The following is a 63,683-nucleotide window of genomic DNA, read 5'->3' on the forward strand; positions in this document are numbered from 1 at the left end:
CTTAGAGTGTCCCCAATTGGGTGATCCTATGTATTGGGCTTAGTAATCAAAAGCAAGGATTTAAAGAGAAGAGAGAGAGAGAGAAAAAAAAAGAGCCAGAGTAAGTGTGTGAACTTCGGCGCTGCGCGCAAGTTTGTGCAGTCTTTTTTTCCCCTTGGGTCTAATCAGCTGCCACACTTTTAAAATTTTTTGGCTGTCCTTTTGCACCCAGTTCAGCTATGGGTTGCTTTTTAGAGTTCCCTTCTGTTAGCATCTCTGTGGACCCCCTTCCACATTCGTGGATCACGCCAGCCCCAAGAGCCATGGATTTTTCTGGGTCCAGAATTCCCCAGGTCCTCCAGCTCTCTCCATGCACATTTCTGTCTCCTGCCCAGACCACAGACCTCACCTTATCCCAGGCGAAATCTGACCTTTCCGTGAGGGCGTGCACAGCTTCTCTGAATCTGCATGCTTGCGCCACTTGGGGACTGGTGTTCTCGGGTTCACAACTATTCACTGGGTGCCATAGTTGTAGATTCCCGGGATTTTCAGGCTTCTCATAACATCCACTTTCCCCTTGAAGATGGCATGGTCTCCAATTCAGAGCCGGTCGCTCTGGGAGGGAACCCAGCAGCAGTGGGGGCTGCCTGGTCAGGGGAACCCCGTCTGGCAGTTCCCCACAGTCTCCTGGAGTATAGCTGTCCCTCAACTCACCAACAAACACTCGCCGTGTGACCACACACTCTCCCTTTGTTCTCTCAGTCACACACTATCTTGCAGTCTGCCTTCCCGTCGGCAGCCATCTTCCCTTTTCTCGCAGTATAACATTTTAATCCCCATTAAAAAGACTGACTTCATAGACCCTAAAGCCTGGACTTTCTCCTTCAAATGATGTATGAAATTAAAAATTATAGTAATTTTAATTAAAATTATTTAAAGTTTTACATTTTATTTCATTAGCAACATTTATCAACAACTTTGTTATGTAGGATTGTTCTTCATTGGAAGTAATTGTCAGGAAAATTAAGTGTCTTACCCTTAATTTTACATGTAAATTGGAGCTAGTATAATACCAATGATATAGTCACAGATGTTAATCTCACAATGTATTCAACCTATTGACTTCTATCTACAATCCTGTTAAATTAATACTAAAAAAATGTAAGAAAAACACACACTGCATAGAAACAGGATGAACTAACTAACCACTGATAATGCATGGATACATTTGTTTAGAAATTGATATTTTGAGCTAGTGGAGATTTTAGGCTCATTGTATACCAAGTTGTTAATATTAATCAGAATATCCATTGTTTAGTTTTAGGGATATATATGTATTATACATGGTAAGTTTAGGAGTAAATATAGAATGTTAACTGAATTCTGAGAGGTATTGAGTGCCATAAAGAATATTTCAAGAGGGACTTACTTTGCAAAGTGTTTACTCTTCTTGTAACCACAAAGCTGAGTTATATTGTCATGGATCAGAGCAGTGACCTAATTGTCAACTAGAGCACCTTATCCTAATGTTAGGAATAATAAAATGAGAAAAGTGCACTGTGCATTTGGGGTTGAAGTAAGCTTAATTAGGAGAGGAACTGCTCATAATTAACTTCATTTTGGGATAAGGTCAGGGTAGAGTTTTGAAAGGACTTTTGTTATTATAAAAAGATGAAATGATGAGATGATGAAGAGATGTGCTTGAATTATAAATAAAACACCAGTATCAAGTTTTTAATGTCATGGATACTACATGCAATATGGCTGTAGACAATGCAAATAAAGAGAGTGTCTGTGAATTCATGTTTTCTCATATCTTTCACCTGGTATTTTCACGGCTTAGAGAAAAGTTCAGGAGCCTCAAGATGTAAAGTGCATTCCTATAGTGGCTCTTACAGATGATTGCTTCGGCTTACAATTAACAATTCCTTGCTGCCTTAATTATTTTCTAGCTCCTTCCTGTAGCAAAGAGGAGCACTTTTACCCAAAGAGGCAATGTGATGAGCATACAGAAATTTAACAAGATATATGTAGATTTTAAAAAATATTTTTGACATTTTTTAATGTTCTGCTATCATTTTTCTTCTACTGAAGAAAAAAAGGAAAATAGAAACAGTGGAAATGCCCCTAAGCTTCTTGCAATGATAGGAGGAAACAAGGAATTGAGGAAATTCCTCCTAAGACAAACTTATTTCTTCTTGAAATAGGAGGCAAAAAGTCATTTTCTCAAAGGTATGGGGAGTTGGGACAATCTATAAAGAATGTAAGAGAGAATATTTTGTTTGCACTTTTATAACTTTGTCTGTCTAATTATTTTTCAATAATAAAACATCATAATATGCCAGGGCACATGTCATTGAGTGTGATTCATTCATGTCCTTCAAGAGGTGGGAAGATCTGAAATAACTCTTATGGGAAGAGAGGAAGGAGAGTAAGAGAGAAAGAAAATAAAAAAAGCCGAAACCGGTTTGGCTCAATGGATAGAGCGTCAGCCTGCGGACTGAAGGGTCCCAGGTTTGATTCCAGTCAAGGGCATGTACCTTGGTTGCGGGCACATCCCCAGTGGGGAGTGTGCGGGAGGCAGCTGATCAATGTTTCTCTCTCATCGATGTTTCTAACTCTCTATCCCTCTCCCTTCCTCTCTGTAAAAAATCAATAAAATATATTTTAAAAAAAAAAGAAAATAAAAAAAGTAATAATAACCAGAGGGAAAGATAAAAGAGAATGTAAGGGAGAGAGGGATGTAGGGAAACATCTGATTAGAAACAATCAGAAATATACTCAGGCAATGTTGTTCAGTTCAGCCGGAGCCACAGATTTGAAGGGCTAGCCTATGTCATGGTCAGGTTTTCATTGTTCTTGTGAATTCCGTTGCAAGTGTCATGAAATTTATTTTACATCTTTAGAGCATATCTCTCTGGCTCTGTTTCCTAAGACTTTTATCCAAGGAATTTATAAATTTAAAACTAGAAACATGATTTGAAATAAAGATAGGATGGATTTCACACATCTTTCATAGAGGATCATTTTCTAAGAATATAAACTTAGAGAGAGCTTTGTACTGCTCTGAAGCATAAGCAGGGAGCCCAGAAAATATAAATAAATATAAACATCTAGCTGATCTTTTTGTTTAAAATATATTGTTCAAATTTAGTTACACATACAGTGGCACTCTATTCTTGAGGTCCAAATCTTTTCTAAACATATCAAATAAAGATGAAGATAAATGAAGGCAATATAGGGCATATTTTTATTTATTTTTTCTTAAGGAAATGGACAATTTATACTACTAGAGAAAAGACAATGTAGTGTGTTTGTAGAAAATAGGCTTATGTCAGAGTACATAAAGATAACTCAGTTGTAGGGAAGATATTGATAAATTCTTACAATAGAAAAGAATAGTAGAACATGCAGTATAAGCACATTTTTCCCTCTCTGAACTGTTATGTTGCTTTCCAGGTACCAGTAACTCAGGTAGAATGTTATTCAGCATTTTATACATTACACTCTGATTACAGTTATAGTATTTTGTTAGAGGACATGCTTGGATTGCTAATAGACAGGTGTACTGTTGCAGTCTTTTCAAAGCTAAGATTCAGGAGTCTGGAGAAGGGCTGTGCATAAATGGATAGAGACTAGACAAGAAATATAAATTTGGAAGGCATTTTGGAGGAGCCAGATTGAAACTTAGCTCTGGTGACTAAGCTTTCTGAATCTCTGGACCTATGGCTTTTTATTAACACATTTTGCCCTTTAGCAAAGCAGATATACATATCAAAGATAAGGTTTGGTAAACAATAAAGGATTATCAGGTTAGGGGAATTGCCCTCAGCTGTTTGGCAGCAGGTAATAATATCCAGATCTTCAGCCCTGCTGAAGTTGTCCATCAGCCTTCTGACGAATTTCTCACATTTATTATGCTAACTACTGTCCTTAGCCTCCAACAGTGTACCATTCTCTCCTAGATTTTAAAATAATTTTAGACTTGAGAAGTTGTAGGTAAAGACTCATACTTCCTCAGTATTATATAAATGAAAATGATATAAGTGAAAAAGTATATATTTTTCCCTAAAAACTTATCAAACAGAATAAATATTTTTTGAAGTATGAAGGTAAGCAGAAACCTTGAATTAACTTTTTTTTTTGTTTGTATTATTTTTTATTTTTATTTTTGCTTAATTTGCCCTCACTAACTTCAGTCACCCATTCATTTTAGAGTGATTTTTCCAAAATTATGGTCATCAAAACTAGCCACAGGATATTCCTGTGTCATGAATGTGGTAAGTAGATTTCTAAAATGGCTCTAATGATTCTCACATGCTGACATTCATGGCCTTGAGTATGGCTCTATGTTAACAAACAGGGAGAATAGGATGAATGTGCAGATGCTGGTAGTTGGGCAGATGGGAATGGGGGTCTGTAGGAATCTTCTTTGATTGCTTTAATGTTCATAGTGAAGTAGAAAGTACTGCAATTGGCTGAGAGTGAAGATATATTGGAAGATTAAAAAGAGAGAAGTTGTGAAATGGTCATTTATGAGTGGGAGACTACATAGACCAGACAGAAATAGTATGATTGAATGGAAGCATTGAGAGTCCATAGATGTGGGAATTAGATATCTGAGTCTGGGAACTGGAAGAGAAGTCTGAGCTGTATATATAAATTTAGGAATTAAGAACACATTTGATGAGGAGTGAAATCAGGGAAAATAATGAAGTGAATGCCAGGAATCTGTCTCTCCACCTAGAAAACAGTTGTATGGGCAGAAAGGAAAACTCCTGTTTTGGAACCCTGGAATCTGTTTGAACACTGCAGCACCAGGGGAAAGCTTGGCTGGTGAATTGATGTTAATATAGTCCATTTCATCCTTCAGTGTGGTAGTGACTACCCCCCACCCACCCCATCCCATGGCAGGCAGCTGTGGAAATGGCAACCCATGATTCTTTCTTGGGTTGCTGGAACTGGGTGGGCAACAGGACCATGTTTTTCAAATACTGGGGCTGTGTGTTATGATTGCATGTTGTTGTTTCTGATAATTTGGTTCACAAAGAAAGGCAAGTCACTATTGTTTTGATCCCCACTGACTAAAGCAGCTTCTAGGAAATGTGTAAGAACAGCATCTGGTTATTTATTTTTATTTTTTTGACATTCAAAAACAGCCACACATAGAGGGCATTTAGAAGGCCACTTGGCTTGCCCAGGGAAAGATTCAGGCTCAGAAATGACCAGAGGAGGCATTAAGCTTTCTCCTGTGTTCAGGAACAAAAAGGCTTAACAATATCTCTCAAAGTTATCTACAGACTCAATGTAATCTGTATCAAAATTCTAAAGCCTTTATCACAGAATTGCAAAAGCCAATACTCAGATTCATAAGGAATTGCAAGAGATCCAGACTAGCCAAAAGAACCTTGAAGAAGAATAATAAAGTTCGAGGACTCACACTTCTTGACTTTCAAACTTATAACAAAGCTACAGTAATTAAAATAGTATGTTACTGGCAATGGAGAGACTTTTAGTTCAGTGAAATAGGGATTTCAGAATGAAACCCTCACATATACAATCACCACTGTGTCAAGACCATTCAATAGGTAAAAGATAGTCTTTTCCAACAAATAGTGCTGGGAAAACTAGATATCCACATGAAAAATAATGAAGTTAGACCTTTACCTTGCAATGTAGGCAAAAATTCATTCACAGTAGGTTAAAGAAGAGCAAAATCTAGGCCTATCTGGTTTGTCTCAGTGGATAGAGCATCAGCTTGCAGACTGAAGGGTCCCAGATTCGATTCCAGCCAAGGGCACATGCCTGGGTTAGAGGCTTGATCCCCAGTAGGGGATGTGCAGGAGGCAGCCAATCAATAATTCTCTCCCACCATTGATGTTTCTATCTCTTTCCCTCTCCCTTCCTATCTGAAATCAATAAAGATAATAATTAAAAAAAGAAAGAAAATGACTTTTTTTTAACAAAGAGCTAAATCTATAAATCTCTTACAAGAAAATATTGAGGAAAATCTTCAAGGTATTAGATTTGGTAATTTCATTGCTATAAATAAAAAACATAGGTAACAAAAGAAAAGAACAGATAAATGGACTTCATTAAATTTGAAAAATTTGTAAATCTCTTATGAGATAGTATATAATTTGCAAATATTTTTTAATTTGTGTTTTTTATGCTTTCTTTTGTTGTTGTTACCATTTTTTAAAGAATATTTTTATTGTTGCTAACAGGTATCTGCCATTTTCCCCCACTTTGTCCCCTCCTCCCAGCTCCTACCCCCCACCCCCAGGTCTTTACCATCCTATTGCCCATTTCCATGGGCTATGCATGTAAGTATATGCCGCAAACTTTTACAGCTAGGGTTTAGGAACTGAAGAAGGGGCTACGCACAAATGAAAACACTAGACAAGAAATATGAATTTAGAATGCATGGGTGGCCAGGTGGAAATCTGTCTAGTGGAGAAGCTCACTGAAACTGGGTCCTATCTACTTTTATTCACTTGAATACATATTTGCCCTTTAGGAATGCATACAGACATATCAAAGGTAAAGTTTGGTAAACAGTAAAAGGATTATCAGGTTAGGGAATTGCCTTTAGTCTTTGAGCCCACAGCAGGGCAATATTATGCTAATTTTTAGCCCTGCTGAATATCAAAGTCATTGGCCTTCCAATGGGCCTTTTTGCATTAATGCTAACTACCGTTGGTTTTAGCCTCCGGCAGTATATAAGTTCTTTGGTTTACCTCTTCTTGTCCCGCTAACCCTACATCGAGGTATATTCATCTGTTCCATGCCTCTGTGTTTCAGGTCTTATTTTGTTGGTCAATTCATTTTGTTCATTAAATTCTACAAATAAGTGAGATCATGTGGTATTTGTTTTTCTCAGATTGGCTTATTTCAGTTAGCATAATATTTTCCAGGTCCATCCATGCTGTCCCAAAGTGTAAGAGATCCATCTTTTTTATAGCTGCATAGTACTCTATAGTGTAAATGTCCCATAGCTTTTTTATCCATTCATCTACTAATGGGCACTTGGGCTGTTTCCAAATTTTAGCTATTATAAACAATGCTTCTATGAACATAGGGGTGCATATGTTCTTTCTGATTGGTGTTTTGGGTTTTTTAGGATATATTCCAAGAAGAGGAATCACTGGGTTAAATGGAAGTGCCATTTTTAATTTTTTGAGGAAACTCCATACTGTTTTCCCTGGTGGCTGCACCAATGTGCATTCCCACCAGCAGTGAACTAATGTTCCCTTTTCTCCACATCCTCACCAGCACTTGTTGTTTGTTGATTTTTTTTGATTGCCATTCTGACAGATGTGAGGTGATTTCTCATTGTGGTTTTAATTTGAATTTCTCTGATGATTAGTGACTTTGAGCATTTTTTTTATGATAGTATTCTTTGATGGAAAAATTTTTATTTTAATGAATTCCATTTATCTATTTTATCTCTTAAAAATTAAAAAAAACAAAAACAAAAACAAATTTTTTAAAAATGGGCAAAGTTCTTAAATAGAAATTTCTTCTGGGTAGAACTACAGGTGGCCAATAAGCACATGAAAAGATGTTCAACATCATCAGTCATCAGGGGAATGAAAATAAAAAACAATGAAATACCTTTTCATACCTACTAAAATGGCTATCATTAAAAAAAAAGTGTTGGTAAGGTTGGGAGAAACTGGATCCTTGTGTTTTGATGGTGGGAATATAAAATTTTATTGGTTAATAATAATAATTCCCCCATGGACCATTTCCCCAGTCCCTGATATTCTCCATTCTAATTTCTGACTATGAATTTGCCCATTCTAGGTACCTTCCATAAGCGGAATTATACAATATTTGTCCTCTGTTTCTGGCTTTTTTCACACATACACAAAAATATGCTATTTCGAAGGTCCATTCATATTGTAACATATATCAAAATTGCATTCCCTTTTATGGCTGAGTAATAACCCATTCAATGTATATAACACATTTTGTTTACTACTCATCTGTTGGTAGACACGTGGGTTGTCACCACCTTTTTGGCCATGAACATTGGTATGCACATATCTGTTTGAGTCTCTGCATCCAATTCCTTTGGATATATACCTAAAAGGGAAATTGCTGGGTCATGTTAGTTCTATGTTTAACCATCTAAGAAACCGCAAAACTGTTTTCCACGGCAGCTGCACCATTTTATATTCCCACCATCAAAACACAAGGATCCAGTTTCTCCCAACCTTACAAACACTTTTTTTTAATGGTGCAGCTGCTGTGTAAAACAGTTTTGCTATGATATTTTATAATTATAGCTTAGTTGAACAGAATTTTGAAAATATGAGATGAGTTCATGAAATCAATAGAGTAAGAGGAAAAATGAAGAGAAAAAAACCCTTTAGTTCTATGAAATATCTTTTGTGTAGACATTAACATATAATTTCATAGATTGATTTTAAATGGAATAAATAAATTTGCTGTAAATCCTTTTCACAGATATGTATTTGATATATTGGACTAATTAAGGACATTTTTATTTGTACAATTGTATTTTTATTTTGTGCAGTCAGCTCTGAATACGAAGGTAAGGGTGACTTAAATTGGACTGAAAGCAGTTCTGGTTTAGGCCCTATTTTTGAAGAGTCAATACAAGTTCATAAATTATATCTTGAGCATTTTCTGAAATCTCTTCTTAAAACATTGGTAGCTTGTTTTTAGATGGAGTGAATAGGCAGTTTTATAAAGGAGGATTTCTGGAAATATCAACTCAGCATAACTAAGACTAAAAATCTCATTGCCACATTTAAATGCACTGAATTTCTCTTTCATGTGAGGAACAGATGGCAAAGAAGAAGGAATTCACTGTAGTCTTCCATTTGAACCTATAATTAGTTTTAGCATGAATGCACTAATAATCTGCTCAAACAACCAAAACTATTAAATTATTAAAATAAAAATGAACTATTCTATAAGTTTTTAATAAAATCAAAACAATATTTGTGGACATTTAATATACATGAATAAAAGGATACTATCATTTTTCTTCTTTAATCTATCCCCCAACAATTAAAGAACCATTTCCTTTCAAGATAAAACCACATAATAATTACCTATGGACTTATCTTTGTTACAGCTTATCCTACACTCCTAAGAGTAGTACATATTACATAGTCTGAGTATATAGATAAATTGTCAGGTTTACAGGAAATAATGTTACATAAAAATTTAAAGAATACCATCATCATAGAAGCCATTTTTTTTTTTTTTTTTTTTTTGGTGAACAGTTAGCTCTAATTATAGTCTAGAAACTCACCTTGATCTTTAGTGAGTATGAATTATTAACATTAATTATGAATGGCAACAAACAAACACTGTGAACCAGAAGAATTTTCCAAATAAAAGAAAATGTAGGTAATCCCAAATGACCAAGGTGGAGACGTAGAGGTGAGGTAGCTGAGGTCTGGCAGTTGCCATCACATTATATCAATCCTAAAAGATCTCCAAGGCCCATTATAGGATGAGCACAAAGCCACAAACACACCAGCTGGCCTCTCCCAGCTCACCCTACCTGACTCATTGGGCGGTACTGCCAGCAGTGTCTGCTTATAGGGGACAGTGCTGGGATTCCACCAGCTCGGAACCCCATGGCCCACCACAGAGGTCGTGCCCTGAGATGAAGGTGACCTGGTCACTGATGGGACTCCCACATTCTCAGGAATACAGGGCATTTTCAAAAGTGTCCCACAGAGATCAGGGAAACCACAGCAGTGCAAGAGAAACGGAAAAACTTAAGGTTGAGTGCCACCTACTGAAAAACAAGAGAAGGACTTCCTATCAATTGTACTAAATAGAGAAGTACCATTCTTAAAAAGAAAAAAAAATCAGATTTTATTCCCATGCATGCATAGGCAGAGAAAGAATCCATCAAATACCATGAATGACCTATGTAGCAAGGCAGCTTAGAAAGAAAATTAAAAAAATCTCCGGAAAATAAATGTCAAGACATGTAAATATGTGATTTCTTTATTCACTTATTTACATTTATTTTTATTGTTGAGAGTATTACAGATTCCCCTCATGGCTCCCCTATACCCAGCTCCTGCCTTACCCTAGAATTCAAGATTGCAATTCTGAATAAAACTCAATGAGATACAAGAAAACACAGATAAGCAGTTTAATGAACTCCAAAATAAAATCAATGAACAAGTGGAATACTTTACCAAATAAAAAAGAAAAAAGAAATGAATAGAAATTCTGGAACTGAAGAACTCAATAAAAGAGATGAAGTATGAACTAGTGAGGTTAGGAAATAGAGCTAAGCAGATGGAAGGAAGAATTAGTGATATTGAAGATAGAAATATGGAAATGATGCAGATGGAAGAAGAGAGAAACTTGAGAGTAAAAAATAAAGAAGAACTCTATGAGAACTATTTAACTCTTTAAAAAAGAGCAAAATAAGAATAGTGAGTATACGAGAAGGAGAAAAGGAAGAGGAAGCAAGGAGGCTTCAAACAAATAGTTCATAAGAACTTCCCAAAACTGTGGAAAGAGCTGGATCCCTGAATCTAAAAAGTAGAAAACAACAACAACAACAAAACAAACAAAAAACCAATAACAACAAAAACAACAACAACAAAAAAAAACACCCACCTAATGATATCAATCCAAAAAAGGCCTTCACCAAAGCACATTATATTAAAACTGTAAACAATTAATGATAAAGAAATGTCAAGGCAGCCAGGAAAAAGAAAATGATAACATAAAAAACAAAAACCATTAGATTATCAGCGGATTTGTCAGTAGAAACCCTACAACTTATGAGGAAGTGGAATCAAATATACAAACTACTGAAAGAGAAATATTACCAGCCAAGAATAATATGTACAGTTGATGTTATTCTTTAGATATGAAGGAGAAATAAAGACTTTTTCAGACATATATATACCACCTTAAGACCTCCATTACAGGAAATACAAATACTGAAGGGACTTATTCTACATGAAACAAGAAAACAAAAGGATACAAAACTGTGAGTAAGGTGACTTACAGAGAGGAGCAGGAAATTGTAACTCTTAAAAAAAAACATGAAAGGGGAGGAATAAGGTCTGAAAATGCAAAGGGGAATGGAGATAAGATGTATTCAGAAGAAAAAGGACTAAGTGTGTACATGAATGACAAAGAACACAATATATCAAAATGACATAACACTCATCAATGTATATGCACCCAATCAGGGAGGACCAAAATATATAGAACAACTACGGTAGTAACAGAAAAAAAGGGAGAAACTCACAAAAACACAATTATAGTAGGAGACCTAAATACCCTATTGACAGCTATGGCCAGATCTTCCTAACAAAAAAATAAATTAGTAAATATTGACCTTTAATGACACATTAGACTAAATGGACATAATTGACATTTATAGAACCTTTCATCCCAAAACATCAGATTATATTTTCTTCTCTAATGCACATGGAATATTTTAAAGGATAGACCATATGTTGGGACACAAAACTAGCCTCAACAAATTTAAGAAGATTGAAATTATACCAAGGATAATGCATTGAAATTGGAAATCAACTGCAAAAAGAAAATAGGGAAAACCAAAAATATGTGGAGATAAAATAACATACTACTAAGGAACAACTGGCTCAAAGAAGAAATAAAATGAGGGATCAAAAGATACATAAAGACTGAAGAGAATGGCAATACAACATATCAAACCTTTTGGGATGCAGCAAACACAGTAATAAGAGGAAGTTTATATCATTACAGGCCTATATCAAGAAACAAGGAAAATACCAAATAAACAACCTAACATTACATCTTAAAGAATTAGAAAAACAAGAACAAATGCAGTCATAAGTAAGTAGAAGGAAGAAAATAATAAAAATTAGAGGAGAATTAAATGAAGTAGAGAACAAAAAAGACAATACAAAAATTATGCAGCAAAGAGTTGGTTCTTTGAAAAGATTAATAACATTGATAAAACTCTGTCTAGACTCACTAAGGAAAATGGGGAAAACACTCTTATAAAAAAATCAGAAATGAAAGAGATGTTACAACAGATTCCACATATATACAAAAGATCAAACAAGAATACTGTGAAAGATTATATGCCACCAAATTCAATAACCCTGAAGAAATGGACATGTTCTTAAAATATATATATAACCTTCCTAGACTGAATCACTTAGAAATGGAAAATCTAAACAAACTGATTAGCAGTGAGACTTTGAAACAATCATCAAAACCTCCCTAAAAGTAAAAGTCTAGGACCAGATGGCTTCACTAGTGCATTCTGTCATACTAGAAGCCTGGTGCACAAAATTCATGCCCTTAGGGGATGGGGGTCCCTCAGCCTGGCCTGCACCCTCTCGCAGTCTGGGATCCCTGGGAGGGGATGTCCAACTGATGGCTTAGGCCCACTTTTTCATCATATTTTTTCTATCCCTTTACTTTCAGTCAGTGTATGTTTTTTAATCTGAAGTGAGTCTTTTGTAAACAGCATATATGTAAGAATCTTTTTTTCTTATAAATTCACTTATATGTAATTGGATAGGAGTATTTAATCCATTTAAAATTACTTTTCAGCGAGCGTTTTACCTCTAGCCTTGCGCAGAGTGTGCAGCGGTTGCCGGGTGCCAGGGCGGCTCCCGGCAGCGGGTATGCTAAAGGAATTATAGATCCTCAAAGATGATAATAGTGGAGAAGATGAAGAAACTAAGGAAATTGTGTTCTCAGAAACAGAGGAAACAAAACCACAGGTGACAAAAAGTACTTGTCCTCCACAAGGAAGATTGAATAACTGTATTACAAATGGAGTTTTACTTTTTATCCTATGGTTTGCAATCTGGTCAATCTCAAGCCCTAGCCATTACCCTGATGAAAATTTATTTGGACTATTCATTGTCTTTTTTTGTTCCCTAATCGGGGGAAACTTTTGGAAGTCATTAGAATACTTTCAGTGCCTCCACTTCCACCTCTTCTTGGGACATTATTGGCTGGTTTTACCATTAGGAATGCTCCATATACCATTGAGCGCATCCATATTAGTAATGAGTGGCCTTCAACTTTAAGAAATACTGCCCTTACCCTTATCCTAATTAAAGCTGAACTTGGACTCGATCCACAGGCTTTGAAGTGTTTGAAGAGAGTGTTTAAGATTGTCTATGGGTCCATGCCTCACGGAGGCATGTTCAACTGCTGTTATTTCCCACTTCCTTATGAATTTCCCCTGGGAATGGAGTTTTCTTTTAGGTTTTGGGGTATGTTCTGTCTCTCCTGCTGTTGTTGTCCCTTCCATGCTACATTTGCAAGAATAAGGATATGGTGTTGAGAAAGGCATTCCAACCTTACTAATAGCTGCTAGTAGTTTGGATGACATTGTGGCTATCACTGGGTTCAGTACATTCATGAGCATAGTCTTCTCCACAGGTGTCATACTTCATAATCTCCTAACTTCTTTTCAGAACATAATTATTGGTGTGCTACTAGGAACATTTTGGGGAATTTTTCTTTGATATTTTCCAAGTGAAGATCAGACAAATTTTCCAATGAAGAGACCATGCCTTATTTTGGGTTTGTGTGTTTCTGCCATCTTAGTCAGCAATAGCATCGATATACATGGAGCTGGAGGATTATGCACACTAATGTTGACTTTCATTGGAGGAATGAATTGGACCACAGATAAGATTGGAAGACAAAAATTATTACATTTTCATGGGATATTTTTCAATCCCTTCTTTTTGGTTTGTTTGGATTGGAAGTATCTATAGTAGCAGATGCTATTGGTATTTCTATTGCTAGTATGAGTTTGGCATTATTGAATTTCTTTTATATTTTTTCTTGATGTCTTTTGCTGGTTTTAATTTTAAGGAGAAAATATTTATTGCTCTCTCATGGATACCCAAAACCACAGTCCAGGTTGTGTTAGGTCCTCTGGCTCTAGAAACTCCAAGAATCAGTTCACCCCCTTGGAACCGTATTCGAAGAGTGTGATGACAATAGCATTTTTAGCCATCTTGATCACAGCTCCAAATGAAGCTCTGCTTATTAACATACTGGGACCCAGATTACTTGCACACCATGATCCAAACAAACAAACAAACAATAACAACAACAAAAAAGGAATTGTCATAAAAAATAAATAATTTTTGATAGATATGTATTTATTTCCATTTTATTCATATTTTTTACCTTCTTCTTCTTAAAGAAGACCATTTAACATTCATTGTAACACTAGTTTGGTGGTGGTGAAATCCTTTTGATTTTTCTTGTCTAGGAAGCTCTTTATGTGTCCTTTGATTCTAAATAATAGCTTGGCTGGGTAATCTTGGTTGTAGATCTCTGCTTTTCATCACTTTGAATATTTCATGCCAATCCCTTCTGCCCTGAAATGTTTCTGTTTAGAAATCAGCTGACAGTTTTATAGGAGCTCCTTTTGTAGGTAACTAACTGCTCTTCTTTTGCTGCTTTTAAGATTCTCTTTGTCTTTAACTTTTGACATTTTAATTATGATGTGTCTTGGTGTGGGCTTCCTTGGATTCATCTTCTTTGGGTTTCTCGGCACTTCCTGGATTTGTGTGTCTTTTTCCTTCTCCAGGTTAAAGAAGTTTGCAGCCATTATTTCTTCAAATAGGTTCCCAATCCCTTGTTCTCCCTTTCCTCCCTCTGGTACCTATATGGTGTGGGTGTTGGTATACTTGAAGTTGTCCCAAAGGTACCTTGCTATATCCTCACTTTTTGGGATTCTCTTTTCTTTTTGCTGTCTGATTGGGTGTTTTTTTTGCTTCCTTATATACCAAATCAATTATTTGATTCTTGGTTTCACCTACCCTACTGTTGATTCCTTGTACATTATTCTTTATTTCAGTTAATGTATCCTTTGTTTATGACTGGTTCTTTTTATGCTATTGAGGTCCTCACTAAGGTCCTTGAGCATCCTTATAACCAGTATTTCCAACTCTGTATCTACCAGATTGCTTGTCTCCATTTTATTTAGTTCTTTTTCTGGAGTTTTGTTCTGTTCTTTCATTTGGGACATGTTTCTTTGCCTCCTCATTTTGACTGCCTCTCTGCTTTTTTTGTTCCTATGTATTAGGTAGAGCTGCTACATCTCCTAGGCTTGGCAGCATGGCCTAATGTAGTAGATGTCCTATAGGGTCCAGTGGAAAAGCCTCCCTGAACACCCCCACTGGGAACTTGAGGTGTGCCCCTCATGTGGGCTGTACACCCTTCTGTTGTAATTGAGTCTTGATTGCTCTTGGCCCATCAATCTGCTCAGGCTGATCAGCTTCCAGGACTGGCTTTGATCACTGACCACCTATCTGTGACCACCTTGGAGGATCAGCTGTGCAGGGGTCCACCATACAAAGCAAGATTTACTGAAGTAGGGCTCTGGTAGCCACACCTTGAGTGTGTCACTTATGGAGGTGGTTGGATGATGGTGCTTCAACATGGTCTGAAGTTTTCCACTGGGTGCATTGGCTCTGGGGTTTCCCAGAAGGTCCAGGCCAATATTAACCACTGACTGGGGCCACCAGGCATAAGTTACAAAGTGATCTGCGGATGGCTACTTCTTGTGCTGAGCTTGGAGGTACCCTGGCAAGGCCAAGCTGTGAACCAAGGCTGGCTGCTGCTAGTGCCAGGCCTGGGACCACTTAGTGAGAGGTATGGGGCTTGCTGAGGCCAGATGCTGCTTGCCTGAGAGATTTTTGAAATATCTGAAGCTGGAGCCAGGACAGGCTATTCCTATGATAAAGCCACTGGAAATAGCTTGGGTGGACCTGAAAGTTGGGTGGGGCAGGGTCTCAAAATTACCAGGGTGGGGCAAACAGTATGCGCAATATTAATAGAGTCTCAGATATGGCACCTGTCTGCTGGCTCTGAGGGTAAAGGGCTCATAAAAGATAGCCTCTACAAGCACTCCTGTCTGGGAGAAGGCTGGCCCTCTAGCTTTCACCCTGATGCCAAATAATTCAGTTCCTCCCCATATGTCGCTCATGCCTTTCAAGCTGCTGCCTTTGAGCTGGAGCTCAGAGGGAGTGAGTCCAAATAAGTCCATATGTGGGTCCTTTAAGAGGAACTGCCTGGGACAACAGCAGTCTCAGCCTTCCTCAGCTTCAATCCATTCTGGTTTTTACAGTCACAAGTTATGGGACTTATGTTCCTGAGTTTGGGTGTGTGGGGCTTGATCCTCAGGGGGGAACTGCACAGCCAAAATATCCCTCCAGATCATTATCCACCATGCATTGGGAGTGGGATCATACCCTTCCGCATCTCTGCCCCTCTTACCAGTTTTGATGTGGCCTCTTCTTTAATTTTATAGTTGTAGGACTTCCATTCAGCTTGAATTCAGGAGGTTCTGAATAATGGTTGTTGTGTCGTGTAGCTGTAATTTTGATGTGGTTGTGGGAGGAGGTGAGCACCACTTTTACCTATGTTGGACAGGTGAATATTTTCTAATCTTGGAAGAAACAAACATTTCTTAGAGATGACACTGAAAACACTAACCAAAAACATAAAATAAATTGGATTTCAAAATTTTAAAAACTTCAGTTCATTATAATACCATTAGGAAAACACATAGACTAGCCCCAGAATGGGAGAATAAGTAAATGAAACTTTTTCATAATAATACATACAGAAAGTACAATAAAAATAATATTGCCCCTGCCAGTATTGCTCAGTGGATAGAGTGTCAGCCTGTGGACTGAAGGGTTCCATTCCAGTCAAGGGCATGTACCTAGGTTGCAGACTCCATCCCTGGTCCTGGTCAGGGCACATGTGGGAGGCAACCAATCGATTTGTCTCTGTCACATCAATATTTCTCTGTCTCTGTCTCTTCCCCTCTCTTTCACTCTCTAAAAATCAATGGGAAAATTATCCTTGGGTGAGGATTTTTAAAAATTCCATTTATGGTATAATATATAAAACACTTGAATTCCAAGCATGAACTTGTAATGATGAAATAAATGGGAAAAAAAACTGGAAATTTATACTTTATACTTCATTGTGCATAGATTATAATAAATATGACAACAATTTCTAATTTAGTAAAGATATTTTAATGAAAGACTAATGAATGTTTCTCAGGATGTTTTAAATAACATTTTAAAATGGGATTTTCAATTCAAGGAAATGTGCCTTTGTTTTTAGTTTGTTGACTTTTGTTAATAGTGCATTTTTATCAGATTGAGTTGGGGCAATTAGGAATTCTATAATTGGTCTTTGATTTGCTAGTGGATATTCAAACAAACCTTCATAAAAAGGTTAAGAATACTGGAATGAAAATTAGACCATGAGCAGCCCCAAATACCATAACAAGAAACATAATCTTAAAAAATGTCCTGAAGATGTATGCTTTCGCTGCAGATAAGACAGACACCCCTATTATTGTTGAAACTGCACTTTGTAACACAGGGTAGCCTAGCATATACAATGCCTCAATTGTTTTTTGATTTACTGAGGGCTTAGAACTGGAAACAAATGCATAGGAAATGTGTGCAGAAAAATCAAAAGAAAACCCTATACAAATGACAAGATTAATCATGGATATGGAATCAAGATTGACATGCCAGAATGCCATGAAACCCGTTACTCCTACAATAACAGAACCAATAGCAAAAGTTACCCACAAGGAACACAGTGGATGAGGAATTAACAATAAGGAAACAACAAACATAGCTGCTGATGCAACAATGACATTTCGAACAGTGTTTTCTATTATTGCAGTGTACTGATCAAAATATATGAATGCTGGGTTATACACCATTAGGGGAATTTCACAATTTTTGGCCAACTGTCGGAACTGGATTAACATCTTCTTCTTATTGGTTGAAGTAGAAATATCCATGGTCTGAATGAAGGCCCGGGAAGAAATGATTTCATGTGATGATGAAATATTAACATCATACTTAAAATGAGGAAAATCCACAAGAAAACTGGAAATACTGTTCATAAAAGTATTCTTATCATTTATATCTTGCTTTTTATCTTTCATATATTTCACATATTCTCGTAACCAAAACTCAGTAAGAGTTTTTTCTACATAGCCATTTTTTTCAAAATCTGCCAGACATTGTTCCAATTTTTGCCTAGCATCTTTATCCCAGTAGTCAAGAGGTTCAGTAACAATAACCATAACCTTGGGACCGTAATGTGGAAAATAATCTTCTTCTACATCAAAATATGGTGTAATGTAGGAATCGTCACTTGCCAAATTTCGAAGGTCTAAACCTTCCTGCACTTGGAAACATCCCCATATACTACTAATGAGGTACAACAGGTACAGAAGTACTACAAAAAACTTGGTCTTAGTGTTTGTGAGAAAAGGGCCAAAATAGTCTCTAAAGAACAAATTCATTGGATGAATATCAGCTTCCTGTTCATCTGGGAGAGAATCAAATGGGAGACAGCAGCATCTTTTTAAAGAGGAACATTTCTCGTCAGCCGCATCTGGCTTTTTTAACCAACGTAGACAGGCTACTTCTCTTTTACCATCCAGGGCCATAACTGCTCCAAAACAGGTGATGTTATACAAATAACAGAAGAACAGGGTGGTTCCTGTATAGATGCAAAAGTACTGTATAGATCTGAAAGAGGTCATAATCCCTGTATAGAAGGCCAGGATGTTAGTGACAGTGGTGATTGTAATGGACACTGCCACTTTTGAATAGGTCCTGGACATACGATGTTTTATGCTATTCATGAGTTTGGTCTTCTGCCAGCCGGAAATCATAACAAACATGTCATCGACCCCAACACCTGTTAAAAAAAAGAAACAACCTTCATAAATATAAATTTCTATTAAAAAATTAAACAGATCACCCTGGCCCATGTGGCTCAGTTGGTTGAGCGTAATCCCATGCACCTAGGGGTCACTCCTTCGATTCCCTGTCAGGGCGCATGCCTAGGTTATGGGCTGATCCCCAGTAGGAGGCATGCAGGAGGTGGTGGATCAATGTTCTAAAAACTCAAAGAGATCAATCCAAACTATTTTATTTTCCATTTCTTTAAGGTCTTATTTACCTTGCCCAATCTGTGCTTTGATGCTACTTTTCTCTCATTGCCTCTGAATCCACAACAGAAATCATCACTCCTTCTTCTGTAATAGCTCTGTGCTTTGTACATACTGCTATTCTTTGGACGTAGCACAGTATATTCTACTCCTAATCTTCATTTAAGGTGTTTCAATGATGAGTCGGGAAACCTGGTTGACTGGTTGTTAGTGGAAGCAGGGTTAGCAATGCATCTTTATTCTTGGAGATTACTTGAGAAACCATTTTCTCACCTAAGTCGTTTCATACTAATGCACAAACACAATGAGCAATCATTCTATTCCTTAAAATATAAGCTGGATTTACCTGTTCTACAGTTAGCCTCTAGTTATCAATGTGGTATGATTTGAGAGGCACCACATAGTTTATAGACACACACACACACACACACACACACAGTTTCCCTGCTATCTGTTTTTGATAGACAGAATGCTCTCATTCAGACTTCACTTGCCCAGTTCTAGGTCTTTTCTCATTAAAATGAAAGGACTCTTGATATCAGGATTATGTTCCAAAATAAATCTCAATGATCCTTTACATATTAATGCCTACTAGGTGATCAGTTCTTTTCTACATTGACATTTCATGATTGGTTTGGAATAAAGCTGACTTTGAAACTGTCATTACAGATTGGGAAAGGAGGACTACAAAGAAGAAAGGGGATTAGAAAGAACAGCATGAGCATGCTGCAGATACGTTTTACCTCCTCATGCTTTCTACTAGACTCTACACTAGAATAATGACACAATCAGTACTTGGAACTAAAATGCTGATCTTAATTTAAATTTTGGGGGATCATCACTATGGATTGCATGGATTACAATGGAGATTGCAACTTTGCCTCTAATTCAGATGTTCTATGGGTATAAACACGGTAGAAGTATCTAAATTAAAATAACCAAGAATGAACTCACTGATATTTATTAGATATCTAAAAACTGGTTTTTGCCCAGCCGCCATGGCTCAGTGGTTGAACGTCGACCTCTGAAACGAGATCACAGTTTGATCCCTGGTCAGGGCACATGTCTGGGTTGCGGGCCTTATCCACCATGGGGAGTGTGCAGGAAGCAGCCAATCAATGATTCTCATTATTGATGTTTCTATCTCACTCTCCCTTGCTTCTGAAATCAATAAAAAAATATAAAAGACAAAAACCAACAAACAAGTTTTATTATTTATTAGAGGCCCGTTGCACAATATTCGTGCAAGAATAGGCCTTCCTTCCCCTGCCGGCAAGTCCCTGCTCCTGGGCTGCCTAGAGCCAGCAAGTCCCCGCTCCCTGTTTGCCCGGGAGCCAGCAGCTCCTTGCTCCCAGGCTGCCCGGAGCCGGCAAGTCCTCGCTTCTGTCTGAAGCACCACTACAGTAGCTCTCTCCGTTGCCCCCCTTCCCCTCATAGCAGGCTTCACTCCACTCAGCTCCTGCATATACAAATTAACCTCCATCTTTGTTGGGTTAATTTGCATACTAACTCTGATTGGCTGTGGGCGTAGCAGAGTGATGGTTAATTTGCATGTTTCTCTTTTATTAGGTAAGATAGAAAACTGTTAAGAAATTATCCACATATAGTTTTTGAGTTGCTACAATCACAAACCCACTCACACACATACACTCCTATGTACACACAGACTATACAAAAAATGGTTTATATTAAGTCAGTATACACACTTTACTTATTTGTGGCTGTGGGGAAGACTGAGTGATTAAATGTGAGTGTTTAGGAAGAAGGTTTGCACTGAAGAGCTAGAATAAATAAGCTGACATCCAGTTTATAGCTAACCCACTATCTCCTCCAGGAAACCAAATATTATTTCTTTCAAGTTGTTTGTTTTCCAAAATATAAACACCTTTGTTTTCTCATGCTTACTCTAAAATAAATTCTGAAATTACAGAGAAATACAAACAAGAAATTTAAGCAACTGTAATTCTACCCTTGGGATAGTTCCTGCTAACATTTTGATGTTTATCCATTCAGAATTTGCTCTGTACAAGTATACAGATATAACTATACCACTTTATTTCAAACATTTCATTTCATAACTAGTATTTTGTCATTTACTATTTCATTAAATATAATATTTCATTTTTCATTTAATATGTCTACTTCTTTTTAAAGACTCAAAATGATTTCAAAATTTTAATATGCTATATTTGAATTGACCAATCCCATCTTGATATGGGATTAGGTTGTTTTCAATATTTTCATATTCTAAATCACACCAAAATGAACATGTTCTACCTTTCAAACAATTGTTCAATTAATAGGACAAATTCCAAGCAGTGGAATTGATAGATCAAAAGTGTTCACTTTTAAATATTTTTAAAAATACATTTTTATTGATTACAGAGAGCAAGGGAGTGGGAGAAAGAAATAGAGATATCAATGATGAGAGAGAATCATTGATTGGCTGCCTCCTACACGCCCCCTACTGGGATCTAGCCTGCAACCCATGCTTGTGCTCTGACTAGGAATCCAACCATGACCTCATGGTTCACAGGTTGATGCTCAACAACTGAGCCACACTGGCAGTGCCCCTTTTAAATTTGTAAGTATTTTATATTTGTTGCAAAGTTGTACTAAAAGAAAGTGTGTCCCAATTTAAAATTTCCCCCAGCATAATATGCGTATTCATTTGTACACATTTTTACCAAAACCTTCAATCTTGCTAATTTTTATTAATTTAATAAGAAAATGAGGTATCTCACTTTTGGTTCAATTTGAATCCCTTATTAATGGAGAAATCAAATATTTTTACTTATATTTTCAATTTTTGGTGTGTATGTGTGTGTACAGCCTGTTCATGTTCCTTGCATTTCCATTTGGGGTGCTTGCTTTTTTCAACTCTAAAAATACATAATTCAATTTGATTTTCTTGTTTCTGGCACCTCATTTTGGATCTGTAGAGCCACTTACACATAATTATTTTGCTTAATGTAAAATAAGCTCCTTTCTTAGGTATCCTACACCACCACATACTCAGTGTGTAGTCTCACATTTTATTTTACTCACCTAGAACAAGAAATGGTGCATTTTTAATTATGGTCACAAATGGCACCCCAATGTACAACATCAGGCCAAAGCCGCTCAACACTGCAAAGGCAGTTGAAATCACTCCAAAAACTGCAACACACATTTTGTTTCGTACACAGTCACACCTGTAAATTTGGAGGGAAAAATCATGAAATTTGTTGTGGTACTGAAATTCCATCAATTCATAACAGCCTTGACTTAGAAACCTCTTGGGCAATAATTCCCATACCTGTCTGCTGGAGACATTTAAGTTCCCGGCACTATGCAAGGGGGGGGGGGGGGAGGAGGAAGCAGAAAAGTTGGAAATCTGTACTTTTATCAGACTTCCCTGGGTGATTTTTGTTTATTGATTGTAACAGGAGAGAGGCAGGGAGGGAGGGAGGGAGAGAGAGAAGAAAGAGAGACGAATTTGTTATTCTACCTACTTATGCAGTCATTGGTAGATTTTATATGTGCCCTGACTGGGGATGGAACCCGCAACCCTGGCATACTGGGACAATGCTCTAACCAACTGAGTTACCTGGCCAGGGTCCCTTGGTTGTTCTTATATAGTTAGATAAGCACTCATCTAATAGCTGGCTTTTAAGAACCATAAAGTTACAGTAAAACACTGCAGGTGGTTCATTTCACTCTGTTCTTCAAAGGGATGCGAATGGAATACAATAGAAGTGGAGGGCAAGCCTCACCTGTATCCAGGTCCTAAATAGCTCCTGCATTTCAAAGCTAGGTCAATATCCACACTGAGTGGCCAGATTATTATGTCCACCTGACGTTTGTAGGCAAATTAGCCGTACACTGCATCGTATGGGCTATGGAAGCCGAAGGCCTGTTCGAACACCTTTGCTGTCTGCAGTTACCAAGATAAGACTTCTCCAATTTGCACAGGAACACAAGGATTGGACAGTTGAGCATTGGAAAAAAGTCATGCGGTCCAATGAATCATGTTTCCATTTGCATCATGCAGATGGCAGAGTGAGAATTTCGCGGAATCAGCATGCACCTCACTTGCATGACTACAACCCTTCAAGCTGGTGGGGGCAGTGTTATGGTTTGGGGCATGTTTTCCTGGCATAATTTGGGCCCTTTAAGTTGTGTGGAACAACGTCTCAATAGCACAACATACCTAAATATCATTGCTGATCAAGTTCATCCTATCATGTTGATGGCGTATCCCAATGGAGATGGCTTCTTCCAACAAGACAATGCACCATGCCACGGTGCTCGTATTGTGCAGGAATGGTTTCAAGAACATGAGGGAGACTTTACCTTGCTTAGGTGGCCCCCACAATCACCAGATCTCAAACCAATTGAGCATTTGTGGGACCAAGTTAAAAGAGCCATCAGGCAGCTGGTTCCACAACCATCAAATCTCACAGAACTGGACAGTGCTGTTTATCAGGCATGGTGTCAGATTCCTCACATAACCTTTCAACATCTCGTGGAGTCAGTGCCAAGAAGAATCACCGCAGTATTGAAGGCAAAAGGTGGCCCAACGAAGTACTGATGGGGTGGTCATAATAATCTGGCCACTCAGTGTGTATATATATATATATATATATATATATATATATATATATATATATACACATTAGAGGCCCGGTGCATGAATTCATGCATGGGTCGGGTCCAGCCAGCCTGGCCAGGGGGAGGGGACATGGGCAGTTGGCCGGCATGCCTGCTGGTAGAACTCCTGGTCGAGGGGACAATTTGCATATTAGCCTTTTATTATATAGGATATACACTGAGTGGCCAGATTATTATGCATTCAGAGATCATAATAATCTGGCCACTCAGTGTATATTGTGGTTAACAAAGAATATGCAAAGGCTCCTTCTAAAACATTTTCATGATTCTCCTCTACTGGTGAAGTGAGCTGTAGAAAAGTTGCTACTAAATGAAAAAAAATTTTTTTTTGAATCACACAACCAAGGTCTGTTTTTTTGTTGTTGGACAAACATAAATGGTTTTATATTTTACTTGGTTGTTAACTGCTTCAAAACAAATGACTGATACCTGCCTCTAGATATCTTTAATAGAAGAGAGAACCTACATTTGAAAACTAGGGAAGTTATCTATAGAAATAGAGCCACTGATTCCAAAACAGCAAGAACATGACTAAAGAACTTCTTCAGGCAACACCACATTAAAATAGCTAAAATTTCTTATATTAAAAAACATTCTACACCATGGCTGTATTTTACTTTTATTATATTTTAAATTTTTTCAATGACATTTGACATACAATATATTAGTTTTAAGTGTAGAACACAAATGATTAGATGTTTATATAACTTATGAAGTGATCACCCCATTAAATATAGAACTCATCTGACACCATACATACTTATGACAATATTATTGACTATATTCCCTATACTGTACTTAACATCCTCATGACTAGTCTGGAACTATCAATTTGTATTTCTTAATTCATTCACCTTTTTCACCCATCCCCTTAAACTCTTGCCCATCTGGCAACCATCAAAATGTTCTCTGTATCTATGAATCTGTTTCTGTTCTGCTTGTTTATTTTGTTTTTTAGATTCTACATATAAGTGAAATCATATGACATTTGTCTTTTCTTTCTCTGTATAACTTATTACACTCAGCACAATACCCTCTATGTCCATCTGTGTTGTTACAGATGTCAAGATTTCATTATTTTTTACTAGAGGCCTGGTGCATGAATTTATGCACCGGTGGGGTCCCTCAGCCTGGCCTGCAGTGATCAGGCTGTAACCAGCACTCTGACATCCCCCGAGGGGTCCCAGATTGCGAGAGGGCACAGGCCAGGATGAGGGATTCCACCAGTGCACGATCTGGCCCGGGAAGGGACTGCAGGAGAACTCCAGGGCATGTCTGGCCTGATTCACCAGTCCTGATCAGGCAGACCCAGCAGCAAGCTAACTGACCAATCAGAGTGTCTTCCTCTTGGTGGTCAGTGCATGTCATAGCGACTGGTTGAAGAGTCAAATGAATGGTCGGACACTTAGCATATTAGGCTTTTATATATATAGATGGCTGAGTTATATTCCATTGTATAGATGCACCACTTCTCCTTTATACATTCATCTATTCATAGACCCTTAAGTTGCTTTCATATTTTGGATACTGTAAATAATGCTTCAATGAACATATGGATGCATGTGTCTTTTTTATTTAGTGTTTTGAGTTTCTTCAGATAAATACCCAGAAATTGAATTGCTGAGTTCTTCTTTGTCTCTTTTTATAGTCTTTATTTTAAAGTCTATTTTGTCTGATATAAGTATTCCTACCTAAACTTTTTTGGTTTTGTTTCTATTTTCTTGAAGTATCTTTTTGCCCTGTTTTACTTTCAATCTTTGTGTGTCTTTCAATTTGAAGTGAGTCTCTGATACACAGCATATGTAAGGGTCTTGTTTTCTTATACATTTAGCCACCATATGTATTTTGATTGGAACATTTAATCCAAAGACATTACAAGAAAACTACATGGCAATATCTTTATGAATATAGCGGCAAAAGACTTCAACACAATTCTAGCAAGGCCAATTCAATAGCACATTAAAAGGGTTATACACCATGACCAAGTGGGATTCAACCCAGGAATGCAAGAGTAGTTCAACATAAGAAAATCAATGTAATACACCTCACTAATACAACAAAAAATAAAAGCCACATGATTATCTCAGTAGATGTAGAAAAGGCATTTGACAAAGTCCAACACCCAAAACCAAGGAATAGAGAGAACTTCTTGTACAACTCACATCATACTCAATGGTGAAAAACTGAATGCTTTCCCTCTAAGACCAGAAACAAGGATGCCCATTGTCACCAATGATATTCAACATTGTGGTGTTAGCCAGCAATTAGACAAAAAATAGGAATAAAAAGAACCCAAATTGAAAAAGAGGAGTAACTAAATTTTCCCCCAGATTACATGATTCTATATGTGAAAATTCCAAAGAATCCATAAGAAAAATACTAGAGTAAATAAACAAATTCAGCAAAGCTACAGGATACAAAATCAACACACAAAAATCAGTTCTGTTGTTATCCATGGTAATGAACAATGCCAAAAGCCAATTACAAAAGCAGTTCCATCTAAGTAGTGTTTAAAATAATACTTAGGGCCCTAGCTGGTTTTGCTCAGTGGGTAGAGCACTGGTCTGAGGACTGAAGGGTCCCAGGTTTGATTCCGGTTAAGGGAACATGCTTGGTTAAGGACTTGATCCCCAGTAGTGGGTATGCAGGAGGCAGCCGATTAATGACTTACTCTCATCATTAATGTTTCCATTTCTCTCTCCTTTGCCTTTCCTCTCTTAAATCAATAAAAATATATTTAAAAAAATAAAATAATGCTTAGGAATAAATTTAACCCAGGAGGTTAAAGGCTTGTACATTGAAAACTACAAAACATTGGTGAAAGAAATGAAAGATGACCCAAATCAATGAAAATATTTCCTTAGTTCATGGGGAGGTAGACTTAATATTGTTAAAATATCAATCTCATCTAAAACAATTACAGATACAACACAATCTCTATTAAAATTCCAATGGCCTTTTTTTTTATTCACTAAATGGAAAAGTCAGCCCTCAAATTTTATATGAAATTTTAAGGGGCCCTGCATATCCAAAATAATCTTGAAAAAGAAGAAGGTTGGAGGACTGAGATTTCCAGATTTAAAAACTTTTAACCAAGCTACAATAATCAAAATTGTGGTATTGGCATATGGACATACATATATATGGACCAATGCAATAAAATTAAGAGTGCAGAAATAAACCCATATATGTACAGCTAATTGATTTTTCATCATCAAATGGTTCTTCTACAACCAGATTTCCACATGCATAAGATAGGAGTTGGACCATTACTTCACATCATATACAAAAATAATTAAAAATTGATCAACAAGTTAAATATAAGAGCTAAAACCATGAACTCTTAGAAGAAAACATATGCTAAATGTGCATTACCTTGGACTTGCTAATGGATTCTTAGATATAGCACCAAAAGCACAGTAGCAAAAGAAAAAATACCTAAATTGAACTTCATCAAAATTAAAAACTTTTGGGCATTTGAGGACAGTATTAAGAAAGTGAAGAGAAGAAAAACCAAGATGGTGGAATAAGGTATACACTTGTTCGTGCTGCCTCTCACAACCACACCAAAACTATAACTAAAAGAAAAACGACTATCACCCAGAACCACAGGAAAGCTGGCAGAGTGGAAGTTCTACAACTAGAAGGAAAGAAAAAAGCACATAGAGACTGTATAGGAGGTGCAGAGCCACGGAAAAGCAGAGGTACGAGGGGCGCACGGAGAGGGCTGGCAACTGAGGATGCGGTTGTCTTTTTCAAGCGGGAGGGAGATACAAGCTCCCGACTGCTCTGAACTCCAGTTTCCAGTGACACTCTGGGGACCCAGACTCCTATGAGGAGAAACTGGACTGTCTGGCATCGGGTTGGAAAGTGAGGGTGGCTTTCTCGCAGAGGTGCGCACAGGAATCATTGTTTACTGTGCTGGGGCGCGGGATGCGGGGATGCGGAAACATGGAGACGCCGAGAAGACTGACTGGCAGCCATCGCTGGTTGCCATGCCCTAGTGATTCTCTGAGACCCCGCCCCATCCAGTTTACAAACCTGACCGAGCTGTGCGCAGTGGATTTTGCATATGAATGGCCTGCCCTTTTGCAGCTTAACCTAACAAATTGCAGCTGGGTCAGACAGCTCCAAACTTCCAAACCCCAAACAAAGAGGAGAAATCTGCAGATGTCGCTGTAGTTCCTGCTGGGTGGTCTCAGACAGTATCGGACTTGCACCTCCTTGAAGAACCAGGAGCCAGTGTACCTAGTGGTCAGTGTGAGATGACACCAGATTTCAACTCTTCACATCCATGAGCAACTCAGTGAGCACCAAAAGCCCATTGAAGCAAATCCTGCACCATAAGGGTGTCTCCAGCACAGCAGTTCTTCCATTATAGACACAGCTGATCCTCACAGCCAACTGGCCTGGAGGTCAATTCTTCCCAGGGTACCAATAGCAGTCAAGGCTTAACTACAATAAGAATGTGCACCCATCCCACAAAGCGGTGCACCAAGAGTGTCCACCTCAGGTGATTGAGGAGGCTGAGCCACTGGGCCCTATAGGTCACCTACCACACAAAGCCACTCCATCAACACAGGGAAGCAGCCAAAATGCAGAGACAAAGAAACGTGCCACGAATTAAAGAAATGGAGGAAAGAAAACTACTGGATATAGAGTTCAAAACCACATTTATAAGGTTACTCAAGAATCTTCTAGAAACTGCCGAGAAACTTAGTAAGACCTCCGAGGAACTTAGTGAGACCTTCAAGGATCTTAATGAGAATGCCAAAAAAATGGAAAAGGACCAGTCAGAAATTAAGCATACACTGTCTGAAATAAAGAATAATATACAGAAATCCAACAGTAGACTAGAGGACCCCAAGAATCAAACCAAAGATTTGAAATATGAGGAAGCAAAAAAACACCCAACCAGAAAAAAAAAAAAGAAAAAATAATAAAAAAATATGAAGATAGTGTAAGGAGCCTCTGGGACAACTTCAAGCATACCAACATCCGAATTATGGGGGTGCCAGAAGAAGAGAGAGAGCAAGATATTGAAAACCTATTTGAAGAAATAATGACAGAAAACTTTCCTTACCTGGTGAAAGAAATAGACTTACAAGTCCAGGAAGCGCAGAGAACCCCAAACAAAAGGAATCCAAAGAGGACCACACCAAGACACATCATAATTAAAATGCCAAGGGCAAAAGACAAAGAGAGAATCTTGAAAGCAGCAAAAGAAAAACAGTTACCTACAAGGGAGTACCCATACAACTGTCAGCTGATTTCTCAACAGAAACTATGCAGGCCAGAAGGGAGTGGCAAGAAATATTCGAAGTGATGAATAGCAAGAACCTACAACCAAGATTACTCTACCCAGCAAAGCTATCATTCAGAATTGAAGGTCAGATAAAGAGCTTCACAGACAAGAAAAAGCTAAAGGAGTTCATCACCACCAAACCAGTATTACATGAAATGCTGAAGGGTATTCTTTAAGAAAAGGAAGAAGAAGAAAAAGGTAAAAGATAAAAATTATGAACAACAAAGTGACAACAAATACATACCTATCAACAAGTGAATCTAAAAATCAAGTCATTAAAAAAAATCTGATGAACAGAATAAACTGGTGCATATAATAGTATCAGGGGCATAGAAAGGGAGAGGACTGACAATTCTCGGGGGGAAAGGGGCGTGAAGGTGCGGGAAGAGATTGGACAAAAATCTTACACCTATGGATGAGGACAGTGGCGGGGGCTAAGGGCATCAGGGGGGATCAGGTGGAGGGGAGCTATGGGCAGGGGGAAAGAGGAACATCTGTAATAATCTGAACAATAAAGATTTATTTTTTAAAAAAGTGAAGAGATAATTCACAGAGTGAGTGGTAGAATTATATATCTTTCTGGTAAGGTTTAGTATCTAAAATATATAAAGTATTCATCAATAACAGGACTCAACAACAGAAGCACAAATGACCCCATTAAAAAATGAGTATAGGCCTTGAGTAGACATTTCTCCAAAGAAGATGTACAAATGGCCAATAAACACATCAAAAGATACTTATCATTTGTAATTAGGGAATTGTGAATCAAAACCATAATGAGATAATATTATGCAACTACTTGAATGGCTATAATCCATAAAACAGAAAATGACAAGTTTGGTGAGGAAGTGGAGATGTTGCTGGTGGGATATAAAAAGGTGTTTTCATTGGAAAACAGTTTAGCAGTTCTTTAAGAACCTAACCTGGAATTATCACACACCACCAATTCTACTTCTAGGTATATAAGGAAAAAGAATTGAAAACAGGGGTTCAAATGGATATTTGTATACTAATGTTCATTGCAGCAATATTCATAATAGCCAAAAGGTAGAAACATTGCCAAGTGCCCATCAAAAGACAAGTGGCTAAATAAAATGTGGTGTATACATATAATGGAATATTATTAAGCAACAAAAAGAAATGAAGTTGTGATACATGCTACAACATGAAAACATTGTGCTAAGTGAGGTAAACCAGTCACAGAAGGACAACTTTTATATGATCCCACTTATATGAATCTCTAGAATAGGGCAATTCACAGAGACAAAGCGTTTGAAGGTTTACCAGGGCTGGGAGGAGGTGATGGGGTGTTATTGCTTAATATTTACAGCATTTCTACTCATAGTGATGTAAAATATCTGGGAACAGATAGTTGTACCAATTGCACATGAGTGTGATTGTCATTAATACAACTGAATTGTAAACTCAAAATTGTTAAAATGATATTTTATATTATATATATTATATATGTTTTACCACAATAAATTAAAAAATCATTTATAAAAACAAATAAAATATTTTACCTGTAGCATGATATGATTGAAAATAATATGATTAGAAAGTATGCCACATAAAACAAAGGGATCACCGTCTTTGAAGTTGCCTCAAATTCCAGTTGTCTAGAAAGTGATGTAAAGTAGACCACCTGCCACAGAAATGTACTCAGATGAATAACTCTTAATTACAATATTTGTGAATGAGTTACAAACACTATTAAAACACTCTAGCTTATTGATGAAAAAAAAATGTTCAAATTCATTAAAAGATCAAAATACATGAATTATCATTTTAGAATAAAGAATATAGATTTGCTTCTTCCCCCAAATCTCTGGCATGCTCTCTAAAGTTTCTTACAAAAATCCAAAGTTTAAAATTTCTGAAAATACAAAATCTAAATTTTACATAAAACAGTGAAATCCTATATAAAATCCTAATATGCAAATCAACCGAGAGACAACGGGTTGCTATGATGCGCACTGACCACCAGGAGGCAGACGCTCAAATCAGGACCTGCCCTCTGGTGGTCAGTGTGCTCCCACAGGAGTGCTGCTCAGCCAGAAGCTGGGCTTATTGATGGCGAGAGCAGAGGCTGTGGCGGGAGCCTCTCCCACCTCAGCTGTACGCGTACAGTAAGGAGCTAGGAGTACCAGACTATGAGAGCCTGGACTGCAAGAGGAATGTCTGACTACCAGCTTAGGCCCAATCCCTGAGAGGTCCTGAACTGTGAGAGGGTGCAGGCCGGGCTGAGGGACCCCTCTCTCCCCATGCACGAATTTCATGCATTGGGCCTCTAGTTATTAATAATTAAAGATCTTGTGGCTTTTTCTAAATTTTTATTAGGTTGTTATATTTCACTATTAATGGCATAAATATCATTTCAGAAAGGCCTGGTATTCAAAGGCTTTTCCCAGTGGGTGTCTCACTTTCACCAGGCTATTCAGAAGTCTTAGTAGGTTTGCTGGCCCAAGAATTACTGAACAGTTACCATGTTTCTGGCACTATGATATAATTTACTTGAAAAAAAAAGAAGCTGAGCTAGTTATCTTTTTCAGTAAAACTATGGAACATTTGCTTGAAGTTTTTTTGTTTGTTGTTTTTTATTCCAGTGAACTTCAAACAAATTTTAGGGGGCTCCTGGAAACAGCACAGACTTTAACTAAAAGTAAGAATTCCCAAGTAATTTGGCTGGAAAACCCATCCCCAAAACTAAGCCTGAAGATCAATGTCTGTACTGAACAGACCTACCTTGAGGATGTAGCATTTGTGTTTTCCACCCGAATATTTACAAGGAACTAAGATTTGTGGCATTCTTCAGGGTGTTAAAGAAAGTTGGATTAAGTGCCAAATACAGTAGCACACGATCAGCTTCAAATCAAGGACTCCAGCACGCAGGGAGTGCTATTGCTATCTATGGATCTATGCTCCTTGGAACATGTCTTCTTATCCCTCCCACTTTCTCCTGGCCTCCCTATCAACCCCAGCTGCCACGTACCCGGATCATCTTCAAGGCCAAACTCTCTTCAATATTGGTAAATGCGTCCAGGAAATGTAACAGCCACCTCTTGCTATGCTCACTCTTCTCTTTCTGTTGGCTTTTCAGGTAATATTGCAGCCGCATGGCTTTGGCCTCCAGGAGTAAATGGTTTGCTCCCATCTGGTTGCCTAAGACGGTTCCACCAAGGGTGCCGGCCAGGGAGACAGGCTGGCCGTTTTGGGTGTAGATGGGGAAGGTTATGCTTTGAAGGTCAAGTTTCTTGTTCACCTGCCAGGCGAATAGGAGTGGGTTGGAGGGCACACAGATGCCCTGGTTCTTAGCACACACCTGACTGAAGAGGATCGGGGTTCCGTCTTCTTGCGTCACATTCAGAGCCTGCACCGCACTGTCTAATTTGCTAACTTCTGACAAGATTTCTTGTTCCAGCAAGGAGGCAGAGTGGGACACCACTAGAAGAGAAGCAAAAAAGACCTCAGAGCTCATCCTGAAGATGGAGAAGTGAAAAGAGTCATCAGCGGTGAAATGTTGCTGCACAAAGCGCCGTTCTGCCTTGGCCGGGCTCCTGATAGGGGTGTACTGTTCCTCGGGGTCCTCTTCTTCATCCTTGAGCAGGTAAATGAAGCCAGTGCTCAGAGTAGCTGTCAGCAGAATGGGCACCAGCAGGAAGACCCAGGGGTGTGAGCCCACCTCCCAGCCCAGCCATCGGAAGGCCCGGGAGAGCGGAGCCTCCAGGCAGTTGGTCTGGCAGCGGTGCTTCTGAGCCACTTCAGTTGAAGACAGCCTTTGAGGTGAATCCCACCCCACTGAACTTGACTCCTGCAACTCCGTGGCTCCTGGTGGCTCTGCATGCTGCCCTGAAGCCAAGCCCAGCTCTGGTTTCTGTTCCAAGAGCAGCTCTGGCTTCTGGGCTGGGAGTGGTGCTGCCTGCAGATCTGCTCCTTCATCCAAGTCTGGCCCAGGCCCTGATGGCTTCGGCAGGGACTCTGGCTGCTGCTTCCCTGTGGGCTCGGGCTCCATATCTGGGCCACCCTCAGGTGTGTTGAGACTCATTTCCATGAAGGGAAGGCCAGTAGCTGCTGGGTGAGCATCTATCTCCACCGCAGCCAACGGTTTCCCAACGGATTCCCAACGGTTTCCTGGAGATTCTAAGAAGTCTGAACACTGCTGCTCCTGCCTGGATGCTGGAGCACCCACTGGGTAGCATTTGACTAGTAGCCTGACTAGCCCCAAATGTGTCCTCTCAGTATTTCTTTAACAGAAAAAAAATACTTTAATATTTTAGCATTGCTCCCAGGGCCTTCAAATTTTGGCTGCTAAGAGAGAGAGGGCTGAGTGATTTTGTTTTTATTGAATTTATTGGGGTGACATTGGTTAATAAAATTATATAGGTTTCAGGTGTGCAGTTCTATAATACATCATCTGTATATTATATTGTGTGTTCACCACCCCAAGTCAAGTCTCCTTCCATCACCTTTTATCCCCCCTTTACCTTTTTCTACCTCATCCCATGCTCTTTCCCTCTAGCAATCACTATACTATTGTGTGTCTATGAGGTTTTTTTCTTTTTCTTCATCCCTTAAATTCTATGACAGAAGAGTAAACTGATGAGGGGTGGTGGGTATGTTGTATGTGTGTGAGCAAGCTAGAGGAATCAGGTCTTCTTTTTTAGAAGCTCACAGAAGTCTCCTTAGGGCTGCTTATATTACTTTTCATGCATTTTTTGATCTATGAATTTATCTTTACTCCCTAATCTGTTGAGGAAAACCCTACCATATTTTAGACCCTTAGCTTTTAGTAGTTCTCTTGCCACTTGGTCAGAAAAATGTGGAAGGTCAAGAAGAGAAGAAAAGGTTTGAGAATTTGTGTGATAAGTAACACCTACTCATTTTTATTCTGTTGGGAGAATGACATTCACTTAACATATGCAGTGATTCAAAACAGGCGGAAATTGTGTTAGAAAATGTGAGGAATGTTAGACATTTGGTTCTGATCATGAGTTGGCCCTCTCTGTGAAGTCATTATCCACATCTGAGGGCATAGATGCACTTCCCTTGGAACTGGCCTGAATTTGGAGTTGGGATCCGGGGTTCACTGGGTCAGCAGAAGGAGAGGAAAGAGGGAGTTGGGCCTGGAGTGGATTCTGAGGATGGCAGTGGTGAAAGCAAAGGCAGGAGGGTGGACTGGAGGGTCTCCTGAATTAAAAGGCAGGATGAGTGGGAGAGAGGGCACTGCTGGGAGGAAGGTATTTAATTAAACTGAATTCTACTGAAGCCAGCCCCTGGTCAGTGCTGACACAAACCAAAGCATTACTGGCTCTGGGATACAACCTGCTGCATAAATTATACTAAATGAGTAACACACGGGAAAGGTCTCAGCCCTTCCCTGACACACAATAAAAATTCAATGAGTATTATTTTTCATCGCCTTCCAGCTATTTAAAAAAAAAAAAGATATTTTTATTGATTTCAGAGAGGAAGGGAGAGGGAGAGAGAGATAGGAACATCAATGATGCGAGAGAATCACTAATGGGCTGCCTCCTGCAACACCCCACACCGGGGATTGAGCCTGCATGCATGTGCCTTGACCAGGAATTGTACCCTAACCTCCTGGTTCATAGTCAATGCTCAACCACTCAGCCATGCCTGCAGGGCCCTTGTTGCTCTTGATGACACTACCAGCTAGCACATAAAACACACTGTGTTTGCTTGGGCCAAAAGCATCATTTTGGCAATATCATCACAGCAGCATTTGCAGTGCAAGTAAAAGGTGAACTCAAGGAGTGAAATGGTGGAGAAAAGTAGCAGTCACAGATGAGGAGAGAAAACTTCAGCCTTAGCTGGAGTTGAGAAAGAAATAATAGGGGTCTCATTTACCCTGGGGGAAGCAGCAGTATCTGGAGGCCCAAAGCTAAGGGGCTTAGAGATCATGACTGTGAGAGGCCTAAGAAGCCTGAATTCCCAGATCTTAGCATCAGACCTGAGGCCTAGGAGCTGCACAAGCACATTTGTTGAAAGAATGAATAAAGGGCTCAAAAGTGGTCACTTTTGTCTTCCTCCTCCTCCTCCTCCTCAACCTCCTCTTGGTTCTCTACAGCTCAGCATGGAATTGCTGACAGAGCACAGGATCACTGGGAAAGAACCTATGTTCCCTCTCAAATGCTAACTAGTTGGGTGGCCCTGGGCAGCAGCCTGCACTACATTAACGGCTTTCAAGTTTTTACCGTAAGGAACAGTAAGAAAATACATATTACATGGCTGACCCAGTACATACGTATTTAACTGAAAGGAAAGGAAGAACATACTATGTGTAATGTACTCTGGTATTTTTATTTTATTTTCATTCAAAAAATGCAAGCTTTGACCCAATAACACCAATTCTGGGACCCATTAATTAGCAACCAAGCTGCACTTCCTCCTAAAGCCCCCTTCCCAAAGAAATAGGACTAAATAAAATGCATGGACTGTGAAAATCTCTAGTTTTATCTTCTGTACTCTTAAACTCATATAAACATCCTGTCCATTGCTCCAGTGATTTAGCAATGACAATTATTTCCTCTTTTCCTGTGGAATTCTTCTTCATCCCCAGCTCCTCTAGTCTGAAGGCCTGTATAAAATGGCACATGTTCATAAAGATCTCTTTGTATTTTTTTTCTTTTCCAGTTAGCATACAAACAACCAGGACTACATTCTACCTCCTCTGAAATTAATGGCCCTATTCGATATTTTATGTGGGCCTCATTGTATGTGTTTTTGTGTTTATTGGTGCAGACCCGTGTTACACGAGCCCCACTGCCACCACGTGGCTTAAAACTCAAGAGAGTTGGGTTCTAACCTCCTCCAGCACAGCCAAGAATAGACCCTCACTGTGCTTCCTGTTCCTCAAGGCTAAACTGCCCTTTTCCTCCTCAATTTGCCAGTGAAATTCCTGGGGGTGGAGGGGTAGGAGAATGGGAGAAAGACATAAAATCTCACAGCTCTGGAGCACAGCAAACAATGAGGTGGGGCATACATATATTTAGAAAACCACAGAGCAAGCCTCAGGAAAAAACATGTAATGGAAAGGCCAGGGGGAGAGCTTGGGTGACCAAGAGAGCTCCTGGCCCAAAGACCTTTTGATAAAAAGGAACTCTTATTTTTTGCAACAGCATAGATAGACCTGGGGATTATTGTGCTAAACAAAATAAGCCAGACAGAGAAAGACAAAGACCATATGATCTCATTAATAAGTGGAATCTAATGAACAAAATAAAGTGAGAAACAAAACAGAACCAGAGGCATGGAAATATGGAACAGACTGTCAGCTGTCAGAGGGGAGGGCGGAGGACTGTATGAAGAAGGTGAAGAGATTAGCCAAAGCACATGTCTGTATAGCCCAGGGACACGGAAAATGGTGTGGTGATAGACAGAGGGAGGGGGGCGGGGACTGGGTGGAGGTGGGTAAAGGGGGTGGGGTTGGGACATCTATAATAGTGTCAACAAATAATGTTTTCAAACAACCTTTAGATGTTGAAGGAAGGTATCTTCTGTTCTTTGAAACTTGGTTCAAACTACTGCTCAGCAACAGGTGAATTGGAGAACTGGCTGCAAGTTATGGCTTCAGAGTCAGGGAAGAGGGGTCGCCAAGCTGCCCCAGGGTCACATCCCTTTCAGAAGGGCATGCATGGGTGTGACAGAGGAGGGCACAACTAGGTTAGGTGCCCCTGTTTGTGCCCTGGGAGGGAAGGCGGGGTGGGAGAGAGCCTGCAGTGAAAACAAGACTGGAGAGGTGAAGGAAAAGAACACCTCCCTGCATTTTCTCCCCCCTTCCTCCTCTGGCACACCTGGAATAGAAATAATAGCAACTTGGGACACAATGCTTGCAACCATGATGTTAACTCTGCACTTAGTTGCCTCCCTCTGCAAAGTATAGTGTATAAGGTGCAGCTGGCGGCTATTGCCGCGAGCTAGCCTGGGAAGTAAAGGTATGGGTTGGAGTGGGTGAGCATGCTGGTGACCCACTTTTAGGGAGGCCAGCTTCCTGCTCTCACTCCACAGCCTGGGCTGACCCCTCCCCCGTCTTTTCCTCTTCTTCTTCCTCTTCCTCCCCCCTCCACCACAAGTCTCCTGTGCACTGGCCAGGTGGAGGAGCCAGGAGGCATGAGCACTGCCTCAACTCCTGTCAGCAGCTCCTGGGCGTGTGCTCTGCGGGCTCCTGGGTGCAGATGGGCGGCACTGGGAGCTGGATGGGCGGCACTGGGAGGCTGGATGGGCGGCACTGGGAGCTGGATGGGCGACACTGGGAGCTGGATGGGCGGCACTGGGAGGCTTGATGGGCGGCACTGGGAGGCTGGATGGGCGGCACTGGGAGCTGGATGGGCGACACTGGGAGCTGGATGGGCGGCACTGGGAGCTGGATGGGCGGCACTGGGAGCTGGATGGGCGGCACTGGGAGTTGGATGGGCGGCACTGGGAGCTGGATGGGCGGTACTGGGAGCTGGATGGGCGGCACTGGGAGCTGGATGGGCGGCACTGGGAGGCTTGATGGGCGGCACTGGGAGGCTGGATGGGCGACACTGGGAGGCTGGATGGGCGGCACTGGGAGGCTGGATGGGTGGCAGTGGGAGGAAGGCTTCGCTGTGCCCTGGGCACTTTATGGACAGGACGCGCCCCCCTGCGTTCGGAGGGGCCCTGGGGGCCACTGGGAAGGGCGGCGCGTGAGAAGCGGGGTGGCAGCAGCTTAGGGAGGAGTTGGGCCCCTGGAAAGTTACCTGCTGTCTGGCGAGGGTCACGGGTGGGGAGCTCGGGCTCTGGGGGCGACGGGAAGTACAGAGTCAGCGATGAGCATTGGCCTGCTGTGTGGGCCTTGCACGCTGTGCGACTCGGTGGTTCCACACTCAGCGGGTCTGGTTCCAGGGCTGTTTGCTCCTGGATGCGTGCACGCCTTGCGCTCCCTGGGCCAGGCTGCCTTAGCGGGCTCCTGGATGCAGGGGAAGCCTACTTGATTTTAAGGAGCTGGGTTAGGGGAGGAGGGAGAGCTTCACCACGGTGGGGATTTATTGGGGTTCTCATGCCTTTAGCCCCAGCAGACTTGCTCCTGGAAGGCCTGGCGCAGGCAACAGGGTGTGAGCTCCTGGCTCAGCTTCCTGGGCTCTGGGTCGCTGCTGGAGGACAGCACTGGGGCAAGGGCCCTAGGAGTCCTTGTGACTTGTGTGGTGTCCTGGGGCACTCCCAGCACCATGAGGCGCTTTCACATTCCTTGCTCTGTATTTCCAGGTGATGGAGAAACAGAGCAAACACATAAAAACAGGGCGAAAAAGTAATGGGTTCAAACCCCATTTGACTAAAACTAGGGTGCTAGTCCAGACCCGAGGATAGAAAGAACAACATAGGCATAATTAGCACGCAGAAAGGTATGAACAATGCCCGAGTTTCCTTCTTTTCGTCTTATCCCCGGAGTTCCCAGAGGCTTTTTTATAAAGGAAGAGAGCAACATACACCTGCCTGCACACAGTTTCTTAGAAATTGTGTGTGCAAGTTTCTCCTTTGCATGGAGATCATCCACATGCATACAGTACCTGTTGCCAGCACTGCCGTTTACTTTTATACAGGAGGATCTAACATCGTGGAGAATTCTCTTTGGAGACTTGGAGGCCATCCTTTCCAAGGGAACACTGTGCACCTAAGAATAGAGGACATTTACAAGTGCTGCACAGAGATCTTTCTCTTTTATGTGCAATATTCACTTAGGTATTCTGAAAGCCTTACAAGTGAGGCTAATTCATCTCATAGAGAAGGCATTTATTGCCTGGACCTGGCCCAGATCTTTTGATCCCATGTGGTCTTGCTTCCTCTAGGCCAGCAATTTTCAACAGGTGTGCCACAAGAGATTTTAAAACAGGCAGCACCTGGCTATTTAGTCAGAGGCACTAACCTCTTTTCCCTTAGACTGAATAAAAAAAAAAATGACAACACCAATACTATAGCTGTCCTGTGTAAATGAATAAAAGATTTACCTATTTTTTTTTGACAGATTGGAAAAATATATACTAGAGGCCCAGTGCATGAATTCGTGCACAGGTGGGGTCCCAATGGAGGTGGGGAAGTGGCACGATGAAATTGGCCCTCTGGGTGGGTGGTGCGATGCCCTTTCTGGCCTGGGACCGGATCCGTTCTGCTGATGTTCATGGCGTTTGTCGAGAGCCACTTGGTGGCCGCTTTAATATTGTTTTTTCCTTCAGGAGCATCTAGGGAGGGGAAGCGGCCATGGTGCCCACGGCTGATATCTAGGAGGCCAGTGGTACTGTTGGGATCGTGCTGGCGGCATTGGTCTGTCAGTGCTTCATCGATCTCTGGAGATTGGACCTGCAGGACTACTGAGGGAGTGAGTGGCTGCCACCAGGTTGGTGGGCTGCAGGGACAGGTCTGTTAGCTGAGCAGCACTCCCTCTGTGGAAGCTCACTGACCACCAGGGTACAGCTCCTGTGTTGAGTGTCTGCCTCCTGGTGGTCAGAGCATGTCATAGCGACTGGTTGACCAGTTGTTCTAGTCGTTTGGTCATAACAGTCACTTGGGCTTTTATATATAGAGATTTTTATAATGAGTCACTAAAGTCACATAAAAATTTAACTTTGGGAAGTGGGGTTTGAATGGAGACTCCTGCTCTTACAGATGGTGGAAGTGTGTGATCGTGTTAAATCCCAGGATTTCTCAGTCCATCCAGATTGTCTTAACTACTGCAAGCTTATACCTATATACTATTTCAGTCAAGTCTATATTCCTCAAGAGCTGGAGGGTCTGGTTGAATAGCTATGTGATCAGATTCTCCTTTTGTTCTTGTCTCTCCTTTTCCTTGTTTGACATTATTTAGGTAAAAATCACCCAGAATACTGAGGGCCACAATCAGCCACAATTGATAAAAATACTGCAGAGAAAAGAATACTTTGGAGAGCCGAAACCGGTTTGGCTCAGTGGATAGAGCATCGGCCTGCGGACTGAAAGGTCCCAGGTTCGATTCCGGTCAAGGGCATGTACCTTGGCTGCGGGCACATCCCCATTGGGGGGTGTGCAGGAGGCAGCTGATCGATGTTTCTCTCTCATCGATGTTTCTAGCTCTCTATCCCTCTCCCTTCCTCTCTGTAAAATATCAATAAAATATATTTAAAAAAAAAAAAAGAATACTTTGGAGAAAAAGCTCTTATCAGATGAATCCATGAATTTACATATATTAAAATAATTCCTTGACTGCTTTTAAGTTCAACTACTCATTTAGAATTGTCAAATTGAGCTACCAAATTAATGACAACTAATGTCCAGGAATTAAACAAAATTTATAAAATAGTTTTGCACAGGAAATAAGTTGGAATGGAATGTCATAAGTTTGCTAGTGAAAACAAGTGTTCTATTTGAATTTGTAGTTGAAAAAAGAGTCCAAGAAAGCTCAAGAATGAATTTTTATACTTCAGGGTATGAAATATTGCCAGTTTCCCCTTTTATAAAAAAGTCGCCTGCCCAGCTGGTGTGTTTCAGTGGTTGAGCATCAACTTATGAACCAGGAGATCACAGTTTGAATCTCTATCAGGGCACATGCCCAGGTTGGGGGCTCGATCCCCCATAGGAGGTGTGCAGGAGGAGGTCAATCAATGATTCTCTCTCATAATTGATGTTTCTATCTCTCTCTCCCTCTCTTTTCCACTCTGGAATTAATAAAAAAATATATTTTCAAAAAGGTCACCCTGGCTGGTGTCACTCAGTGGTTAGAGTGTTGGCCTGAGAACTGAAGGGTCTTAGATTTGATTTCCAGTCAAGGGCACCTACCTGCGTTGCAGGTTTGATCCCCAGCCCTATGTGGAGGCAACCATTCCATGTGTCTCTCTCATATCAGTGTTTCTCCTCTGTCTCTCTTCCCCTCCCTCTTTTTCACTCTCTCCGAAAAGCAAAAGGAAAAATATCCTTGGGTGAGGATTAATGCACACACACAAAGTCGTAATGACTTCACATATTTTGGGTGCTTTTTAAATGTAGTTTTTATTTATTGACTTCAGAGAGAGGGAGAGAGAGAGAGAAATATATCGATTTGTTGTTCCACGTATTTATGCATTCATCGATTGATTCTTGTATGTGCTCTCACTGGAGAACAAACTGGCAACCTTCGTGTATCAGGACGATGCTCTAACCAACTGAGCTACCCAGGCAGGGCTCTTCTGTGCTTTCTTATCATCATGACAAAGGTCCTATGTTTTTAAGAATTTTTTACAGCTCATTTTGCAGGTTTTAGGAACAACTTAAAATAATATATTTGAAATTTCTACCTGAACCTTAGGTCTTTTGAGGTATGATTTATTTAGTTGATCTAACTTATGGAATAAATGGTTCAGGAGACACTTTGTACTTCCTGGGATTCAGAAGACAACCTCAAGTCTGAAGAATTACTTTTTCATAAATGTAAATAACCCTATAAAAGATCAAGTTAAAGTTTTGAGAAACACCTTTTTTTTTAGTTATACTTGTTTATAAGTGATTACTTAAAATTAGTTAAGAAGTCCCTTAAAATTTATGTTATTACTATTGCTTTTTCCATAAAATAAATAAAATAAAGTCATATGCACATTAAAAAAAGCAGTATTTCCCTTCATTTATCGTCCTCCAATTTTTGTGTAGAAAGCCCCAGTTGTCCTTATTTGTATGTCAGGATCACATAAGGAGGGAACAAATAGAGTATTCATAAATTAATAACTGAAGACATTTTATTATTTAAAAATAATAAGGCTATTATTTTTAAAGAAAATTCAATGATTTAAACTTAATGTAATGACAATTAAGTAAACAATTTAAAAAATGAAATTTAAACACAAGTTGTGTTTTTTTTCCCCATTTTCTAGATCCGTGGTTGGCAAACTGCGGCTCGCGAGCCACATGCAGCTCTTTGGCCCCTTGAGTGTGGCTCTTCCACAAAATACCACGGACTGGGCAAATCTATTTTGAAGAAGTGGCATTAGAAGAAGTTTAAGTTTAAAAAATTTGGCTCTCAAAAGAAATTTCAATCGTTGTACTGTTGAAATTTGGCTCTGTTGACTAATGAGTTTGCCGACCACTGTTCTAGCTGATAATGAACAAATTTTAATAATAGGGAAATTATCCTTTTTTCACTTATTTGGACAGAATAGGATGCATTCATGTAATATAAATACGTAATTTTATTCAAGACTTCAATGTATTTGTTTTTAAGATTTACAGTTTATTCTTCTCATATCTCCAAGCAAAAGAACTAAAGTGTGAAAATGCAAAGAACTTCATGAATGTACTATAGATTCAAAATAGCTTTTGAAAGGAAATATGCTGTCTTGTTTTGCCAGCCAATTATAATGTTTTTCATGAGAAACATGGGAATTTATATTTAATATAAACACTGAACTTCCCAAAGCATATGAAAGCATAAAGCTAAAATCAATGAGGAGAATTGGATACAAATATTTTTTTACATTTAGAATTGGATACAAATATTTTTTACATTTTTGTGCATTTTTATGCTATCGCTTCTTAGGGCCACTGACTGTGACCCAAGAGTCCTTATATTCTGTACATTTCCATGACTTGATGTTAAATACTTCCAGGTGTTCTTTCAGAATTTTATGTGCAAAAGTATGTCCATGGCACTTACACAGTTACTGTGAAAGAAATGTGTGCATTTACAAACATCTAATACTTCTAAAGTGTTTGCAGAGAATGTCTAGTCTAAATGATGACACTAACAAGTAAAAAGGCTGCCATACCTTTTATTATTTTTGAATTTACAAATTAAATAGTTGGCCTACATCCAAGCACATCTGTATCTACATATCTATAGACTAGAGGCCCGGCAGTGTACGAAATTCAAGCACGGGTATGGTCCCTAGGCCTGGCCTGAGATCAGGGCCATCTTCCCCTGCCGCCTCCACCACCACCCCCGGTTCCCTGTTCACCATCAAGTAACTGGAGCCTGCCAGCTGCAGGGGAGGAACCAAGAGATTGGCCATTTCTGCCTGCTCACCAGCCGCCCGTGGTTCCCTGTTTGCCACTGGTCAATCGGAGCCTGCAGGCTGGGGAATTGACCAAGAAGTTGGCTGGGCGATTGGCACCTGCAGGCTGAGGGCACCTCCTGCTTTGAGTGTCTGCCCTCTGGTGGCCAGAGTGCGTCACAGTGACTGGTCATCCTACTGTTAAGTCTATTTGCATATTACCATTTTATTATATAGAATACATGGAAAGGGCTTAGCATCACGCTGGGCAAAAGTGAACATTCAGCATATGTAGTTTAGTGTTACCTTTCTGAAGATTCATGAGGCGGGTCAGTAAACTTTTATCAGTGAAGGGCACACAGGGAATATGTTTGGCTTTGGGAGCCACGTGGTTTCTGTCAACCACTCCACTCCACCCTGGGAGAAGCAGCCACAGACAGTGTGCAGAGAAACGGGCATGGCATGGTTCCATAAACCTGTGTTTGTGGACACTGAGTCTTAAATTTCATAAGATTTTCATGTGTCATAAAATGACATTCTTTTTTACTTATTTCTCAACTATTCTAATGTAAAATTCATTCTTAGCTGCTAGGCTATACAGAACCTGGTGGTGGGCTGAATTTGGCCTACAGGCTATAGTATTCTAACAATCCCCACCCCCTGCCCCACCACCAGCCTCCCCCACTGCAGGGTGTCCCTTTCTGGCTGTCTCACATCTTCACGCTGCCATGCTATTGACAATCCTGCTTCTCGCTGGCTATCACAACTTCCATGCATCCTCTCTCAGGCACCCTCTTCTTCAGGTCCCCAACTCCCTGTCTGTCCATCTTTCCTCCACAGTAGAAAGTCAAAACTCAGTACTGACCTCTCCCCTTCATTATGACACAGGAACCCTTCCACAACATTAAGCATGTTCCCTCTCTGTCTCAGCCTCTATGCTCCAGATTGAGCTCTGGCCTCACCTTTACAAGTTACGTGACCCAGGAAAATGGCCACATGCCTTGTAGCAGGAAGCCTACCCTCTGTTTGGGAAATATACACATGTAAACGTGTATATTTATTGTGTAAATTAATCGCTTCACAGTAGTCAATTGTTTGAGTCTATCAATTTGTTTAACTTGTGCCTTATTAATGAACTAGAGGTTTGGTGCATGAATTGGTGCATAGGTGGGATCCAGCCAGCCCTCCCCAATCGGGATTGGGCGGGCCGATCGGGAGCTGCTGTTTCCCAAAGTTCATGATTATAGTAGAAGGCATTATGGAGGGAGGTTGGCTGCCAACCCCAACCCCGATCAGGGTTGGGGGGGTGATCGGAGCCTGGGCCACCAGGGAGGGAGGGGCCATGGTAGGTTGGCCAGCCACCCTGCCCCCATGGGGCTGGTTGGCTGGCACCAGTGCATGTCATAGTGACAGGTCCTTCCAGTCATTCTGGTTGTTCCAGTCACTTGGCTTCATATATATATATCCTATCTAATAAAAGAGTAATATGCAAATTACTCATCACTCCGCTACACCCACAAGCCATGCCCACAAGCCACACCCACAAGCCAATCAGGAGGGAATATGCAAATAAACACAACTAAGATGGCTACAGCCACAGAGAGCAGGAGGGAGGCATGGGTTTCCCTGGCGATGGAGGAAGCCAAGCTTTCCGCCTGCCCTTGCCGGCCTAGGCCTCTACTCAAGGCTACAAAGTTTCAGTGATAGAAGATACATAAAACCAAACAGAAATGGCGGCAGCCACGGAGCTGGAAAGAGCAGAAGGCTAGGGTTGCCCCTGGCGATGGAGGAAGCCAAGCTTTCCACACACCCTGGCCAGCCCAGGCCTCCGCTTAAGGCTACAAAGTTTCAATTATAGAAGATACATAAATCCCAACAGAAATGCCACCACGGAGTGAGCAGAAGGCTTGGCTCCACTCCAGGCTACAAAGTTTCAATTGTAGAAGATAAATAAACCCGAGATACCAGGGCCTTGGCTTGGGTTGCCAGGGGGCGTGGCCAGCCTGCAAACCACCACAGACCCCTCGCCCAGGCCACCCCACGCCCCAAGGGAACCCCCACCCTGATCCAGGACTCCCTTCAGGGTAAACCAGCTGGCCCCTACCCGTGCACCAGGACTCTATTCTATCTAATGAAAGAGTAATATGCAAATTGACCATCACTCCAGCACATAAGATGGCTGCCCCCATGTGGTCAAAGATCCTGCCCCCATGTGGACACAAGATGGCCACCACAAGATGGCCAGCAGGGGAGGGCAGTTGGGAGGGACCAGGCCTGCAAGGGAGGGCAGTTGGGGGCAAATAAGCCTGCAGGGGAGGGTAGTTAGGGGTGACCAAGCCAGCAGAGGAGGGGAGTTGGGGGTGACCAGGCCTGCAGGGAAAGGCAGTTGGGGGGGACCCAGGCCTGCAGGGGAGAGCAGTTGGGGGGAACTAGGATTCCAGGGGAGGGCAGTTAGGGGTGACCAAGCCTGCAGGGGTAGGCAGTTGGGGGAGACCCAGGCCTGCAGGGGAGAGCAGTTAGGGGTGACCAGGCCTGCAGGAGAGGGCAGTTAAGGCATCCATCAGGCTGGCTGGGAGTGGTTAGAGGGTGATCAGGCTAGCAGGCAGAAGTGGTTAGGAGCAATCAGGAAGGCAGGCATGCGAGCAGTTGGGAGCCAGCAGTCCTGGATTGTGAGAGGGATCGGGCTTAAACGGGCAGTCGGACATCCCTCAAGGGGTCCCAGATTGGAGAGAATGCAGGCTGGGCTGAGGGACAACTCCCCTCCCCATGCACGAATTTCGTGCACCAGGCCTCTAGTATATATATATATATATATATATATATATATATATATATATATACACACACACACACACACACACACATACACACAATAGGTCCTCGGGTTTCATTGGAGATCTGTTCCTATGGCGTGATGTAACGTAATTTTCACCGTAAGTCAGAACCCACCTACATAAGCACCTATGTCACTCACATGGAGCACATACACCGCAGTTGAAGTGAAACAAAAAAAAAAATTTAAAGGATAACAATTTATGACCTTTACTTGTGGTAAATAAATAATAAAAAACATAAAGCACATATGTACATACATCGAAATGACAGAAATTTTTTAAAAATAAATAAATGGGAGATGTCGACGTAACCACGAAATGCCATACGTCGAGTCCGACGTAACTCGCGGACTGCCTGTAGATAGTTATAGTATATTGTTTCCGAGGTCTAGGTTTTCACTATTACTAAGAATGTTTTCTTTTTCTCATATAATCAATCCTCAAACAACTCCATGAAATGCGAACAATTTAATCCCATTTTACAGATGAAGAAATTGAGGCACAGGGGAATGAAATAACTTGCCTAATTCATGTATGTAGTAAGTAGAAAGGGTAGAACTCTAATGCAGCGTCAACATTATTTCCATATGATGTCTTCCTGTCCCAATGAGGGAACATATTAAAACTTATTTAATATATTAAATATGATATTGGCAGGGTGTTGCAAGGTATGCACAACAGGAGCTCCAGTAGTGTTTGTAATATGCTAGTTCCTTAGCGTAAGTCATGGATTCACAGGTGTTTATTTCTATGCTTCTTCATTAACAGTAGTGTTGCATATGACCTTTCATAAATATCATCTATTGTACAATTAAAATTATAAAAATCCTGGTACTAGTATAAAGACGTGTGAGTAAAATCGAAAGGTATGTTCTTTAGATTGTTTTAAATTTCTTGACCTATTTCTGCATGGCTAGGGAAAGGCGAGACTGGAATAAAGATTTAGGAACCCAGGGAGAGTACCTATCAAGTTTGGTTACATAATGGTCTCTATGGCAACTGTTTTGGACCCTTGTTCTAAGATTTCAAGATTATAGTGGAAGGCACTGTGACCTTACTTCCTAGAGACAGTTGATTGAATCAAGAGTGGTCACCTGAACCAAGATATCGTTACTGTGGTAATTCATTTCCTGGCCTTAGTCAATTGGTCTAGATCAGTGGTCGGCAAATTCATTCGTCAGCAGAGCCAAATATCAACAGTACAACGATTGAAATTTCTTTTGAGAGCCAAATTTTTTAAACTTAAACTTCTTCTAACGCCACTTCTTCAAAATAGACTCGACCAGGCCGTGGTATTTTGTGGAAGAGCCACACTCAAGGGGCCAAAGAGCCACATGTGGCTCGCGAGCTGCAGTTTGCCGACCACTGGTCTAGATGGCCACTGAGAGTTTAATAGCTTATAGACTCAGTCCAAGCATTTCTTTTTTCTTTTCTTTTTTTTAATAAATCTTTATTCAGATTATTACAATTGTTTCTCCTTTTTCCCCCCATAGCTCCCCTCCACCCAGTTCCCACCCCACCTTCTGCCCTTACCTCCCCCCTACTGTCCTCATCCATAGGTGTATGATTTTTGTCCAGTCTCTTCATGAACCCCCCATACCCCTTTCCCCCTGAGAATTATCAGTCCACTCCCTTTCTATGCCCCTGATTCTATTATATTCACCAGATTATTCTGTTCCTCAGGTTTTTAATTCACTTGATTTTTAGGTTCACTTGTTGATAGATATGTATTTGTTGTTCATAATTTTTATCTTTACTTTTTTCTTCTTCCTCTTCTTTAAGAATACCTTTCAGCATTTCATATAATACTGGTTTGGTGGTGATGAACTCCTTTAGCTTTTTCTTATCTGTGAAGCTCTTTATCTGCCCTTCAATTCTGAATGATAGCTTTGCTGGGTAGAGTAATCTTGGTTGTAGGTTCTTGCTATTCATCACTTTTAAAATTTCTTGCCACTCCCATCTGGCCTGCATAGTTTCTGTTGAGAAATCAGCTGACAGTCGTATGGGTGCTCCCTTATAGGTAACTAACTGTTTTTCTCTTGCTGCTTTTAATATTCTCTCTTTGTCTTTTGCTCTTGGCATTTTAATTATGATGTGTCTTGGTGTGGTCCTCTTTGGATTCCTTTTGTTTGGGGTTCTGTGCGCTTCCTGGACTTGTAAGTCTATTTCTTTCACCAGGTGGGGGAAGTTTTCGGTCATTATTTCTTCAAATAGGTTTTCAGTATCTTGCTCTCTCTCTTCTTCTGGCACCCCCATAATTCAGATGTTGGTACACTTGAAGTTGTCCCAGAGTCTTCTTACACTATCTTCAACTTTTTGGATTTTTTTTTTTTGCTTTTTGCTTTTTCGGTTGAGTGTTTTATGCTTCTTTGTATTTCAATTCTTTGACTTGATTTTTGTGTTCCTCTAGTCTGTTTTTGGGTCTCTGTATAATATTTTTTATTTCAGTCAGTGTATGTTTAATTTCTAGTTGGTCCTTTTTCATATCTTCGAGGGTCTCGTTATATTTATCGGCCTTTTCTAGGATATTCTTGAAAAGCCTTATAACCGTGGTTTTGAATTCTATATCCAGTCATTTGTTTTCCTCCATTTCTTTCGTTTGTGATCTGATTCTTTGATGCCACATTTTGATTGCTTCCCTGAGTTGGTAAGGTAGATTTGTGTGCTAGGTTTCCAATATGGCCCAGTGGGTCTGCCTCCCCAGTTAACCTGAGGTGGACACTCTTGGTGCACCCCTTTGTGGACTGTGTGTACAGCCTTGTTGTAATTAAGTCTTGATTGTTGTTGGTATCACTGGGAAGAATTGACCTCCAGGCCAGTTGGCTGTAAGGATCAGCTGTGTCTATGCTGGGAGAAGTTCGGTGCTGGAGACAGCCTTATAGGATTAGACTTGCCAAATTGCAATAGCCTCTGTGCTCAGCTTGAATGGGGTGGAGTCTCAGTCTTGGCTTCCCGTCAGCCTTGCCCTTGCGCGCACGTGTGTGCCTTCAGACCTCTGCCTTCCCCGGCTCCCAAGTCTCCGCCCGAGAGTCCAGACTCCCCCCACAAGAGCGTGGGTCCCCAGGGGCTCGCCTGGAACTGGGGTCCAGTGCAGTCAGAACTGGGGCTCAGTGCAGTCAGGAGCCTCCGACTCTCTTCCACTAGGGAAAGCCTGTGGCAACCTCTGCAGCCTTTGTGCGCACTGGCATGCGCGTGCCTTCAGACTTCTGCCTTCCCCAGCTCCCGAGTCTCCGCTCAAGAGTCCAGACTCCCCCCGTAAGAGCGTGGGTCCCCAGGGGCTCGCCTGGAACTGGGGTTCAGTGCAGTCAGAACTGGGGTTCAGTGCGGTCGGGGGCTTCCTTCCCCCTTCCACCAGAGAAAGTCAGCCAGGCTCTCAGCTGCCCTTCCTGTCTGCGCGCACAGAGACCCTTTGCCGTACCTCCAATTCTCTGTGAGCTTTTCTCTTTCCTTCTAGTTGTAGAATTTTCACTCAGCCAGCTTTCCTGTGATTCTGGATGGTGTCCGTTCTGTCTTTTAGTTGTAGTTTTGAAATTGTTGTGCGAGGCAGCAGTTTAGGTGCTTACCTATGCCGCCATCTTGGTTTCTCCTCAGTCCAAGCATTTCTACCGAACAGCCAAAAGATGGTATAGTTAGCAAACAAAGCAACATATTCTATTAGTCATCATAAAAACAAGCGAAAATGAAGTCACCAGAGCTGCAGAACTTCCTTTGCTAAAATAAAGAGGAAAATAATACTGAAAGGCAAAGGAGAAGTAATGGATCCCAATCAACAGGAATAAACCATTTAAAATCTCTGTTAGTTCCTCAGTTTTGTGTAAAATAAAGTGGGTGAACCAGGTGACTGCCTAGCTCCTCACTAGCTCAAAATTTCTTTTGCCCTTATGTTAAAATATCAATAGTCATTCATAAATTTGGTAAAGTCCTGTACATATGACAAAGATTATTTCATATTGAACATAACTGTCAACAGTGGAGTTCTTGTCTGACTTAATCCTAATGATAAAATCAGAACAAGAGCCTTGGAATAGTCTTTATTGGTTAGTTAACAGATTTGTGTTGATGAAAAATTGTTACCAGCTCTCAAAGGTGACTTGTAGGTATAAATAATAGCCTGTGCTTTTTAGATGCTATATATAGAAATGTTGCATAAAGATTTATGAACACAAAATAAAATCCCTACCATTTTATTTTGTATGACTTTTAATTTAAACTTGCCTCTCAGCTCCAGAGTTAATTCATATTTACGTTCATTTTAACGTCTAGCATATTTTTCATTGAGCACCAATGGTTCACTTTTTAATGAATATTTTATTTTCTCTGACTTAATACAATATGTATATGTAATTAGAGTAATGATTACAAAACATTTTGACAAGTATGGAAAATAGTAGTTAATGTTTTCCATCTGCTACATGGTATGTCACCAAAAGAACCATTGATCCTGCAGAATAAGGAAATATCTATGCAACCACATGATGGAAATATAAATGTCTAATGGATGAATTTTGATCAGTATATATATTTTATAAGTGCTACCATATGTTGTTTAAATTATCCATTATCAAAATTAATACCTGAATGTTGTCACTTCCAGAGCTTCACTCTGAAAAGTTTTGAAAGAACAAAGGACTCCTTTTTGTTGAAATCCCTCCTTACAAAAGTTGTGTCACAGAACTGAGCTAACATCTTAGAAATTATTCTTTTTAGCATCCACGTTTGAGTTCAAATGCATTGTTACAACAGGATTTAAACCCTTTAATCATACATTGATAATGTGGTACAACCACTTGAAATCTTTGATTAAAAAGCACTAAATGTTTTTTTTTTTTTTTACAGCCAAGTAGTATTCCATTGTGTAACTGTACCACAGCTTTTCTACCCACTCATCTACCGATGGGCACTAGGGCTGCTTTCAAATCTTGGCTACTGTAAATAACGCTGCAATGAACGTAGAGGTGCATATATTCTTTCAAATTAGTGTGTCAGGTGTCTTTGGATATATTCACAGAAGTGGAATTGCTGGGCCATAAGGCAGTTCCATTTTTAATTTTTTGAGGAATCTCCATACTGCTTTCCACAGTGGCTGCACCAGTCTGCATTCCCACCAGCAGTGCATGAGGGATCCCTTTTCTTCACATCCTTGCCAGGACTTGTTGTTTGTTGATTTATTGATAACTATTCTAACAGTTTGTGAGGTGATATTTCATTGTGGTTTTAATTTGCACCTCTCTGATGATTAGTGACATTAAGCACCCTTTCATATGTCTATTGGCCATGTGTATGTCCTCTTTGGAGAAGTGTCTATTCAGGTCCTTTGCCCATTTCTTCATTGGATTGTGTTTTGTTTTGTTTTTTTTTTGTTGTTGAGTTTTATAAGCTCCTTATAAATTTTGATGTACTGGTATACATATTCTCCTGTTCAGTGGTGTGTGTTTTTTTCATTTTGTTGATGGTTTCCTTTGCTGTGCAAAAATTTTTTAGTTTAATGTAGTTCTCCTACCTTTTGTGACAGTATGGTTTGAGCTGGAGTATATTACACTAAGTGAAATAAGTCAGTCAGAAAAAGACAAATACCACATGATTTTACTTACATGTGGACTCTAGTGAACAAAATAAACTGATTTACAAAATAAAATCAGAGCATGGATGGGTACATGGAACAGACTGACAGATATCAGAGGAGAGGGGGTTGGAGGGATGGGTGAAAAAGGTGAAGGGATTAAGAAAAAAAACCCTCACAGATAGAAAACAGCATGGTGATTACTAAAGGGAAAGGCACGTTGGGAGGTAGAAGAGGGTAAAGGGGGGTAAATAGTGATGCAACCAGACTTGACTTGGTGTGGTGAACACACAATACAATATACAGATGATGTACTATAGATTATACTTGAAACATACATAATTTCATTAACCAATGTCACCCCCAATACATTCTATAAAAAAAGATGGATTGCATTGGTTCACACAAATCTGTCCCTATCTCTGAAATGTATCTGCTCCAAGGAAGCACAATCTACTTTTGAGCACCTTGAAACATTTGTCAATTATGATATAACTTTAAAGAAACCAGCTATCAAAATAAACATGATTCAAATGTTCAGAGCCTCAAAAACCAATGTACACTTAAATAGATTTTGTTTTAAAATGGGGAAAAAAGTAAACATTAATGTCGTTTAATACGTAATTTTGAAAAAAGTATGTAATGTTATCTATAGGATATCAGTTTGTTTTTCCTGCCACTGAATAAATGTCGAACAAGCATTTTAAAGATCATTAGTCTGTGCAGGTTATGAAACGTGTGTCAGGTTGTCCCTAATGGCATATGAGCTCCTTTATCCCCGATTGTATCTCTGCATCATTGGTATTAGTCAATAAGTTTTCTTAAATGCATGGGTAAATGAATTATGGAAATGAAATAGATCTATGGAACTTTAATATGTAGAGTTCCTCTCTCTAATTTGATTGCTTTTCTTCCCTGCCTGTGTTGCTCTTGGATGCTTGAGTGTGTATATTGAGTGTGAGAAGGATCACTGGGTTAAATGGAAGTTGCATTTTTAATTTCTTGAGGAAACTCCATACTGTTTTCCATGGTGGTTGCACCAATGTGCATTCCCACCAGCAGTGAACTAATGTTCCCTTTTCTCCACATCCTCACCAGCACTTGTTGTTTGTTGATTTTTTCTGATAGCCATTCTGACAGATGTGAGGTGATATCTCATTGTGGGTTTAATTTGAATTTCTCTGATGATTAGTGACTTTGAGCATTTTTCTTTTCATGATAGTATTTTTTGATGGAAAAATTTTGATTTTAATGAATTCCACTTATCTATTTTATCTCTTAAAATTTAAAAACAAAACAAAACAAAAATCCCAAAGAAACCAATTTTTAAAAAATGGGCAAAGTTTTTAAATAGAAATTTCTTCCGGGTAGAACTACAAGTGGCCAATAAACACATGAAAAGATGCTCAACATCGTCAGTCATTAGGGAAATGAAAATAAAAAAACAATGAAATACCTTTTCATACCTCCTAAAATGGCTACCATTAAAAAAAAAAGTGTTGGTAAGGTTGGGAGAAACTGGATCTTTGAGTTTTGATGGTGGGAATATAAAATGGTGCAGCTGCCGTGGAAAACAGTTTTGCGGTTTCTTAGATGGTTAAACATAGAACTAACATGACCCAGCAATTTCCCTTTTAGGTATATATCTAAAGGAATTGAATGCAGAGACTCAAACAGATATGTGTATACCAATGTTCATGGCCAAAAAGGTGGCGACAACCCACGTGTCTACCAACAGATGAGTAGTAAACAAAATGTGTTATATACATTGAATAGTTTATTACTCAGCCATAAAAGGGAATGCAATTTTGATACATGCTACAATATGAATGGACCTTCAAAATAGCATATTTTTGTGTATGTGTGAAAAAAGCCAGAAACAGAGGACAAATATTGTATAATTCCACTTATGGAAGGTACCTAGAATGGGCAAATTTGTAGTCAGAAATTAGAATAGAGAATACCAGGATTAGGGAAATGGTCCAAGGGGGAATTATTATTTAATGAATAAAAAGTTTTGTTGGGGATGAAGAAAAAGTTTTGGCCATAGATAGTGGTGATAGTTATACAACATTCTGAATTTATTTAATAATGCCAAATTATGTTCTTTAAAATGGTAAAAATTATTATGATATATATATTTTACTGCAGTGATTTTTGTAAAGGAACCCATCTGAAGTTAGCATTTGTGATTTTAGAGTGACCCCAGTAAGTACAGTTAAATATTTTTCTTCAGCATTGCAGGAGATGATTGACATGCTAATGGATAATTGAGATAATTTACATAGGAAGAATAATATATAATACAAAGACACTCTACTATTCATATGAAAACAAGCTTTAGGAATTTAGAAAATGAAGAAATTGGAGTGAGTTACAGTTTTTAGAAAAAGCTATTTGAAAGATACTTTGTAAAAAAGAATTTACTATTTGGATATATGAAAGAAGAGAAAATCAAATCTTAAGCAAAAAAGTGACATAAGTTTTGGATTTTGTAATTAGCATATTTTATTACCCTATAGTCCAGGGTAATAATGTAGGCTAAATTTGAGAAAATGTGAAGTGGTATGGGATTAGGACATGCAAAGTGTTGTGAAGCTAGATTCAAATGGTCTTGAATACTAGGGTGAAGAGTTGGAGTATTTTCCTCCTGAAGAGTTGGAAGCCAGTGCTATAAAACAGAGAGGTGATACAATATAATCACTATTTTAGGAAGGCAAATGAGCAGTACTACGCTGGGCTGATTAAAGTGAAGTCAGAAAATATTAAGCAAGAAATTTGAAGAAATCATTTTTCTCATCCTAAATCTCATGTGACTATCTCTGTGACTTTGGGAAAGTCACTTAACCTCTTTAAGCTTCAGACTTCTCATCTGTAAAACAAAGAGATCTATACCAGTGGTCGGCAAACTCATTAGTCAACAGAGCCAAATATCAACAGTACAATGATTGAAATTTCTTTTGAGAGCCAAATTTTTGAAACTTAAACTTCTTCTAATGCCACTTCTTCAAAATAGACTCACCTAGGCCGTGGTATTTTGTGGAAGAGCCACACTCAAGGGGCCAAAGAGCCGCATGTAGCTCGCGAGCCGCAGTTTGCCGACCACAGATCTATACTAATAAAAGGGTAATATGCTAATTAGACTGGATAGACTGGACGTCTTCCAGACATCATTTTGGAAGTCCTTCCTGACAGAGCCAGGTGAGTGGCTGGCCTGCAAACCACCTGTGGTGCCTTGCCCAGGCCATCCCTGCCCCCCAACAGGAATACCCACTCTGATGGGGGGCGTGGCCAGCCTGCAAACCACCAGCAGCCCCTTGCTCAGGCTGGCCCTGCCCGCCAGCAGGGACCCCCCACCCAGATCTGGGGCCCCCTTCAGCACAGGCCAGCCAGGCCCCACCAGTGCACAGGCCTCTATCCTATATAATAAAAGGTAATATCCAAATTGACCCTAACGGCAAAACGACCAGAAGAACCATTGGACCAGTCACTATGAGGTGCACTGACCACTTCTTGGTCCCTTTCCCCAGCCTGCAGGCTCCAGTTGCCTGATGGCCACCTGCGTCAGGGGTGGGGCCAGCAAGCGGGTGGGAAAAGCTGACCTCTCGGTCCCTTGCCCAGCTGTTAGGCACAGATCACCTGATGGCAAACAGGGAAACGGGGGTGGATGCAAGCAGCTGGAGAAGATGGCCCTGATCGCAGGCCAGGCCTAGGGACTGTACCTGCACATGAATTTTGTGCGCCAGGCATCTAGTGGAATAATAAAGCCATTTAGAGGACTTAGTTCTAAAGCACACTTAGGATCTGCTGGTACCTTTAGTAAAATATTAATGGAAGAAACACACCCTGAAATAGAAACATGTCAAATAAAGAAGTCAGTCTGACTGAAATAAGTGAGGGGAAGTGAGGTGAGAGATGAAATTAGACACAATATGTGAGAACTAGGCTGTGAGTTATCTTGCCCACATGAGAGAACAGCTGATAGAATCACACACATGCCTACATTGTCAGGCAGTTGAACCCTCACTAGAAGCCATCTAACTCAGGATTTCTTGTCATGTGAGAGAAATAATTACCCATTTGTTTAAGCCACTAGGTGACAAAATCATTCCTGACAACAGTGTTTAGTTTAATGGCCCTCACAGGCAAGTGCTCAAAGCATGTGGGCAAATAGGGTTATGTGTGGGTCTCAAGACTAATCAATCCCATTTAGTTAGAGGATAACAGAACTTTAAAAGTAACACGAGTAAAAATAGTAATGAGAAGATGAAATGGGGTATTTTAGGAACTTATGAGTTAGTTGGCCATTACTGTGAAAATTTGTAAAATATCTTAGAAATGCCCAGAATTGAGGCTGCTGTGCCCTTTGCCATACATGGTAAATAAAAGTTTAGAAAGGTTGCAACAATCCCGTTAGTATTATTTGTTTAAGTCCTTTAGAACCCTTCTTTTTATCCCACTAATTGTCATGGATAGCTTTAAGATTTAGATGACTAGATTTTGAATATGAACTTGTCTCACATCTATTAAATCTGGACACAACCGTAACCTAGGACTTTGCTCTTTTATATGTGCTATATGGTTGAAATAAATCTAGCTCTCAATATTTTCCTTTGTGGATAAGGTTTTACACCTTCCATTTCTGCCAATAAGAGAACTTACTGGAGAAGTTCAACTAGGTTAGATGATCACATTGCAAATATGTTGTAGAGGGGATCTAATTGGGTAAAGCCTGGAACAAATAATTTCATAGTACTTTTAGCTATAAAAATATATGGATAGCCAGGTCGGTGTGGCTTAGCAGATAAGCACTGACCCAGGAGGCCACCAGTTTGATTCCTGGTCAGGGCATATGCTAGGATTTTGGGCTCAATCCCAGCAGGGGTTTTGCAGGAGGCAGCCAATCATGATGTGTCTCTCTTATCGATGTTTCTATCTCTCTATCCCACTCTGTTCCTCTCTCTCTAAAAAATCAATGAAAATATTTTTAAAAATCTGTGGACATCTGTATGAATATCATTTTGAAACGAGAAAATTGAACTGGGACTCGTGGTGTTCCCCTGGGCAGGATGGTTCCTGGGCTCTTGTCCGGTGGCGTGGAAGAATGCAACCACGGACGAAAGATGGTATAATAAAAGGTGGAAATTTATTGAGAAACAAGCACAGACTCCCACGTGGGGAGGGGCAAGAATCCCACTAAGTCTCTTTTTTCCAGGCTTTATAAAGGCTGCAGTTCTTTGTGCCTTGACATCCCCTCTGATTGGTCACTATCCCCTCTGATTTGGTCACTATAGCACTTCAGAGCTCAAACCTCAGGTAACGTACATAAGGTGCTCCTCTTTTCCCTTATTGTTTTCCTATTCCATTTGGGATTTTCTCTTTCCTCTCTGAATGAGGGGATTCCTTCTCTGTATTCTGTGAATGTATACCTTCTGCAGCTCCCAGCTCCCTTATTCTATGGAAATGTACCTTCTGCAGCTACCAGCTCCCTTATACTATGGCAGTGTACTTTCTGCAGCTCCCAGCTCCCTTATTCAATGAAATGTACCTTCTGCAGCTCCCAGCTCCCTTATTCAATGAAATGTACCTTCTGCAGCTCCCAGCTCCCTTATTCTATGAAATGTACCTTCTGCAGCTCCCAGCTCCCTTATTCTATGGAAATGTACCTTCTGCAGCTCCCAGCTCCCTTATTCTATGGAAATGTACCTTCTGCAGCTCCCAGCTCCCTTATTCTATGGAAATGTACCTTCTGCAGCTCCCAGCTCCCTTATTCTATGGAAATGTACCTTCTGCAGCTCCCAGCTCCCTTATTCTATGGAAATGTACCTTCTGCAGCTCCCAGCTCCCTTATTCTATGGAAATGTACCTTCTGCAGCTCCCAGCTCCCTTATTCTATGGAAATGTACCTTCTGCAGCTCCCAGCTCCCTTATTCTATGGAAATGTACCTTCTGCAGCTCCCAGCTCCCTTATTCTATGGAAATGTACCTTCTGCAACTCCCAGCTCCCTTATTCTATGGAAATGTACAATTCGCAGCTCTGTAGCCCTGTGCTTTTTCCATGGACCCCTTAATTCCTAAAATTTCCTAAACCTGCCTATTTCACCCCTAAAAACTCCTTTCAATTTCTGCCAAGTTGTTATATATAGCTTTGTTTTAAAACATTTTTATGGTGTCCTTTAATTTAATTTGGTAAAGATACAAGTTGATACTATTTTATGTGTGACAATGTAACAAAATATATTGAAGGCTTAATGGTAAAGTAATGGAATGTGTATAATTCTCATGAATATGTTCGTCTCATAACATTTTATTCAGCCACACTTCATCTATCATTATCAAATGACCATCTGTATAAAGAAAACTAAATCTGTTTGTAAAGATTATAAAGCTACATAGAAATGGGCAATTGGAACATTCAAGAACTTTTAGAGAAAAAGATGACGTTCTTAAGCCTAAAGGATAAATTGGGTCAAATGACTGTCACAGTCTCATACTACATCTTATTTAGAAGGTTAGAAATCCAGATGTTAAGATTAGCACTTTATATTTTCAAACAAGTATTGAATTTAATGTTATTTAGAGAATGCTCATTTTGTTAGTCTTAACAGCTGTTTGACTCAGAGAAACATTTTGTAAAGATAAAATCCGCACGGATGATATAACCTTTCCCAAGTTTTCTTAACTGATTTTAATCCAGGTTAATTGAAGAATATAATCTCCATTATTGAATAATATGGATCTTTTATTTGTCCAAGATTTTGTAAATTCTAGTAGAACACATTGTGTTTTGCTATAGATATTAAGATAACAGCTTTTCTGACATTTCTTATGACAGCACAAACTTTACTAAAGATCTTTCATGAAAAATGTTTAATAAGATGTATCAAGCTATGATATTTTATAATTATAGCTTAGTTGAACAGAATTTTGAAAATATGAGATGAGTTCATGAAATAAATAAAGAGGAAAAATGAAGAGAAAAAAACCTTTAGTTTTATCAAATATCTTTTGTATAGACATTAACATATAATTTCATAGATTGATTTTAAATGGAATAAATAAATATGCTGTAAATCCTTTTCACAGATGAATTTGATTTATTGGACTAATTAAGGACATTTTTATTTGTACAATTGTATTTTTTTTCCTTAGGTAGATACTATTTATAGTTTCTTATGTACAACAAAGAAATCTGGGGCTTGGAGATGAGAAATAACCTGCTTAATGTTACATGGCTAGAAAGCGGCCTTGTAAGACTTTGAACCATGTCTGACTCCAAAGCCTTAACTTTCAACCACAATACTATACAGTTTGCTTTCTGTTCTATAATATTCTTATTAATGTCAACCCATATTTAAATACCACAGTACACATGAAACATTGTCCTTTTTCCCTCTCACTGGCATTTATCCATCCTTCCTGGATTTTGAATATCATTAACCACAAAAAAATACACAAGGACAATTTACTCAATTACAAAGCCAACATTCTAGAATACAATACAAAATTAACTTCTTCATTGATACTTTATAACTCAAATACAATGAAATGGTAGCTACAGAATAATTTAGTTGTAATAAAACCATCAACAGGGCAAAATAAAAGCAAAGCTAATTAAGAGGCATTGCTTCAGCTCAAATTAGTTATCTCCTGTAAACAGGAGGAAGGATTGGTGCTTTAAAAAAAATAGCTATAACCCTAACCTGTTTGGCTCAGTGGATAGACTATCAGCCTGCAGACTGAAGGGTCCCAGGTTCGAGTTCCGTCAAGGGCATGTACCTTGGTTGCAGGCACATCCCCACTAGGGGGTGTGCAGGGGGCAGCTGGTTGATGTTTCTAACTCTCTATTCTTCTCCCTTCTTCTCTGTAAAAAATCAATAAAATATATTTAAAAAAATAGCTATATCTAAGGTCCACATCAGAACAATTAAATGAGACTCTCTCAGGCAAAGATTTGTGAAGTGGCAGTGTTGAGAACTGCCAAGTGTCCAGTAAGAAGCAATAAAAACCATGCCCTGAAGGCAATTCAAAATCAAGAAATTAAAAAATAAGAAGTAAACTTTCCTCTTATCTTGGGAAAGTGGAGGGAAGCATCTCCTCATTTCTCATTGTTCTGTATTCATTATTGATAGCCCAAAGTAGAGTTTAACAAACATCCAATATTAGAAGTTATGCAAACATGCTACCCACATTGAAATTCTCACTACTTCACATTTAGAAAGCTCTTTTATATTTTTTGAAAAACTCTTTTAAAACAATACCAGCTTTCCGAAAAATGCCTCACATTTTAAGTTTGCATAGACGTTTAAGTCAGCTATCTCTTCAACTAGGAAGAATCAAGAAAGTATATTAAAGAGCATTTTATTAAGTTATTATAAAACAACATTCATTTCATGCACCACAAATTAACATTTTGTTGCAGAGAGGACAATTTGAGTCTTTCCTACATGTTTCTAAAACTTGCAATTTATAAGATTGATATCTTCAAATTTAGAATCTAAGCATAACTTTGTCTTTAAGAATGTACACATAAAATACTTCCCCTATAACTCTACTATATCTGAAAAATCCTATTGGGAGTTTCAGTAGTGACTGCAGGCATTTATCTTTAAAACAACTTCCCTCATTTTTCAGGTTTAGGAATGAAATCACATAAAGTATGAAAAATAACTTTTATCCTTAAGAATACCCAAGTCACTTAGAGATGTTTGCTCAAATTCAGAAAAACTCATTGCTTCAGTTCCTCTGTCAGGACTCCATGTCAATCTCAACCACTTCATCCTTGCCCTGAAGCCTTGCTTCTGTAGGATTATCTTCATTTATAGCTTCAATGTCTGCCAGATCAATACCGGAAGGTGTTATACTGCCCAAATTCTTCAATGGGCCTGCCCGGTGCGGCCCCCCAGTATACCCGCGGGCGCTGGACGCGCCCCGCCCCTGTGTCGCCACCGCCCTCGGGGGCCGGGCGCCCTGGAGCTCCTCCCCCGGCCTGTGGGACCGCGGGGCAGCTGCTGCGGCAGCGGGCTCCTGGGTCTCCCAGCAGCGGCCCCGAGGTTCCGGGCCGCCCCGGGGCGCTGGTGTCCCCACCGGGCAGCTCCCGGACGCGGAGGGGCTGCCGACGTGCGAGGCCGCCGCCGCGGGAACCAGAGCAGCCCAGGCGGCGGCTCCTCCGGAAACTCGCCGAGCAGGAGCCACTTCCAAGGCAATGGAAGGTCAGCGGCTCCGCCAAAGCCACTTGGCCCGGGCCGGGGAGGCTCGGGCCGGGGGCCACAGCTGATTGCTGCCGAGGGCGGGGCAGGCGAGGACTCCGTCGGGGCCAGAAGGTGGGACGGCGGCCACGGAGCTGCAGGGCGACCAGCGCCCCAGGCTGGCGCGCGCAGGCCGAGCTCGCCCCGCGGAGGTGCCGCGGGCCATCGGGGAGTAACCGCCAAGCAGCGGAGATGGAACCTGCGCTCTCTGTACAGTGGTATTTTTATTTTGTGCTGTCAGCTCTGAATACGAAGGTAAGGGTCACCTAAATTGGACTGAAAGCAGTTCTGGTTTAGGCCCTATTTTTAAAGAGTCAATACAAGTTCATAAATTATATCTTGAGCATTTTCTGAAATCTCTTCTTAAAACATTGGTAGCTTGTTTTTAGATGGAGTGAATAGGCAGTTTTATAAAGGAGTATTTCTGGAAATATCAACTCAGCATAACTAAGACTAAAAATCTCATCGTCACATTTAAACGCACTGAATTTCTCTTTCACGTGAGGAACAGATGGCAAAGAAGAAGGAATTCACTGTAGTCTTCCATTTGAACCTATAATTAGTTTTAACATGAATGCACTAATAATCAGCTCAAACAACCCAAACTATTAAATTATTAAAATAAAAAATGAGCTATTCTATAAATGTTTAATAAAACCAAAACAATATTTGTGGACATTTAATATACACGAATAAAGGGATACTGTCATTCCTCTTCTTTAACTATCCCCCCAAAATTAACCATTTCCTTTCAAGATAAAACCACATAATAATTACCGATGGGCTTATCTTTGTTACAGCTTGTCCTACACTCCTAAGAGTAGTACATATTACATAGTCTGAGTATATAGATAAATTATCAAGTTTACAGGAAATAATGTTACATAAAAATTAAAAGAATACAATCATCAGAGGAGCCATTTTTTTGGTGAACAATTAGCTTTAATTATAGTCTAGAAACTCATCTTGATCTTTAGTGAGTATGAATTATTAACATTAATTATGAATGGCAACAAACAAACACCGTGAACCCGAGGAATTTTCCAAATAAAAGAAAATGTAGGTAATCCCAAATGACCAAGGTGGAGACGTAGAGGTGAGGTAGCTGAGGTCTGGCAGTTGCCATCACATTATATCAATCCAAAAAGATCTCCAAGGCCCATTATAGGAGGAGCACAAAGCCACAAACACACCAGCTGGCCTCTCCCAGCTCACCCTACCTGACTCATTGGGCGGTACTGCCAGCAGTGTCTGCTTATAGGGGACAGTGCTGGGATTCCACCAGCTCGGAACCCCATGGCCCACCACAGAGGTCGTGCCCTGAGATGAAGGTGACCTGGTCACTGATGGGACTCCCACATTCTCAGGAATACAGGGCATTTTCAAAAGTGTCCCACAGAGATCAGGGAAACCACAGCAGTGCAAGAGAAACGGAAAAACTTAAGGTTGAGTGCCACCTACTGAAAAACAAGAGAAGGACTTCCTATCAATTGTACTAAATAGAGAAGTGCCATTCTTAAAAAGAAAAAAAGAAAAATCAGATTTCATTCCCATACATGCATAGGCAGAGAAAGAATGCATCAAATACCATGAATGACCAATGTAGCAAGGCAGCTTAGAAAGAAAATTAAAAAAATCTCCGGAAAATAAATGTCAAGACATGTAAATATGTGATTTCTTTATTCACTTATTTACATTTATTTTTATTGTTGAGAGTATTACAGATGTCCCCTTATGGCTCCCCTCCACCCAGCTCCTGCCTTACCCTAGAATTCAAGATTGCAATTCTGAATAAAACTCAATGAGATTCAAGAAGACACAGATAAGCAGTTTAATGAACTCCAAAATAAAATAAATGAACAAATGGAATACTTTACCAAATAAGTCAAAAATTAAAAAGAGAAACAAATAGAAATTCTGGAACTGAAGAACTCAATAAAAAAGATGAAAAGTGAACTAGCGAGCTTAGGAAATAGAGCTAAGCAGATGGAAGGAAGAATTAGTAATATTGAAGATAGAAATCTAGAAATGATGCAGATAGAAAAAGAGAGAAACTTGAGAGTAAAAAATAAAAACTCTATGAGAACTATTTGGCTCCATCAAAAAGAGCAAAATAAGAATAATGAGTATATGAGAAGGAGAAAAGGGAGAGGAAGCAAGGAGGCTATTCAAACAAGTAGTTCACAAGAACTTCCCAAACATTTGGAAAGAGCTGGATCCCTGGATCTAAGAAAAAACAAAAACAAACAAAAAAACCCACCTAATTATATCCAAAAAAAGTCCTCCAAAGCACCTTATATTAAAACTGTAAACAATGACAATGAAAGAAATCTCAAGACAGCCAGGAAAAAGAAAATGATAACATATAAAAATCCCATTAGATTATCAGCGCATTTGCCAGTAGAAATCCTACAACTTAGGAGGAAGTGGAATCAAATATACAAACTACTGAAAGAGAAATATTACCAGCCAAGAATAATATGTACAGTTGATGTTATTCTTTAGATATGAAGGAGAAATAAAGACTTTTTCAGACATACAGAAGATGAGGGGATATACCACCTCAAGGCCTCCATTACAGGAAATACAAATACTGAAGGGACTTATTCTACATGAAACAAGAAAACAAAAGGATACAAAACTGTGAGAAAGGTGACTAACAGAGAGAAACAGGAAATTGTAACTCTTTAAAAAAAACATAAAAGGGGAGGAATAAGGTCTGAAAATGCAAAGGGGAATGGAGATAAGATGTATTCAGAAGAAAAAGGACTAAGTGTGTACATGAAACTTCCTTTTGTATCTATCTAATGGTAACCACATGCATGAAATCCAGAACCGAGACACATAACATAAAAAAAAAAAAGGAAATAGAGGAAAAAATCATAAAATACCACCAAACTAAAACAACAGACACAAATACAAGGGTAAACAAACAATGGAGACACACAGCTAACAAAAAACAAAAGATAAATGGCTATGGGACATCCTCAGACATCACTAATCACCCCAACCTGTAAGTGGACTGAACTCACCAATAAAAAGCCACAGTGTAACAGATTGGATAAAACAAAACAAAAAATAATTACCCAACCACATGCTGCATTCAGAAAACACATCTTAGTTGCAAGGACCAA

The 63,683-nt window shown here is 39.9% G+C and overlaps 1 protein-coding gene and 1 pseudogene across 2 annotated transcripts; one reads left to right on the forward strand and one right to left on the reverse strand.

Annotated features, from left to right (window-relative positions):
- The first annotated feature begins 10,239 nt into the window (after positions 1-10,239).
- On the forward strand, positions 10,240-14,114 carry LOC308241783 (sodium/hydrogen exchanger 9B1-like; annotated as a pseudogene). The gene is made up of 2 exons: positions 10,240-10,356; positions 12,648-14,114. The product of its transcript is annotated as a sodium/hydrogen exchanger 9B1-like (transcript).
- Positions 14,115-17,224: 3,110 nt separating this feature from the next.
- On the reverse strand, positions 17,225-32,988 carry PTCHD3 (patched domain containing 3; the record flags this gene model as incomplete). The annotated part of the gene is made up of 4 exons (XM_080655413.1): positions 31,933-32,988; positions 30,464-30,585; positions 22,031-22,176; positions 17,225-18,729 (listed from the first exon to the last, which is right to left on the reverse strand). The coding sequence occupies exons 1-4, from the start codon at positions 32,983-32,985 to the stop codon at positions 17,225-17,227; spliced, it is 2,826 nt and encodes a 941-aa protein (XP_080511539.1). The 5' UTR covers positions 32,986-32,988.
- Between the last annotated feature and the right edge of the window lie 30,695 nt (positions 32,989-63,683).

Source organism: Plecotus auritus (assembly GCF_963455305.1).
Source record: "Plecotus auritus genome assembly, chromosome: 1".
Taxonomy (NCBI): domain Eukaryota; kingdom Metazoa; phylum Chordata; class Mammalia; order Chiroptera; family Vespertilionidae; genus Plecotus; species Plecotus auritus.